The sequence below is a fragment of the Lissotriton vulgaris genome, chromosome 8 (genome assembly GCF_964263255.1).
Source record: "Lissotriton vulgaris chromosome 8, aLisVul1.2, whole genome shotgun sequence".
Classification (NCBI taxonomy): domain Eukaryota; kingdom Metazoa; phylum Chordata; class Amphibia; order Caudata; family Salamandridae; genus Lissotriton; species Lissotriton vulgaris.
The window spans coordinates 268496316-268568404 of NC_141696.1; positions in this window are offsets into that span (position 1 = coordinate 268496316).

The following is a 72089-nucleotide window of genomic DNA, read 5'->3' on the forward strand; positions in this document are numbered from 1 at the left end:
CTTCACAGGACTGACTAGGTGTATGAGTGCATATGATAGTGTTGTAATAATGAGTGACTGTATGTATGAGTGATTGTATGGGTGAATGAGTGAATGTGTGTGTAGACGTAGGAATCAGTGAGTGCGTATGTAGTAACTGGTATTGGTGTGTCATGATGTCATCAGTGATGTCATTTGAGATGTCATCAGTGATGTCATTTGAGATGTCATCAGTGATGTCATCAGTGATGTCACTGAAGTATGGTGTTCTGTGTTTAACTGTATAGATGAGGAAATGGAAGTGTGATTGATTCTTTACAGGACTGACTAGGTGTGTGAGTAACTCCATGGATGAGTGGCAGTGTGTGAGTGTCTGCATAGGTGTATGAGTGCATATGATAGTGTAATAATGAGTGACTGTATGTATGAGTGATTGTATGGGTGAATGAGTGAATGTGTGTGTAGACGTAGGAATCAGTGAGTGCGTATGTAGTAACTGGTATTGGTGTGTCATGATGTCATCACTGATGTCATTTGAGATGTCATCAGTGATGTCATCAGTGATGTCATTTGAGATGTCATCAGTGATGTCATCAGTGATGTCACTGACCATGTCATGAATGATGTAATATGTGACATCATCAGCAGTGGATTGCGGGTGCGCGATATATAGTTAGTGCAACTAACTATATATGGAATTTCATTGGTTTTTTGTCAATAAAATGTCCAGCTAACTATATATGGTCTCTAACCTATGGTTTTTTCAGTGAATTTTCAAGGTTTTGTAAATGCAAATTCCTAACTATATATGGTCTATAACCTATGGTTTTTTCAGTGAATTTCATTGGTTTTTTAAAAGCTAATATCTATAGCTGTAAAATATATTCTTTATTACGTGACGTATCACGTAGCCACGTGAGACGCCTCATGACGCGTCGCATAACTGTGACGTATCGGTTCTGCAGCGCAAACAAAACCCGTAACGTAAGCGTGCCGGAGCACGCTTACAGATATATATATTTTTTTTAACCTTAATTAGACAAAATCCACACGTGCACATATCTTGAGGCCTTGCAAAGGCACATCAAACAAACAGTCCCTACAATTTTGCCAAGTTTGCTGGAAATCTATTCCCTTAATTTTTTTTTTACTGTTTCTCTTGGTTTTCCCCTTGTTACGCTTACCGGGACGCTACCCGGTACGCGAACCGGACGCTCCAAAAACACAAGATGGCGGACTCCCGTTACGCTGCCGGTTAGCTGCCCGGTTCGCGTACCGGGAAGCGCCTCTACCGCGAAAAATCGCGGGGGACTTTAATATCCCCCTCATAAATCCTAGGGGGTCAGGAGGGGTTTACCTTGCCCCCTTTCCTTCATTTCCCCCTTCTTTTTTCACCACATCTTGTCTCTCGAACCTACCGAGAGACAAGATGGCGGCCGCTCCGGACTGTTTACAATGTTGACAGCTACGCTGCCGGTTAGCTGCCCGGTTAGCTGCCCGGTGAGCTGCCCGGTTCGCGTACCGGGACGCGCCTCTACGGCGTAAAATCGCAAAATTTTTTTGCCCCGCGTGGCACTTTAATATCCCCCTCATCAATCCTAGGGGGTCAGGAGTGGTCTACCTTGCCCCCTTTCCTTCATTTCCCCCTTCGTTTTTCACCACATCTTGTCTCTCGATCGTACCGAGAGACAAGATGGCGGCCGTTCCGGTTTGTTTAGAATGTTGACAGACACCGGAGAGCCAATTCGATTCGCTTCGCGAAGTTCCGTTACGCGTCAGGTACGCGAACCGGGGCGCTAACCGGAGCGCTGTCACAGATATATATATTTTTTTAAACGTTAATTTCTCAAAATCCACTGGAGCACATATATTGAGACATAGCAAAGGCACGTCGGGCAAACCATATCTACAATTTTGCCAAGTTTCATGTAAATCTATTCAGCCGTTCGAGCTAAAAGTGAGTCCAACCGCCCTATGGAAAAATGAATGGGAAAAACGCGTTTTGGGACCCCCCTTTGTTCTCGGCCCCCCCTTGACGAAACCCCACCAAATTTTTAGGGGCTGCTCAGAAAAAAAATGTGCCATTTTCCTGAAAATTTCAGCCAATTCCGTCCACAAACGCCAAAGTTATTAGACATAGAATTTTCAGAAATCCCATAGAGAAAAAATCCTAACTATATATACCCACTGGCTATCGCCAGTAGGTAATATACATATATAAACATATGTAATCTGCATATCTATATAAATATAAATGCATGCATACATATACATATATGCATACATATGCATGTTATTTACATGAAAGTTTTAAAAACACTAATAAAAGCAAAGCTAAAAAGCCACCTCATTACAAACAGAATGGCTTTAACTTAAACGAGGGCGAGATCTATTGCATTTTCAATGCTTGTTTACTTTGGTTCTATCAAGAAGGCATTCAGATGTGTCACACATTTGCCATAAATTCTGAATGTTAGCACTCTAGTTGCTCATTAGATCACTGTAGTAAAGCTAGTGCTCACCAGGGAAGTCTGCTGCTAATCATGGTTTGCAGCCATTTTCCCGCATTTTTTATCCCGCAGAATTTCAGTCCGCATACCATTATCCCGCAAGGTCATTGAGCTCGCATACCATTATCCCGCATTTTTTCAAAACGCATGTGCATTTATCGCGCATGCCTTTACAAAGAATTACGTTTTAAAGGCATGTATGGTAAATGCATTTGCGTTGTGAAAACCACGATGACGAGAGAGGTAAGTGGGTTTGTGTTAATTTTTTCGTGGGTTAGTGATTGTGTAGTGTAGTGTAGTGTTGTGTAGTGTAGTGTTGTGTTAGTGTAGTGTAGAGTTGTGGTGGTTGTTTAGTGTAGGGTCATGCTGGGGGTAGTGTTTTAGGGTTTAGGGATGTGTTGTAGTGTTTGCGTAGTGTAGGGTCATGCTGGGGGTAGTGTTTTAGGGTTCAGGGTAGTGTTGTAGTGTTTGCGTAGTGTAGGGTCATGCTGGGGGTAGTGTTTTAGGGTTTAGGGTTGTGTTGTAGTGTGTTTGCGTAGTGTAGGGTCATGCTGGGCGTAGTGTTTTAGGGTTTAGGATAGTGTTGTAGTGTTTGCGTAGTGTAGGGTCATGCTGGGGGTAGTGTTTTAGGGTTTTGGGTAGTGTTGTAGTGTTTGCGTAGTGTAGGGTCATGCTGGGGGTAGTGTTTTAGGGTTTTGGGTAGTGTTGTAGTGTTTGCGTAGTGTAGGGTCATGCTGGGGTGTAGTGTTTTAGGGTTTTGGGTAGTGTTGTAGTGTTTGCGTAGTGTAGGGTCATGCTGGGGGTAGTGTTTTAGGGTTTTGGGTAGTGTTGTAGTGTTTGCGTAGTGTAGGGTCATGCTGGGGGTAGTGTTTTAGGGTTTAGGGTAGTGTTGTAGTGTTTGCGTAGTGTAGGGTCATGCTGGGGGTAGTGTTTTAGGGTTTAGGGTAGTGTTGTAGTGTTTGCGTAGTGTAGGGTCATGCTGGGGGTAGTGTTTTAGGGTTTAGGGTAGTGTTGTAGTGTTTGCGTAGTGTAGGGTCATGCTGGGGTGTAGTGTTTTAGGGTTTAGGGTAGTGTTGTAGTGTTTGCGTAGTGTAGGGTCATGCTGGGGGTAGTGTTTTAGGGTTTAGGGTAGTGTTGTAGTGTTTGCGTAGTGTAGGGTCATGCTGGGGTGTAGTGTTTTAGGGTTTTGGGTAGTGTTGTAGTGTTTGCGTAGTGTAGGGTCATGCTGGGGGTAGTGTTTTAGGATTTAGGGTAGTGTTGTAGTGTTTGCGTAGTGTAGGGTCATGCTGGGGGTAGTGTTTTAGGGTTTTGGGTAGTGTTGTAGTGTTTGCGTAGTGTAGGGTCATGCTGGGGGGTAGTGTTTTAGGGTTTTGGGTAGTGTTGTAGTGTTTGCGTAGTGTAGGGTCATGCTGGGGGTAGTGTTTTAGGGTTTAGGGTAGTGTTGTACTGTTTGTGTAGTGTAGGGTCATGCTGGGGGTAGTGTTTTAGGGTTTAGGGTAGTTTAGTTGTTTAGTGTATGCTAAAGGCATATTCGTTCTAAAAGTTTTCGTTATTTTAATTTGCGGCCTAATAGTACATGCAGGATTTTTTTTGCGGACTGATGGTATGCGGGATTTCGTCATATATTCGCTAATCATACTTTCTATGGCAAAATGAACCCCCTCATTTTGTTCCTTTTTAAATTAAATGTTTTAAGAGTTACCACTTTATTCCAATCAAGATGGCTTCAGGTGTGCCATACCTTTGTAATAAGTAGGACTGTTAGCACTCTAGTTGTTCTTTAGAACACTCTGGGACAATCTGTCATTGGGCTATAGTTGGGCTACATCTGGCTGATATTTGGGCTACATTTGGTTTTTTGTCTCTGGTGGCCATCTTTGGGCTACATTGGGCTACATTGGGCTACATTGGGCTACATTTGGGCTCCAACATATATATAGCCCAATGTAGCCCAATTTATATTTTTCAAAGTTAATTTTCGTAAAAACCACTGGAGCCTATATCTTGAGACATAGCAAAGGCACATCGGGCTACCATTCTCTACAATTTTGCCAAGTTTGGTGTAAATCCATTCAGCCGTTCAGGCTAAAAGTGAGGCCAACCGCCCTATGGAAAATTGCATGGGAAAAACACGTTTTGGGACCCCCCTTTTTTCTCGGCCCCCCCTTGACGAAAACCCCCCAAATTTTCAGGGGCTGCTCAGAAACAAAATGTTCCATTTTTCTGAAAATTTCAGCCAATTCTGTCCTCATAAGCCAAAGTTATTCGACATAGAATTTTCAAAAATCCCATAGGAAAAAAATCCTAACTATATATACCTACTGGCTATCGCCAGTAGGTAATATATATATATGTATTTAAATTTAATTTTTTTATTTAAAAATAGTTTAGATTTTAGTAATATTTGTATAGACTTTTAAAAAATTATATTTGTTTTAGTATTATTAATTTATATGTTAATTGAAAATTAATATTTGTTTTAGTATTGTATAGTATAAATATAGTAATGTATACTTTAAAATGTCTAATGTTAATTTAATGTGAATAGTAAAGTATTTATTAAATAATGATTTAAACGAAGGAAAATTATTGATCCATTATATTGTTTGTTTGTTTATATATATGTATGTATGTATATAAAGTAATAGTTATGATTATAAATAAATAAATAAATAAATATGAAGTATTATTGTTAAAATTTGGGTAATAAATATTTAAATATTATAAGATATAATATATATTAATTTTAAAGCATTTCAAATTATATTGTCTTTTATTATATTGTTTATTATATTGTTTATTTTAGGAATATGAGTATTAATTTGGGTATTAAAGTATTAAATATTATATGATTTAAATAAATTAAGTGACTAAAATATGTATTTATGTCTAAAAAGTAATAATTATGATTATAAATAAATATGAAGTATTATTGTTAATATTTGGGTAATAGATAATTAATTATAATAAGATATAATAAATATTAATTTTAAAGCATTTCAAATTATATTGTCTTTAAATTAGGGTATTAGAGTATTAATTAAAAGTAATTATTTATTTTAAATAGTGTTTAATAATTGAATAAATGATTGATAAAAATTACTTACTTTTATTTAGTGGAGTTTAATTGAAAAAAGTATATAAAAGATAACTTTGAGAGTAAATTTGGGTATTTAAAAATTTTACAAAAATAGTATGAATTTATTTATTTGGTTTAATGTATGTTTTATTTAAAAATTTCATGTATGTTTATTAAATTTAGTTAAGTATTAGTTAAGTTTGTTAAGTATTAGTTAAGTATTTTGCAAAATATTTTAACAATATTCATTTTTATTTATTTTGAATATTATATATGATTATATATGAATATATGAATATTATAATCTATTTTATTACATAAAAAATATATTGCAAAAAGTGTACGTTTTTATTTAATATAATTTAATTAAAATAAAATGTTTACGAAATTTAGACTTTATTAAGTATTATGTTTTTTAAATAAAATAATAATTAAATGATTTTGTTTGTGACATACTTATAGTAATGTTTCCGTTCCCACGCTTTACCATTGTTTTCTATGGACACATTTGTCCTTCATTTATTTTCATGATACATCCAGATATGTACAGCGGTCCGGAATTAAAGCAAAGGAAACGAAAGGAAAGAGGAGGAAAAAAGCGGAAAAGAAAGAAGAAAACAGGTAAAGTAAGGAAGTATATATTTTACATGAAATTATAAAAGAAAAGTTACATTGTATGAAATAAATAAAAACGAAGAGATATTTTTTTATAAGTAAAAATATGTTTTTATTACATAAAAAATATATTAAAATAAACATCTCTTTTTTAGAAATTTTATGTATATTTTTGTAAATTTTTACATATACATGTAATCATATATACAAATATTTTTTATTCAAAAATAGTATTATACTAAAATGTACAGTAGTCCTTTGTTTATTGTTGCAGCATATCCTGACGTCATTACGTATACGCGAGCGTCATCGGCCATTTTGTGGGGTACCGGAGCAGGAAGCAGCAGGAAGCAGCAGGACGCTGAACTACGATCAGGTAGGAAAACAATTTAATACTAAATAATAATGTAAAATAACAAAAGATTAACATTTATTGTAAGGATATGTTAAGTAGAGGTTGCTCGAAATTTAAAAAATGTGATATAAACAACATGTCGCTACTCGTATTATTAGAATATGCCGATGTTGGGTCGGTGGGCGTGGGGAAGATCGGTAATTACATTAAAGTATGATTTAGTTGAATTTGTAGCATTAACTGATGAAAAAGTGTTTTGAAAAGTATAACATATATCAAAAAATGTATTTATGTATGCAAAGTATTAAAATGCATTTTCGAGTGATATTACAGTTTGGAAATATTGAGTTTGAGAAAGTTAGTTGCTAAGAATTGTTGCTAAAATATTATACGAATGTTAATAGAGATATTTCCAATGTTTTATTCGTGCTTTTAGAAAACAACTTTGTATTTGCTGAAGATTTTAATCTTGGGATTATTTGCGAATAAGTGATGGTGTGATTGGTTATATTGGTTACATTTTAGTTGTAATTTATAAATTTGGGAAAACTTTTTGCTTTGTGTTTCGTTTGAAAATATTAAAGCAAAAGTTTTGGAGACTTTGTTTATTCTGCTTAATTAGATTTAAAGGCAGAATCGATGTTTATTGTTTTTCTTAAATTAAGTTGAAGTCTGTATTTTTTGTTTTAGGAGGAGTAGAGAAATTTGAATTTAGAAAATTAGGTTACATTGAATTAAAAAAATGATAAGGCTAGATTGTTTTTCACTTTCTGAAGAGAACAAAGTAAATTCATATCTGAATTTTTCAATGTTTGGTCAAATGTTGTAGGAATTAGCACTTAATGTTGAAACATGGAAATATCAATATTTTGATTACATATATATTTTAATCATTCATTTTATGCTGTGGTTTTGATAGAAGAGTTTAGGAAAATATTGAAAATGCATTTTTTTTATTTGCACTGTAATTTCCTATTATTTAATAATGCAGTCCAAACATGATTTTTGGAAATATTTGTTCTGCTATTTTTTCGAAAGTCTTATGTTATTCAAAATTAAAAAAATTCTCATGTAAGGGATTTATTTAAGAAAAAATGTTAAAAAAAATACATGGAAAAAAAAATGACCCAACATTAAATATTAAAAAATGTTTTAGGAAAAATGTTTTTGACGAATTCAAATTAGAAAATTTTTTAATTTTGGTAAAAGCAGGAAAGTAATGTAAATAATAGTTTAGAAAGAAAGGATGTTAGCAAGATTCTCAAGGTAATCTAAAGCCACACACAACGAAAATTGTTGTAATAGTGCCAATAGTCGTTCAGACATTTCCTTAGTTCTTTGAGTAATCCGTGAGTTTAGACTACCTGTGAGAGTTTGTGAAAGTCTCATTTCTTGGAAACTTTGCTCCTTCTTCAAAGTTTCCAGAAATGAATAGAAATTAGGGTGGGGTTTACCAATTACATGATTGAAGGAGTTATGCCATCCCTCAATGGCATTATTTGTTTTTGCCTCTCCCTCTTGGCAACTCGAATAACAGTTCCACCACTCCACATGGAAACGTGGCTTCCTCCTGCGACCCGATCTGCCTAGGTGTCCAATCCATGTGTCTTCCATATAATTTAAAATGGGTGCCAATTTATCTTCGTTTGTTAAATAATAATCTGATTCTGTAATGGCAGTGTAGTACTCGTCTACACTTTCGGGAGGGACAAAACAAAGAGCAGTTAATTTTTTTAATTCGACTTGTAGTTTGCTGTCCGTTGAGTATTCAGTAACTAAGGGTGTTTTCTGTAATTTACGCCAGAATGCCTGGGAAAAGTGGAAAAAACACCCTTGAATTTGGGTATCCGTGTACAGTTTGGTGATCACATTGATCATACTCAATTCAAAATCGATAATTATTTTCCTAGGACTTTGGTTTGTTTTGGACTTAATCACAGTTAAAAATTCTGTGTAAGTTGCTGAAGTCTTATCAGGCAGCAAACTATATACTAGGGGTATTACACTATTATTAATTTTTGCATGAATAGTATAAATTTGGGTGAATGGATGGGGCGTGCTTTTAAACGTCCCATCCATCATCCAAATTTCACTTGATTCAAGCTTAATAAGGTTGCGTGGAGTACTAAAAATTATGATGCGCTTAAGAGGGTTTTCGTTATCATGCAGGAGGAAAGGTTCATTAGAAAAAGAAATAGTAAGTTCAGGAGGAATATTGATATCAGAAAAGGTATGTGGTGTGTTTATTTGAGTATTACTTGCCTGCTTTTGTCTTTGTATAATTCTTCGCAAATTATGAATGTTTGGAATATTACTAGCAATATGAGTAGGGACATGTTGTGCAACCTGTCTCAAAATAGATCCTGTGGATTCATTGGAGGTGCTTGCAATAGCTTTCATTTCATTTACAGTTTCTCTAACATCAACTTCCATTGCAGAGGCGGAGTGGTTATGGTCAGTTGTTCTTACAATAATATCATTGACCAAAACCGCTCTGCCGCTGCAACGAGTTGTATGGTATTGCACGCATCTCCAATGAATCCGTGGATTACTTAACCTATCCTTACAATAAATGTAACCTGCATGAGTTAGTAATTGTTTTCCTTTTCTGGATGGGATATATTTTGCAGTTTGTTGTGAAGACATTTTCTGAAAAGAAAGAATAAATGTTTTAATATTTAGAATATAAAAATTTTAAATACACATTTGTATGCAGTTTTCTTTTTGCTTTACTTTGATTATTGGTTATTTCTATATTATCTAGTACATTTTACATGTTTCATAACTTTCCAGCACTTTACCTACTGTTGCACTTACCAGGAGTTGGAATAGTAATTTAGGCCTCTTGACTATCCTGCACTTTCCCTACTGTAGCACTTATCAGGAGTTGGAATAGTAATTTAGGCCTCTTGAATATCCTGCACTTTCCATACTGTAGCACTTACCAGGAGTTGGAATAGTAATTTAGGCCTTTTGACTATCCTGCACTTTCCCTTCTGTAGCACTTACCAGGAGTTGAAATAGTAATTTAGGCCTCTTGATTATCCTGCACTTTCCCTACTGTTGCACTTACTAGGAGTTGGAATAGTAATTTACACCTCTAGAGTATCCTGCACTTTCCCTACTGTAGCACTTACCAGGAGTTGGAATAGTAATTTACGCCTCTAGAGTATCCTGCACTTTCCCTACTGTAGCACTTACTAGGAGTTGGAATAGTAATTTAGGCCTTTTGTCTATCTTGCACTTTCCCTACTGTTGAACTTACCAGGAGTTGGAATAGTAATTTAGGCTTCTTGACTATCCTGCACTTTCCCTACTGTAGCACTTACCAGGAGTTGGAATAGTAATTTACACCTCTTGACTATCTTGCACTTTCCCTACTGTAGCACTTACTAGGAGTTGGAATAGTAATTTACAATTCTAGAGTATACTGCACTTTCCCTACTGTAGCTTTTACCAGGAGATGGAATAGTAATTTACACCTCTTGACTATCCTGCACTTTCCCTACTGTAGCACTTACCAGGAGTTGGAATAGTAATTTAGGCCTTTTGTCTATCTTGCACTTTCCCTACTGTTGCACTTACCAGGAGTTGGAATAGTAATTTACACCTCTTGACTATCCTGCACTTTCCCTACTGTAGTACTTACCAGGAGTTGGGATAGTAATTTAGGCCTCTTGACTATCTTGCACTTTCCCTACTGTAGCACTTACCAGGAGTTGGAATAGTATTTTAGGCCTCTTGACTATCCTGCACTTTTCCTACTGTAGCACTTACCAGGAGTTGGAATAGTAATTTACACCTCTAAAGTATCCTGCACTTTCCCTACTGTAGCACTTACCAGGAGTTGGAATAGTAATTTAGGCCTCTTGACTATCCTGCACTTTCCCTACTGTAGCACTTACCAGGAGTTGGAATAGTAATTTAGCCTTCTTGACTATCCTGCACTTTCCCTAATGTAGCATTTACTAGGAGTTGGAATAGTAATTTAGGCCTTTTGACTATCCTGCACTTTCCCTACTGTTGCACTTACCAGGAGATGGAATAGTAATTTACACCTCTAGAGTATCTTGCACTTTCCCTACTGTAACACTTACCAGGAGTTGGAATAGTAATTTTCACTTGTACATTTTTCAAAACTTTATTCAATGCTGCACTTTCCTAGAGTTGAAATATGTATCTGTTCATTTATACTATGTGGTATTCTTTAGTGTTTATGCTTGATTCATATATGTATAATGAAAACGTTTTTTCACTTACTGTTACTTTTGGATCTTTGCTTTGCAGAAATGAGTTCTGGTAATTGTAGTTGGTTTTCTTTGATGTTGTTTTACTTCTGGTGAGATTGAGTCCTTAAAAAAGAAAAGTATGTGTAAAAATGTGTGACACATAAATTCTGAGGAGAGTGATTTTAATGTTTTCTTTACATGCATGAGATATAGAAATGAGGCATACTTTAGCACTTTATCTACACTTTATTTACAGTAGCACTTATGTACAGTGGGAAACGCAATTTACTCCTGTGGATTATCCAGTCTTTTGTGGATTGCTGCATTTACATGCATCTGGGATAGTAAATGTCAACTCTAGAGTATCCTGCACTTTCCCTACTGTAGCACTTACCAGGAGTTGGAATAGTAATTTACACCTCTAGAGTATCCTGCACTTTCCCTACTGTAGCACTTACCAGGAGTTGGAATAGTAAATTACGCCTCTAGAGTATCCTGGAATTTCCCTACTGTTGCACTTACCAGGAGTTGGAATAGTAATTTACGCCTTTTGACTATCCTGCACTTTTCCTACTGTAGCACTTACCAGGAGTTGGAATAGTAATTTACACCTCTTGACTATCCTGCACTTTCCTTACTGTAGCACTTACTAGGAGTTGGAATAGTAATTTAGGCCTTTTGACTATCCTGCACTTTCCCTACTGTTGCACTTACCAGGAGTTGGAATAGTAATTTACACCTCTAGAGTATCCTGCACTTTCCCTACTGTAGCACTTACCAGGAGTTGGAATAGTAATTTACACTTGTACATTTTTCAAAACTTTATTTAGTGCTGCGCTTACCTAGAGTTGAAATATGTATCTGTTCCTTTATACTATGTGGTATTCTTTAGTGTTTATGCTTGATTCATATATGTATAATGAAAATTGTTTTTCACTTACTGTTACTTTTGGATCTTTGCTTTGCAGAAATGAGTTCTTGTAATTGCAGTTGGTTTTCTTTGATGTTGTTTTACTTCTGGTGAGATTGAGTCCTTAAAAAAGAAAAGTATGTGTAAAAATGTGTGACACATAATTTCTGAGGAGAGTGATTTTAATGTTTTCTTTACATGCATGAGATATAGAAATGAGACATACTTTAGCACTTTATTTACACTTTATTTACAGTAGCACTTATGTACAGTGGGAAACGCAATTTACTTCTGTGGATTATCCAGTCTTTTGTGGATTGCTGCATTTACATGCATCTGGGATAGTAAATGTCAACTCTAGAGTATCCTGCACTTTCCCTACTGTAGCACTTACCAGGAGTTGGAATAGTAATTTACACCTCTAGAGTATCCTGCACTTTCCCTACTGTAGCACTTACCAGGAGTTGGAATAGTAATTTACGCCTCTAGAGTATCCTGCACTTTCCCTACTGTTGCACTTACCAGGAGTTGGAATAGTAATTTAGGCCTCTTGACTATCCTGCACTTTCCCTACTGTAGCACTTACCAGGAGTTGGAATAGTAATTTATACCTCTATACTATCCAGCACTTTCCCTACTGCAGCACTTACCCGGAGTTGGAATAGTAATTTATACCTCTATACTATCCAGCACTTTCCCTAATGTAGCACTTACCAGGAGTTGGAATAGTAATTTACGCCTCTAGAGTATCCTGCACTTTTCCTACTGTAGCACTTACCAGGAGTTGGAATAGTAATTTACACTTGTACATTTTTCAAAACTTTATTCAGTGCTGCGCTTACCTAGAGTTGAAATATGTATCTGTTCCTTTATACTATGTGGTATTCTTTAGTGTTTATGCTTGATTCATATATGTATAATGAAAATTGTTTTTCACTTACTGTTACTTTTGGATCTTTGCTTTGCAGAAATGAGTTCTGGTAATTGCAGTTGGTTTTCTTTGATGTTGTTTTACTTCTGGTGAGATTGAGTCCTTAAAAAAGAAAAGTATGTGTAAAAATGTGTGACACATAATTTCTGAGGAGAGTGATTTTAATGTTTTCTTTACATGCATGAGATATAGAAATGAGACATACTTTAGCACTTTATTTACACTTTATTTACAGTAGCACTTATGTACAGTGGGAAACGCAATTTACTCCTGTGGATTATCCAGTCTTTTGTGGATTGCTGCATTTACATGCATCTGGGATAGTAAATGTCAACTCTAGAGTATCCTGTACTTTCCCTACTGTAGCACTTACCAGGAGTTGGAATAGTAATTTACACCTCTAGAGTATCCTGCACTTTCCCTACTGTAGCACTTACCAGGAGTTGGAATAGTAATTTACGCCTCTAGAGTATCCTGCACTTTCCCTACTGTTGCACTTGCCAGGAGTTGGAATAGTAATTTAGGCCTCTTGACTATCCTGCACTTTCCCTACTGTAGCACTTACCAGGAGTTGGAATAGTAATTTAGGCCTTTTGACTATCCTGCACTTTCACTACTGTTGCACTTACCAGGAGTTGGAATAGTAATTTACACCTCTAGAGTATCCTGCACTTTCCCTACTGTAGCACTTACCAGGAGTTGGAATAGTAATTTACGCCTCTAGAGTATCCTGCACTTTCCCTACTGTAGCACTTACCAGGAGTTGGAATAGTAATTTAGGCCTCTTGACTATCCTGCACTTTCCCTACTGTAGCACTTACCAGGAGTTGGAATAGTAATTTAGCCTTCTTGACTATCCTGCACTTTCCCTAATGTAGCATTTACTAGGAGTTGGAATAGTAATTTAGGCCTTTTGACTATCCTGCACTTTCCCTACTGTTGCACTTACCAGGAGATGGAATAGTAATTTACACCTCTAGAGTATCTTGCACTTTCCCTACTGTAACACTTACCAGGAGTTGGAATAGTAATTTTCACTTGTACATTTTTCAAAACTTTATTCAATGCTGCACTTTCCTAGAGTTGAAATATGTATCTGTTCATTTATACTATGTGGTATTCTTTAGTGTTTATGCTTGATTCCTATATGTATAATGAAAACGTTTTTTCACTTACTGTTACTTTTGGATCTTTGCTTTGCAGAAATGAGTTCTGGTAATTGTAGTTGGTTTTCTTTGATGTTGTTTTACTTCTGGTGAGATTGAGTCCTTAAAAAAGAAAAGTATGTGTAAAAATGTGTGACACATAAATTCTGAGGAGAGTGATTTTAATGTTTTCTTTACATGCATGAGATATAGAAATGAGGCATACTTTAGCACTTTATCTACACTTTATTTACAGTAGCACTTATGTACAGTGGGAAACGCAATTTACTCCTGTGGATTATCCAGTCTTTTGTGGATTGCTGCATTTACATGCATCTGGGATAGTAAATGTCAACTCTAGAGTATCCTGCACTTTCCCTACTGTAGCACTTACCAGGAGTTGGAATAGTAATTTACACCTCTAGAGTATCCTGCACTTTCCCTACTGTAGCACTTACCAGGAGTTGGAATAGTAAATTACGCCTCTAGAGTATCCTGGAATTTCCCTACTGTTGCACTTACCAGGAGTTGGAATAGTAATTTACGCCTTTTGACTATCCTGCACTTTTCCTACTGTAGCACTTACCAGGAGTTGGAATAGTAATTTACACCTCTTGACTATCCTGCACTTTCCTTACTGTAGCACTTACTAGGAGTTGGAATAGTAATTTAGGCCTTTTGACTATCCTGCACTTTCCCTACTGTTGCACTTACCAGGAGTTGGAATAGTAATTTACACCTCTAGAGTATCCTGCACTTTCCCTACTGTAGCACTTACCAGGAGTTGGAATAGTAATTTACACTTGTACATTTTTCAAAACTTTATTTAGTGCTGCGCTTACCTAGAGTTGAAATATGTATCTGTTCCTTTATACTATGTGGTATTCTTTAGTGTTTATGCTTGATTCATATATGTATAATGAAAATTGTTTTTCACTTACTGTTACTTTTGGATCTTTGCTTTGCAGAAATGAGTTCTTGTAATTGCAGTTGGTTTTCTTTGATGTTGTTTTACTTCTGGTGAGATTGAGTCCTTAAAAAAGAAAAGTATGTGTAAAAATGTGTGACACATAATTTCTGAGGAGAGTGATTTTAATGTTTTCTTTACATGCATGAGATATAGAAATGAGACATACTTTAGCACTTTATTTACACTTTATTTACAGTAGCACTTATGTACAGTGGGAAACGCAATTTACTTCTGTGGATTATCCAGTCTTTTGTGGATTGCTGCATTTACATGCATCTGGGATAGTAAATGTCAACTCTAGAGTATCCTGCACTTTCCCTACTGTAGCACTTACCAGGAGTTGGAATAGTAATTTACACCTCTAGAGTATCCTGCACTTTCCCTACTGTAGCACTTACCAGGAGTTGGAATAGTAATTTACGCCTCTAGAGTATCCTGCACTTTCCCTACTGTTGCACTTACCAGGAGTTGGAATAGTAATTTAGGCCTCTTGACTATCCTGCACTTTCCCTACTGTAGCACTTACCAGGAGTTGGAATAGTAATTTATACCTCTATACTATCCAGCACTTTCCCTACTGCAGCACTTACCCGGAGTTGGAATAGTAATTTATACCTCTATACTATCCAGCACTTTCCCTAATGTAGCACTTACCAGGAGTTGGAATAGTAATTTACGCCTCTAGAGTATCCTGCACTTTTCCTACTGTAGCACTTACCAGGAGTTGGAATAGTAATTTACACTTGTACATTTTTCAAAACTTTATTCAGTGCTGCGCTTACCTAGAGTTGAAATATGTATCTGTTCCTTTATACTATGTGGTATTCTTTAGTGTTTATGCTTGATTCATATATGTATAATGAAAATTGTTTTTCACTTACTGTTACTTTTGGATCTTTGCTTTGCAGAAATGAGTTCTGGTAATTGCAGTTGGTTTTCTTTGATGTTGTTTTACTTCTGGTGAGATTGAGTCCTTAAAAAAGAAAAGTATGTGTAAAAATGTGTGACACATAATTTCTGAGGAGAGTGATTTTAATGTTTTCTTTACATGCATGAGATATAGAAATGAGACATACTTTAGCACTTTATTTACACTTTATTTACAGTAGCACTTATGTACAGTGGGAAACGCAATTTACTCCTGTGGATTATCCAGTCTTTTGTGGATTGCTGCATTTACATGCATCTGGGATAGTAAATGTCAACTCTAGAGTATCCTGTACTTTCCCTACTGTAGCACTTACCAGGAGTTGGAATAGTAATTTACACCTCTAGAGTATCCTGCACTTTCCCTACTGTAGCACTTACCAGGAGTTGGAATAGTAATTTACGCCTCTAGAGTATCCTGCACTTTCCCTACTGTTGCACTTGCCAGGAGTTGGAATAGTAATTTAGGCCTCTTGACTATCCTGCACTTTCCCTACTGTAGCACTTACCAGGAGTTGGAATAGTAATTTAGGCCTTTTGACTATCCTGCACTTTCACTACTGTTGCACTTACCAGGAGTTGGAATAGTAATTTACACCTCTAGAGTATCCTGCACTTTCCCTACTGTAGCACTTACCAGGAGTTGGAATAGTAATTTACGCCTCTAGAGTATCCTGCACTTTCCCTACTGTAGCACTTACAAGGAGTTGGAATAGTAATTTAGGCCTTTTGACTATCCTGCACTTTCCCTACTGTTGCACTTACCAGGAGTTGGAATAGTAATTTACACCTCTAGAGTATCCTGCACTTTCCCTACTGTAGCACTTACCAGGAGTTGGAATAGTAATTTACGCCTCTAGAGTATCCTGCACTTTCCCTACTGTTGCACTTACCAGGAGTTGGAATAGTAATTTAGGCCTCTTGACTATCCTGTACTTTCCCTACTGTAGCACTTACCAGGAGTTGGAATAGTAATTTAGGTCTTTTGACTATCCTGCACTTTCCCTACTGTTGCACTTACCAGGAGTTGGAATAGTAATTTACACCTCTAGAGTATCCTGCACTTTCTCTACTGTAGCACTTACCAGGAGTTGGAATAGTAATTTACGCCTCTAGAGTATCCTGCACTTTCCCTACTGTAGCACTTACCAGGAGTTGGAATAGTAATTTAGGCCTTTTGACTATCCTGCACTTTCCCTACTGTTGCACTTACCAGGAGTTGGAATAGTAATTTACACCTCTAGAGTATCCTGCACTTTCCCTACTGTAGCACTTACCAGGAGTTGAAATAGTAATTTACGCCTCTAAAGTATCCTGCACTTTCCCTACTGTTGCACTTACCAGGAGTTGGAATAGTAATTTAGGCCTCTTGACTATCCTGCACTTTCCCTACTGTAGCACTTACCAGGAGTTGGAATAGTAATTTAGGCCTTTCGACTATCCTGCACTTTCCCTACTGTTGCACTTACCAGGAGTTGGAATAGTAATTTACACCTCTAGAGTATCCTGCACTTTCCCTACTGTAGCACTTACCAGGAGTTGGAATAGTAATTTATACTTGTACATTTTTTAAAACTTTATTCAGTGCTGCGCTTACCTACAGTTGAAATATGTATCTGTTCCTTTATACTATGTGGTATTCTTTAGTGTTTATGCTTGATTCATATATGTATAATGAAAACTGTTTTTCACTTACTGTTACTTTTGGATCTTTGCTTTGCAGAAATGAGTTCTGGTAATTGCAGTTGGTTTTCTTTGATGTTGTTTTACTTCTGGTGAGATTGAGTCCTTAAAAAAGAAAAGTATGTGTAAAAATGTGTGACACATAATTTCTGAGGAGAGTGATTTTAATGTTTTCTTTACATGCATGAGATATAGAAATGAGGCATACTTTAGCACTTTATCTCCACTTTATTTACAGTAGAATTTATGTACAGACGGAAACGCAATTTAGTCCTGTGGATTATCCAGTCTTTTGTGGATTGCTGCATTTACATGCATCTAGGATAGTAAATGTCAACTCTAGAGTATCCTGCACTTTCCCTACTGTACCATTATCTTATATTTTTTCATTGCTGCAATTAGCTAGAGTTGGTATATGTATAAGGACTTTTACATTATCTAGCATTATGTAGTGTTTATGCTGTATTCATACATGTATTTCGAAATCTGTTTTTCAGGTTTTAATGTCTTTATTTCGATGATAAATCATAAAAGACAAATTTTTATAAACATTCAAAAACAGTTACAATCTCCACATTTTACAAAATCTCATTAAAAGGATGAAATCTATGCATTATCGACATAAATTCAATAAGCCTAAAATCCACATTTAAAAAGTTATTAAACCATTATTCTAAGAAACAAGACATTAATATAACTGATCATAAAAAGAAAGAGAAAGGATTCAACATGTACAAAAAAACAAGAGTCACTATGTACATTGCACTGTGTGATCATGAGGCGATTCGATTTTTTCTAGCTCTAATTGCCCATGCCCAACCTAAATACTTGGCCAAGCATATCACAGTGAAATCAGTAGTGTTAGTTTTTAACGCCCATATTGCGTCCGAGGAATTTTTGCATATCAAGCGTTTAAAAATTGGTTTTAGCCATTTTGAGCGGGGTTCTCTGTATTGAGGACAGGCAAACAAAAAATGGCCCACTGTTTCCTTACAACCGGGGCAGTGGCTACAAAAATTTGTCGAGTCATTGCCCCAGGATGAACTGAAGGATTTAAGGGGTAGTGAGCCCACCCGAAATTGGTGGTACAATTTTTTGTCCACAGGCCTGGAGATAAGGTCCCAATATATCTCACGGGCTGGATCCAGCTTAAACCTTAGAAATCGTCCTGTCAGATTTTCAGAACTAGAGGCATGTGCCAAGGACAGACGAGTCGAGGCCCAAAATAAACCCTTAAATTCTTTTTTTGAGGGGAAGTTGTTTGTGCCTGGTGTGGCCCACAGATGACTCAAGCCCATGTCAAACAGACTCTTTTTCACTGAGCGAAGCCATGGGATTCTCTCCGCGCCCCCCATAGCCTTCACCTCGGATAGCTCCTTTGCAAAGAGGGCCAGATCCTCCGATGTCCATAATCGCCTCCAAGTGGACACTACTCTGTACCTTGCCATGTCCGTTATTGGAAGGCAACCCATATCATGGCAAAGTGGGATCAGTGGGGTTGATTGAGGCAACCCCACCAGGTTACGAAGAAATCTACACTGTATTCTATACAGACTTGAGAGGTCCATGAAGCCCCATAGCTCTGCCCCGTAAAGAGTCGCAGCATTAATTTTGACATCATATATTTGTAGGGCGGGGACTACCCTTTTAGTGATTGACTTCTTTTGCTCGCGCAAGAGGCAGCCAGTCAGTTGGGCTAATTTTAACTGTTGGGTCTCAATTTGTTGTTTCCAGGACAGTCGGCAATCTAGGGTGACCCCCAGATACGTCATCGTGTCAACTTGTTCCAAATTGGTCTTATTTCGTTGTACACTACTGCGTATTGGTTTTTTCCTAGAAAAAAACATAAACTTGGTTTTTCCCACGTTTATCTGGAGGTCGTTTTTGTTACAATATTCTTCAAAACGGTTTAAAGCCAGCTGTAAACCTCCCCTAGTCTTTGAAAGGAGGAGGGTGTCGTCTGCAAAGATCAACATTGGGAATTTAGTCCCCGCCAGGGACGGTGCATCGGTATTGATGGACCCGAAGAATTTCACTACCTGGTCTATAAAAAGTAGGAAAAGGGTGGGGGCGAGTACGCACCCCTGGCGGACTCCTCGTGACACCATAAATGAGTCAGTGAATTGGCCTTGTGCCCCCCATCTTACCCGGGCAAAATTGTCTTCATGTAATCTAATGATCATTTCAACCAATTCCCCCGGCATTCCTAGATCCCTCAATACCTGCCATAGTTTACCCCTCGGCACCAAATCAAAAGCTGATTTCAGATCTATGAAAGCAGCGAAAAGAGTACCACCGCCAAGTAGGACGACCTTCCAAAAGATCATGCACAACCTCAGGACCTGGTCAATGGTACTTGTACCGGATCTGAAGCCCGCCTGTAATGGGGACAGTATTCCTTCCAGTTCAATCCACCCATGAACTCTCGCCAGGATCATACGTGCAAAGACTTTCTGAAAACAGTCGATTAAACTGATCGGGCGATAGTTCCCTAGGTTAGATCTATCTCCTTTTTTATGTATGGGGAGGATCTCCGCCCCCTTCCAAGTCTTGGGAATACGGGCACCTCTGGCTATGGTGTTGGCTATATTTGTTAGATAAGGCACCAAAAGACCTGTGTTTGCTTTAAATAGGTCAGCAGGGATTTGATCCAACCCAGGAGCTTTCCCCCTCTTTGTTAGGCCCAAGGCGAGCTCCGTTTCCGCTTCAGTAAAAGACATAATCGTATTGCCATTGCTTATCACGGGTAACAGGGTCGGTATGGACAAAGGATCAACAGCTGCTGAGCAGAATTGGGAAGAGTAATGGTTAATCCAGGCTTCCGGGGATACATAATTAGACGGGGTACGGAACTCACCATCCTTTCCACACTTAACAATATCCCAGAATTTAGTCTGGTTATTGGATTTACAAGCGTCCAAAAGGTCTGCCCAAAAATCATCTTCCCATCCCTTCTTTGCCTCCCATTGAACTCTTTTGTACCTTTGCCTGGCTTCTTTTACTGCACTCGAATCTCTGGATTTAACTATCTCAATTAGATGACTATGGGCCTCTCTACACTCTCTGTTGTACCATTTTGCTCTTGTAGCGTTCGGGCGCCCGGTGTTAGGTTTACATGGTTTTGACAGGATATTTTTTAGCTCTGAGAAACATTTATCATGTATACCCATCATTTTATCTAGTTCGCCCTGGCCCCTCTCATCAACAACCAACCTCATGTTGCTTAAAGCATTCGTCACCACATTCTCAATGTTGGCCTGTATTGTTACATCATTCGATGCGATAGACCATTTTAATCTCCTCCGGTCATTTGATATTGTTACCACCCCTTGCCCCCTAGGATCTGATTCCGCTGGTCTAGTCAGATCATACATTTTAAATTTCAGGGACAGCGGGTTATGGTCGCTTTCCGAGCGGATTACAATTTCCATGTCCGCAATGAGGCTCCAATGTTCCATTTTTAAAAAGATGTAGTCGATACGACTCTTCCTCACACCATTGTCAAAAGTATAATTGGCACCAGTATCTGATATAGTGCGGCCATTCACGGCCCTTAAACCCCAGGTGAGACAGAAAGCAGTCCAATTCAAAGCAGCCTCCGTTGTTTTGACTGGTATTTTATTGGAAAGCTCTGGGATTTTCCATAACGCATCTTCTTCAAACCCCCAATTGTCCTCCGGCAGGTACAGTGGCTCAATTGTGCAATTAATGTCACCTGCTATTGTAATGAAAGTGCCTTTGTTCCAACCCAGTAATAGAGTGTCTAATGCTCCTATCAATTTGGGACATCGACCGCCAGGGAGGCCTCTAGAGTATATATTAATAAAAAGCAGATCCTGTCCCCCGGCTTTGCTCAACCTTACAGCCAGTATATCAGGGTTATCCACATACAGTTCGGAAACTGAAAAACACCAGGTCTGTTTCACCCATATGGTCAATCCCCCTGAGGCCCGCCCTTTAGCACCTTTTATTGCTGGTTTGAAAAAGTTTGTATATCCAACCATATAAAACGGAGCTGTGGCCCATGTTTCCTGCAGAAGCACAACCTCATAATTGCCTATGAACTCCAGCCAGTCCTCAGAGACCAAGCGGGTCTTGACTCCAGCAACGTTCCAAGACACCATGTGTGAGGTTACTAAGTCTTTTTCTGCAGAGTTGTTATTGACAATTGGAGGGGAAAGGGGGCCCCCTGGGTAGAAATTTGGAGTTCCCATTTCTTCGATAAAAGGACAAGCAGCATCATCCCCAACCAGCCCCCCCTTCGCTAGACCGTAGGTATCAGTAAAAGGAATGTGCACTCCTTCCCCCTTCGCTATAGCTGAATTTGGTGACTGAGTCGGTGAACATAGTCAGTCAACCCATTCTAGGTCTGACAATGCCTCAAAATGGTTAAACAGGGGAGGGTAGTATGGGGGGTAGTGGGTTATAGGCTCTCTAGGCCTTCCCCCTTTAAATTTCCATTGATGACTGGGGCCCATTGGGTTATTGGGGATCGTGTGGGGGTAAAAGTAACCAAGGTGTAAGGTCTGTACATCTCCCAGACGAGCAAATCTAGCTTTCCTTTGTATTCTGTCCACCACCCAGGGGTCTCTAAATGAAATTAAAATACAGTCCCCTTCCAGATCTTTTTCACCCTTTCCCACCCAATCTACCCTCCTTACATAAAGAATTTCAGTGGGAGAAGATGGGGGGAGTGGGCGATGTTTGTTTAACCAGAAAGTAACCTTATTCCGTAGGTCCCCCTGTGATTCTTTAATACCTTCTTTTAAAGGGGCCACTCCTGTTAGGACGATGGTATATTGAGACGCTTCCGGGGGCAGGTTAACTCTGGGGGGTTGTCGTGTATTTCTATTGACTGGCCTCTGGTTCCTATCTAAATGCAGGGTTTTTCTTTCCTTACCCGTAGTAGCTATCTGGGCTGTGGAATTATTTAGTCGATTAGGAGCACCATTCACCAGCTGTTTTTTCCCCTGGGTGTTGTTAGCTACCATTGGGCAATTGGCCTTAGGTGTATCTTTCGTAGGGGCTCTACTAGCAGTGGTAGATGTGGCGGCTGTTTTTACCCCTGATGATGATTTCTTGTTAATGTTAGTAGTTGATGTCCCTACAGGGATAGATGACGTCGTCGTCCTCCCCCCTTTTTGGTTAGCACCCCCTGTAGGATTAGGGCCCCTTGACTTAATACTAGTAGCGGTTACATTTTGCAAGAGGTCCATATTGATGTTAACTGCTGCTTCCAAAACATCAATTTTGGCAGACATTATCCTGATGTTTTCTAGGGCCGGAAGCAATAGGGTTTTAAATAGCGCTTCCATCTTTACCAACAGGACATCATCACTGCTAAAACATGTTGGGCAGGGGTTAGAGGACCCAGAATGGGCCATAGAAGGACAATATGTTATTGGGTGTTCTTGAATGACCTGGGAGTGGGACGAACTATTGGCATGATCTATTTTGAGTAGTTTTTGTGCCTTATCACCGTCCGGGCTTGGGACATGTTTTCTTTTGCGTGAGGCATGATTGGAAGTTACTGGTTGCAAACAGGCTGTACTGGGTAGGGTAGGAACATTTAGTTGGGGGGTTCCGGGCATGCTACGCTCGTCGTCCTCTAAGTTGTGGCTATCGGCTTCTGGGCTGGAGAGGTTGTTATCAGAGTTCTGTTCTATAATACTATTGACCACCAGTGTAGTGTCTCTATCTCCATCAGCGTGGACTATCACCTCTGCTTCTGATGTGGAGATACAGTTAAAAGCTGCGTTGGTTAGGGGGCTTTTAGCACTGGCCAGAGCACCTATTGATGAGCGTTTCCCAGTGACTAGGTCCAGGGACAATCTATGTTCAACAAGTTCGATTTCTTTTTCCAATATGCCTGTGACTCTAGTGATAAACGCGTCAAGGGGGCCAGATACCACACCCTTTGATGTTTGGATGTGCACAAGACGCTGCTTACCAGATCTTAGGGCCATATTTAAGGGCTAATATTACGCCCTCAAGAGGTTAGCAATACAAAGTTTACACAAAATGCCAGGATGTAAGATGTGAGATGAACCAGGGCTCCGAGCCCAACCCAACCTCGTCCGGCCCCGGACGGCCACAGACGGTTCCGCCCTTGTCCCGGGCTTCTCCCGGGACGCTCCCGCGCGCTCCCGCACAGCGGGAATGTTACCTCCTTTTTATGCGTCTGCCGTGAGCGCCGGGGAGGCGGGGCCGGCAGGGAGAGGAGCCCAGCTGGAAACGGGCGCGCGGAGACTCCTGGTCAATGGAGTCCTCCGCTCTACCCTCGCAGCCCTGCCGGTGTAGTAGCGCTCCTTCCGATTGGTCCGCTACTGCTGCTGTGGTTCCGCGAAGCGGGACCCGCGAAGCGGGTCCGGCGAGGAGGGGCGGCACACAGCAAGCAGAGACAAGGTGAGGAGTAGCGTCCGTGACAGTGCGATTTGACAAGAGGAATCTGTTTTTCACTTACTTTTCGGTTTGGATTTCTGAATAGCAGAAATGTGTTCTTCCACTTGCAGTAGGATTTATTTCTTTCTTGGATTGGTGTGTTTTTCTGAAACATTTAAAAAAACAAATATTTTTTTTATCCGTGTTAACTGATTTATTTTTTGCCTTTCAATTGCAGTGTTTAGTTTCATATAAAATATTTTTATTACCTTTTAAATCGGTGTCGAAAATGTTTTTGAGGCCAGTTATGATTCGAGATATAATTTATATGTAATATCTCTGTCTGAAAAATAAATTGTAAAGTTTACTCGTAATGCGACCTTTTACATATAATAAATAATAAATGAATTTTTGGAATAGTGATGATGTACCTTATTTTAACTATCGAAAACGGGTCGGTTTCCAAAATGAATGAAATATTTAGGTCTCTCGTTTTTAACCGTTCTGAATTGAATTCTAAGAGAAATATAATAAAAAAACAAAATATTAATGCTATTGTATTCTATTAAAATCACGTTTTACTCTGAAAATTATTTATTTTAATTTTATGTGTTACTTTATATTGGACGTATTTTTTAAACGTGTCATTATTGTTCGTTTATCTTTATTTATTCCCAGTAATATTTCACTTATATTTCAAATAAGAAATATAGTTAATATTATTTTAGTAGGTATTTATTTAACATGACTAATATTTATTGAGTTAACGTTTTCAGTAAACGTTACTTACTTGTAAATCGTTGGTATTCGTATTATTATGTAGATCAGTAACTTTCGATGGGATGACAGGGTGAAAAGGTCACAGAGTGGAATCTCACGTCTGCTCTCTCGGGTAGTTGAGGATCAACTAAGTTCAAAATGGTGTCTCGCTACTATTTATAAGTTTGGTGTAGTATCATACAATTAATTGTAAAAATATGAGCTGGAAATCGTTTTAAATTTTACATTTATTTCTCTGAGAACATATAATTTAAAAATCAATTATAAGACGTTTATATCTCGTTATGTTTGCCGTTTTGGCATCCATTTTGGCTATTGTGTTGTGGTAATAATTCATTGAAATAATAGTAGGACTCAATATTGTGATACCTTTGTAAAATGGCGTCCATGAATCCTATATATATGTTTGTTTAATCCGAAAAGTTACATATCGTGTATAATAATAAGAATGTGTATATTTTAGTTTAAAAGAAAGGAAGTAAGTAAAATGTTATCATTTTTACTTATCGAAATATTAATGTAAGTACTCAAGTATTAATTTTAATAATCGAGTAATAATTTAATAAATAAATAAATGGTAATCGTAATAATATGGTAGTTTTTGAAGCGGTTTTTTAATACACTTACCCACCCAAAACCCCTATTTTCCCTGCATCCCGTTGCCAGGTTTTATTTTACAAAAGAAATAATAAATATATATTTATATATAATTATTAAAAATACACGAGTAATAATTTATTAAATAATAATCAAAATTAGTACTCGAGTAATTATTTAATAAATAATTAATTGTTATTCGTAATAATATGGTAGTTTTTCATGCCGTTTTTTTAATACACTTACCCACCCAAAACCCCTATTTTCCCTGCATCCCGTGCCAGGTTTTATTTTACAAAAGAAATAATAAATATATATTTATATATAATTATTAAAAAATACACGAGTAATAATTTATTAAATAATAATTAAAATTAATACTCGAGTAATTATTTAATAAATAATTAATTGTTATTCGTAATAATATGGTAGTTTTTCATGCCGTTTTTTTAATACACTTACCCACCCAAAACCCCTATTTTCCCTGCATCCCGTGCCAGGTTTTATTTTACAAAGAATTTTTTTATATATATATATGCGTTGTAATGGTACACGTTGTTAAATGTTGCGTTGTAATGGTATTTTTCCTATTAAAGTACTATTTTGCGTTGTAATAGTACTCGTTGTAAAAACATGCGTTGTAGTAGTATTCGCGTTGTAAAATCCGCGTTGTAACGGTATGCGTTGTAACAGTACGCGTTGTAACATCATATATCCGGGGAATTTCAAAGGTGTTGTATGAGTGAAATGTCGAGCTAACTATAACATGTGTGAAACCTATGGTTTTTTCAATGAATTTGCAAGGTTTTTTAAATGCTAATTCCTAACTATAGCGTGTGTGAAACCTATGATTTTTTCAGTGAATTTCATAGGTTTTGTAAATGATAATTATTAAATGTATTAAATGTATTAATTTGTATATTTTTTATACCGATTTACTGCATTATTTTTTTTTTGTAAAATTTTTATTTTGCATACAGAGAAAAAATTAACAAGCAACAAAAGGAATCACAGTGGGCGCATGAAAGTTCCCACACAGTGGGAAGGCTGAAAAGGAAGATGAGGCAGGGTAGTAAAGCAAATTGTCTTCAGTGCTGGTAATGTCGGCAGTCCCGCAGCAATCCCCCGACAAGGGGTAGCTCAAATAGGGCAGCCAGCAACTAGTCCAGAGTTTCTCCAGCGATCAAGTATGCCTCATCTCGGCGAAGCAACAGTCCCAAAGCAACTCCCAACCCTCCCCCCAAGAACAAACCCCCCCCCCCCCGTGACGGCACCGCTCGCAAATCTCATTCATACACCAAGCACACCCTAGAGTTGAAACAAGTGCAAATTCCTAAGTGACGCTGGGCAAACAGCCGAGGGCAAGCCAGCAGAAAGAAAGGACACCAAGGGGCCCCATACGTGCTTGAAGTTTTTATATTTGCCAATAAATATATCCGCCATTCTCTCGAGACTCAGAAGTCTCCACAGTCTGGAGTGCCAAAGGGAAACCGCCGGGGCCTCCTTACGTTTCCAGGCCGAGGCCAGCGTGAGCTTGGCCGCACCGAGACACAGCCATAAGATCTTTTTGTCAGCTCGCGATTGGTGTTCCAGGCCGGGATCCCTCAACCCCAGCAAAACGAATTCTGGGGAGTCGTCGATAGGGTACTGCAAAATGTCTTTAATATGCGATAAGATCTCGGCCCAGAAGGGCTTAATGATTGGGCAATCCCACCAAATGTGGCGGAAATCCCCCAAAAGGCCACAACCCCTCCAACACCTGTCCGTGGCCGCCGGGAAAATGCGATGAAGTCGGGCCGGAACCATGTACCAATGCGTTAGGGTTTTGTAATGGGCTTCCCTCAAGAGTACGGAGTGGTTAAACTGCGTCATGTCCTTCCAGATCGCCGACCATTCTCCGTCAGTGATATCCCTCCCCACCATCTCCTCCCACTGCTCCATGTAACGCGGTCTAGGGGAAAGGGCCGAGCGGAGCAGCAGCTGATATAAAAAGGAGATAGCCCCCTTCATGGCCGAGGTCTTCAGGAGAAAGGCCTCGAAGTCGGAGAAAGGTCTCGTCGCTGCTTCCCGCACCGTGGGTGCAGTGGCCCAGTGTAGCAGTTGTAAATGCCGATACCTTTCCCCCGGCGGCACCTGATAGTCCCGCATGCAGTTCTCGAACGTCAAGGGGTCGGGGCCATGAAACAAGTGAAGTAATGCCCGGCATCCCCCCTCCCTCCAAACGTCAAAGGGGCCCTCGGTGAGTGCCGGGGAAAATTCTGGATTAAAATGCAAGGGAGTGAATGGGGATGGGAAGGTCGTCCACCTCTCGTCACTGGCTAGTGTGTCCCACACTTTCAGTGTGGTCCCCGTGGGGGTACTAATGTATGCGTTTACCGGACGGTCGCGCTTCGGCTTCCACGCTAGGTCCCAGATGGACCGGCCTGCCACACTCCGGTCCATGTGCAGCCAGTGTTTGTCAGAGAACTGCTGCGACCACTCCACCATAACTCTAAGTTGGGCCGCCTTGTAGTAGAGGTGGAAGTCCGGAAGGCCTACCCCTCCGTCATTCCGCAGGCGCCGCAGAAGTGTAAATGAGAGCCGCGCCCGACCACCTTGCCAGATAAATTTCAACATCATCGATTTGAGTTGGCTAAAGAAGGTAGAGGGCAGTGGAATAGGCAAGGCCTGGAACAAGTATAGATATTTGGGGAGAAGGACCATTTTGACAGCATGTACCCGTCCCAGCCAGGACAGGAATTTAGGCTTCCATTTCTCCAGCTCCACGCGTGATCTGGCCATGAGGGGCGGGAAGTTGGCCGCAAAGAGACCGCCCACCGTCGGGGTGAGGTGTACCCCGAGATATAGCAGGGAGCCCGAGGCCCAGGCCAACGGCGTCGTCGCCTTCACCCGTGCCACCTCGGCCTGAGACAGGGTCAGGTTCAGGACATGCGATTTGCCATAATTGACCTTGAAGCCGGCCACCGCCTCAAATTCCAGCAATATATCACGAACACACGGAAGGGAGTCAGCGGGGTCGGCCAACGACAAGAGGACATCATCCGCAAACAGGGTGATCTTGTGCTGTTCCCCAGTGAACGGGATGCCCTTCACCCCCTCATGCTCCCGGACTGCCAGTGCCAGAGGTTCAATGCTGAGTGCAAACAGCAAGGGCGAGAGGGGACATCCCTGCCTAGTGCCCCGCGAGTGTCGGAAGAAGGCCGACAAGTGGCCGTTCACCGCCACCCGTGAACGCGGGCTGCAGAAGTTAGCTCTTACCATCGCGATGAAACGATCGGAAAACCCGAATGCCCGCAACGTGTGGAAGAGAAAGCCCCAGTCCACGCGGTCGAAAGCCTTCTCCGCGTCCAGCCCCACCAAGACCGCCGGGATGCGGAACCTATCCGCCTTCTCTATCAGGTGGATGACTCTCCGGGTATTATCATGCGTTTGGCGGCCTTTGATGAAGCCCGATTGGTCCGCATGGATAATCGACGGCAGCAGGTCTTGCAGGCGGCTCGCTAATATAGCCGAGTAGAGCTTGGCGTCGATGTTGAGTAAGGCTATAGGGCGGTATGAGGCACACCGCTCCGGGTCCTTCCCCGGCTTCGGCAGGACCGTGATCACTGCTTCCGCCAGGGTCCCAGAATTCACCCCAGGTCCAGCCATGTCGTTGAAGAGGGCGACCAGGAAGTCGCACACCTCCGTTGCATAGGTCTGGTAAAAGACAGCGGTGTACCCGTCGGGGCCGGGGGCTTTGTGTAGTTTCAGATTTTTAATAGCCGCGAGGACCTCCTCCCTTGTGATCGGAGCCTCAAGTAAATCATTCCAGGCCCCTGGCACCTGCGGAAGCGATAAGCGCTGCAAAAAAGCACGTTGATCAGCCGCGTCCAACTCTTCCCCCGCGTACAACGCCGCGTAGAAGCGGCCAAAGACATCAGCCTTCGCCCCGTCATCGTGCTGGAGCACTCCTGCCACGTCTCTAATCCCACCTACGTATTCCCGCTCCTTCTTGTCCTTCAATTGCCGGGAAAGGTGTCTACCAATCTTGTTGCCCCCAGAGTAGGAGAGCCGGCCCAGCCGCAACAGTGTGAGTTCAGCCCTATTCGTGTAGTGAGACTTCAACTTGCCCCGTACTGCCGTCAGGGGACGTAGGGTCACCCTCGATGGATTAGCTTTGTGTTCCCTCTCAAGCGCGAGTACCTCTGCCTCCAGCGCTTTCCTCTCCTTCCTACGTAAGGCGTTCAATTGGGAGTTGAGGCCCAGGCACGTCCCCCTGATCGTCGCCTTAAAGGCGTCCCAGGTGGTCATTAGGGACGTGTCCGAGGGAGGATTGCTATCAAAAAAGTCCCGGATGGCCTGACGCAAGGCCTGATGGGATACATCGTCGCGGACCACCGAGGCCGGGAAGTACCATTTCCGGTTCGCGGTGTCCGGCGGCGACCACCGAAGCGTGAGCACTAGAAGACTGTGATCCGAAACAGAAATCGGGAGAATGGCGGCATCTAAGATGTTCCCTCTAAGGGACTGGCTGAGGAAGACGTAGTCCAGGCGGGAGTAGGAGTGGTGCACATGGGAAAAGAACGTGTAGTCCCTCCCAGCAGGGTGAAAAAACCTCCAGCCATCCACCAGGCCCATCTCTTCCACCACCCTCTGTGTACTCCCCGAGAAAACCCCGGTATCCGCCCTCCGACCCCCAGAGCTGTCCATCTCTCCATCCCAAACCAAGTTATAATCACCCAGCATGAATACAAGTCCTTCCGCAAAGTCCCCCACCTTCTCCAGCAGCTCCTGCAAGTACTTATTTTGGCCAGAATTAGGCAAGTAGAGCACCACAAACGTACACAACCTGCCCTGAATGTGCCCCTTGACCATCAACCACCGTCCTTCTCTATCAGTGCGGACTCCCACAGGCTGAAAATGCAACGCTGCCTTAAACATTAACGCCACCCCCCGATGCTTCGTGACAGCTGAGGACCTGTACACAATGGGGTACGCCCTGTGTCGGAGCCGCATTTCATCCTTTCGAGCTAAATGGGTTTCCTGAAGCCCCACCACATCGAGGTGATGGTCTACAAGGTATTTCAGGACCTTCTGTCTCTTCTGAGGGGAATTCAAGCCCTTGACATTCCAAGTGCCTATACTAATCGGCATAATAAACACCTCCCAAAGAACTTGCTATCAGAAATACAAAATGGCGCCCAACCCACCTTCCACCCCTCCCCCCCACCACGTGCTCCCAAACGTTCCCAGAGCAGTCGCAGTCTCAGCCCCTCTACAGCATGGCGCGCATTCCACCACTCATTCTCTACATTCATCCCAAAAGGCCTGCCGTCACGGTCCCCCCTCCCCAACAGTCCCCCAACCAAAGCCCCCCCGAACCAACACAGAACATTGTACAAAAGTGGAAAAAAAAGTGCATAAACCATACTCAACAGGATCAGTAGGCCGAAGTCCGTAGGAAGCCCCCAATCGAGCGACAGGCCCGAGGAATGAAGCCACTATTCCCCTTGGCCGTAATCAAGGTCGTCTCCACCAGAGTACTTGCACACCCTTGATCAGAAGGCCCGAGCCTTCCCGGCGCCAATCCGCCGTGTTGGGGCTCACGCCGCCCCCGAGCTGAGCTGTGAAGCAGCCAATGTGGCCGAGGCCACCGAAGCGACCGCTGCTCCTCGTTCCTGCAGGCTGGTAGAGAGGTCCGGGCGTTGTCTCGCAGGGGATCCGGCGGGAGAGCACCCCACCCTGTGCCAAGAGTTCGATCGGCGGCGCCGCCGAGATGGGGAGGCCGCAGTGGCCTGCGATGATGGAACATCCGCCAGTCCCAGGAGCTCTTTAGCCGCCTGAAGTGTGCGTACTTGGGCCAGGCGGTTCTGCCATCTGAAAATTATTCTGAAAGGGTGCCCCCAAGAGTAGGCAATCCCCCTCTCTTTCAGGAATGCTGTGATAGGACGGAAGTCCCTTCGTTTCTGTAAAGTAGAGGCCGCTAAGTCCTGGAACAGCTGGGGACTATGGCCACGGAATTGCAATGAGTCGATGGTCCTGGCCTTCCGTAGTATTCTCTCCTTGAGTTGGAAATCGTGGACGCACACCAGTATGTCGGGGGGAGGACCCCCCCTCGCCGCGGCAGGCCCACCCGGTGCACTCTGTCCATCCGTATCTCCGTCGTGTCCTCCTCATCTAGGACCTGGAGGAACAGCTCCTGCACGTAACCCCGGAGGTCTCCCGCCTCACCGTCCCAGGGCACCGCCCGTATACGGATGTTGTTCCTACGGGAGCGGTTTTCAAGGTCTTCCGTATGCAGTTGGAGGTCCAAATTCTGCTCGGTGAGGCGGATAATGTCTTGCTGGAGCATGTGAACATCCGTGGCGACGCTCAAGTCCCTGTCCTCCAGGGTCGCCACCCTCTCGCCTATGCCGTCCACATCCCTCCGCACCTCCCGCAGGTCGGAGGCGAGCTGCGACCTGAGTTCCGATATGTCCTCCTTGATGGAGGCAAACAGCTCCGACATGAAGGCCTTCGTCACCGGAGCGTCTTCATCAGATTGCCTTGATGACCCACTTGCTCCAGGGGAGGCCGGTTGTTGGGAGGCCTTGTCCTTTCCCTGGTTTCGTTTGCGCTGCACTGTGGACATGACGCCCCGCGTCGACTCCACGTGGCCAAGGAGGCAGCGGGGGCTGCTGGCGGGCCAAGCACTCGGTGCCTTCCTTCACCAGTCGTTTCCGGGCACCTCGCCCCAGGCACTCGATTGTGAGCGCCTCTTTTATCCCAGACGGGAGCTCCAGGGGTCCAGCGACCTGGCGCCTCGATCCTCCAATCCTCCGCCACCAATGAGCGGTAGATTCACTCCCGTGCCCCGTTGTCGTCCGGCTCCGTGCGGCAAGCAGGCCCTAGGCTCGGATAGTTCAAGCAGGCCACAGGCGCCACCCACGTGGGGGACCAGTCGACGGCGTTAGCAGTGGGCCACTGGTTGTGCAAGTGGCGCTACTTGGCCAGGGATCCTCTCACAGGTGCGGCGGGGTATGAGCCGGGTCTCGCCGATAGAGCCTCCCTCGTCCAACTCCGGTCCGCTCAGCCGTCCGTTTGCTCCAGCGCCTGCAGGCGGATCTAAGGCCCCGCCCCTCGACCACGCCGGGCCGCGATGGTTGGAAAGCCCGGGGTCTCACAGGCCGCAGGCTGCGAACGTCCTCGCAGGCGCTCTGGGGGTCACACCGCTCCGGGGACCCCGCCAACGTCCGCCGCTCTGCTAGGCGAACGTCTCCGCCGCCGTAGGGGCTCGTGGGTACCCCCAAAGTCGTGCTATTAGTTGCTATGTTGGATCAGCGCCGGAGCGGCACGAAAAGGCGTCCTACTCCGCCGCCATCTTGGCCACGCCCCCTACTGCATTATTTTAAACTATTTATTTTTAGATATTTTATTTTTTAAATTACATTATATATTTTTAACATAAATTGAAAAAAAAATTTAAAAAAATATTTAAATTGTAATATATATTTTTTTAATTTAATATTTTTTTAATTTATATATATTTTATATAGCAGGCAATGATATTCTATGGAAGGAAATTCAAGTTACTGGTAAGTACAGTTACATTTACTTTTCAGGAACAGTAGTGAGCTAGATTTGGGAATCCTGAGGTCCCATGTGAGCCAACTAACCCACCAGGTACCTCCAGTATGCGCCAGGCAGCTGTGTTGCAGAGAGGTGTTCAAAGGGCACGCCCCTTTTATACAATACTCTGAAACACAGCTCTGTGGCACTTACTGGAGATACCTGTTGGACTAGTTGCCCCCTAGGGGACCTCTGGATTGAACAGGAATCAATTCCCCAACTTAAAATACGCCTCAGGGCATGTTTGCACTCACATCACCTCAAGCCCCACCCCCTACCTACACCACAGTGCTAACGCGCCCTGTAGAGTGTTCTAAGTTGGGGGATTAAGTCCCCTTACATACTGGGGTCCCTGGGTGCCAACTAGCCAACCGGGAACCTCCAGTATATGCCAGGAGGCTATGTTGCAGAGAGGTGTAATAAGGCCACGCCCCTTTTTACCTCTCTGCAACGCAGCCCCCAGGTGCATTTGCAGAGGGGGAACTAATTCCCCTTGCATACTGGGGGTCCCTGGGGGCCAACTTGCCCACCAGGAATCTCCAGTATGCGCCAGGGGACTGCATTGCAGAGAGGTGTAATGAGGCCACGCCCTTTTTTACACCTCTATGCAATGCAGCCCCCGGGCAAGTTTGCAGAGGGGGAACTAATTCCCCTTGCATACTGGGGGTCCATGGGGGCCAACTAGCCCACCAGGAACCTCCAGTATGCGCCAGTAGACTGCATTGCAGAGAGGTGTAATGAGGCCAAGCCCCTTTTTACACCTCTCTGCAAAGCAGACCCCTGGTGCGTTTGCAGAAGGGGAACCAATTCCCCTTGGAACCTCCAGTATGCGCCAGGTGGCTGCATTGCTTTGTCCCGGGGGTTGCGGGCCCCGGGGCAGTGTGGGGGGTTGGGGCCCCCCCACACTTCTTTTTCACTATGCCCCCAGGATTTGGTCCCCCCGGGGGGTAATTTGAAAAAAAGCAGACCAGGTTTTTTGAAAAAAAAATTTGGGGTCTTGGGGGTCCGTGTGGGACCACCTGAGCAGGCTTAGGGGGTCAGGGTGTTTCTACCCTGCCCCCTTTTTGCATTCTACACGTTTTTTTTTCTGCTTTCTTGTGCCTCAGTCTACCGAGGCACAAGATGGCTGCCAACAATTTCTGGTTAGGAGTTTTGACAGGCAGTTGACAGCCAATCAGCATGCAGCTCATGCATGGGAAGGTACGTGTACCGTTCGCATACGGTACGCGTACGGTGCGCGCGTCTAGATATATATATATTTTTTCTTTTGATTTTCTCAGGAACTACTGGAGGGGTTTACACCATTTGAGCAAAAGCGCGATCTGCGAATCAGACTCTACCATTTTGCCAAATTTCTTGTAATTCCGTTCAGCCGTTCGGGCTGTAGCCGTGTCTAATCATCCTATGGAAAATAACATGGGGAAAACACGTTTTGGGACCCCCCTTTTTTCTCAGTCCCCACTTGACGAATCCCCCCAAAACTTTCAGGGAAGGAGCGGAGCAGGCCATCTTCTTTGAGAAATTCGCGAAGATTCATCAACCAGCGCCAAAGTTATTCCCAATAGAATGTTGCGGATTTCCTATGGAAACTAGGTCCTAACTATAAGTTTATAAGTATATATATATATTATATATATATTTATATTGGGACATAAATCTTGCATGTACTACAGTCATAACAATATGATTTGCAATTTGGTACAATGGTGCCTAGATAACAATTATTTTCTGTTTGGAAAAGAAATTTGGAGACAAATACGCGGTGTAGCCATGGGATCCTGCTTCTCCCCCAGCTACGCGTGCTTGCACGTCGGGCTGTGGGAGGAGCAGGATTTACCAGGCATTTCTGGTTTTGAACGCATCAAGTACTGGATGCGTTTTATTGACGATATTTTCTGTGTATGGGAGGGGGATGTTATGAGTGCTCAAACCTTTGTAAACACACTCAACACGAACCAGTTCAATTTATTTTTCACCTCTAACATCAGCACCACATCGGCTGAGTTTCTTGATGTTTCTATCAATATCATAGGTACTAATATTGTTACTTCCCTACACAGGAAATCCACTGCTGGCAATAGTATATTACATGCCAGCAGTGGCCATCCCAAACACGTCATTATGAGTATTCCGCTTGGCGAATTGTTGCGCCTAAAGAGAATCTGCAACACTCAGGAAAAGTTTGAGGAGGGGGCAAGTGCAATGCTGGACAGATTACAGGCAAGAGGTTATAGCAAAACCTGTATAGCCAATGCACTGCAGAAGAGTAAAGAAAGATCTAGAGACTCTTTATTGGCACCCAAACCCCCTGACAATGATGCCATATCGGATACCACCAGGTTAATAACTACGTACAGTAGACAGCTCTGCAAGATCAAGTCCATAATTAACAAACACTGGGCAGTCTTAAAAACTGATGGTGTCTTACGTGATATGACTCCCGATAGACCCGTGATCACATTCAGGCGTGCATACAGTTTGCGCAGCAAGCTAGTAAAATCCAGCCCTGAATTGCCCATGGTTACTCAATGGTTTGGAGGCAAAGGCTTCCACAAATGCTCCTCATGTCGAGCATGCAAATTTGGACAGAACACCACCCATTACCGCACTCCGTTCTCTGAAACTGAATATCCGATTCGCGGCAATTACAACTGCCGCACGGAGTTCGCGGTTTACGTCCTAACATGCAACTGCGGTCTACGCTATGTGGGCAGTACCGGCGCACAGGTGCATGTTAGAATACTGCAGCACCTTTGTGCCATAGTTAATCACGACGGGGCATACCCGGTGGCACGCCATTTCAACAGCAGGCACAACAGGGATCTGTTGTGTCTTACTTACTATGTCATCGATGCTGTTGCTCCCTTAAGGCGTGGCGGCGACCGTGAAAAACTATTACGCCGATTAGAAATGCAGTATATCATTAAGCTCGACAGCAAACAACCCAATGGGTTAAATGCGACAGAGGACATGCACAATTTTCTGTAGGAGTATTGATCCAGCTTACACACTCTGTATACAGTGTTCACATACTACAATCATGGTTCTGTTGTTAGATTATCTAAGATAAAATGATGAATCACACATGTCTTGTATATATATGAATTTCATATCTAAGCACCTGTTTCATGGATTCTGTAGTCCTATTTCTGAATCTAAGCCAGCTGTTCAGGTTTCTGGGCAGTGCAGTCTTTTAAATAATTATTGGGAAATAATTTCTTTAGGTGGTTTTGTTGCACTGTGAATTTACTTAAGCACTTTTTTTGATATATATAACCTTTTTTGTAAATAGTCCTCAATATTTATGTCATATAAAATATGAAATGTATACATTTTAAATAAGTATACAGGACTGTAGCTCGAAACTGTGGTTTTTACACTGAGGTGCTTTTTTTGGGTGATATATTTTTTGTCTTTTCATAAGGTCCTGCCAAGTTGTGTAGCAATTTACAAATGTTCAGCTATTATTTGCATTATCTTAACATTTCTTGTCATGCTTATATTTAGCGAATGGTCCAGTGCTGTTTTTTCGATTGATTGAGAGTTGTATTATGCATTCATGCATATCACTCTATCCAAGTGTTGATGCACAGTAACATCATTGCATTCATGCAGTTATATGACATTCATACGCTTCTTCTGAGTATTTATACAGTAATTAACATGGATTGTCAGTGACAGTGACAAAATAGTTATTAAGCATTTCTCAACAAATTGTTTGCTTTTTTTTGATGCAACAATATATCAAAGACACAGCCAATATATGTACTGTAACTTTAAATTGCTTGAACCTAGCAACAGGTAGAACCATGTGACCCACGTGTGGTAGGTGTGGCCCTATAGGGTTGGTCAGAACTGCATAGATAAAAGAAGTTTCCGATTTCAAATGTGGTGTGTGAACAAGAGTACGCCAGTACTCGAAACGTTGCATTTTTGAAAGGCATTTGAAATAAATAACATCTTGCCCGGATAGCGTGGGGTCTGTCTCTTCTTTTGCCGCTGCATGTGGAGGTTTGAAGATCGTGTAAATATATATATACCAACCCGGTGAAGCTAAGGATTTTAGAACACCAGAGAGCCATCCAATATGCAGACGTGAGCTACCCAGTTGCCAGACATTTTGACAAAGAGTATGCACGCAACAGGGAATTATTAACCTTCTTCTGCTTGGATTCTGTCCCAGTCAATGCCAGGGGCGGAGACAGACTCTTGAAGTTAAGGCGATTAGAATCGCGGTACATTATAGACTTGTTGAGCAAAATGCCTACTGGACTAAATATGCATGAGGACTTAGCTGTACACTTAGTATAATTCTGTGGATTGACTGCATCATTGCTTTTTCTGTTGGTCTCTTTCTATAATGATGATGAACTGATTTTCATGTTACTAATACAATGAATGGTTCATGCCCATCCAGGGCGAGATTAAGGGAAATGTATTACACTGTGTAGTTATCTTAGCCAATATGGCTGAGATACCCGCCACCCCCTCTCAACACAATCCCCAAGAATTGGGAAACCGGAAACAGTTCTTGAACTTTTGGAAGGCGGGAAGGGAGTTACCCTTCCCGGCCGTATTTATTAAAATATGAAACAAAAATGAAAACATTAAAATAACAGTTTCATATAATGTACAATTTCATTTCCATATTACGATGTTTGGCTAACCTTAACAGATCTCTAATACAAAGGTTCTCCTAGCCGAACTAACATCCTACAAAACATTTGACTTGAAATTGTACATCCTAACGTTAAGGGCCAACGGCAAGGTCGTAACCGGTGTCAGATCCCTAAACCAGAAATACCACCCTCACTTGTGAGGGGAGCGACCGCACAGAGGCGTACCTCAAGTGCATCTACCAATTTCCCTTGGACTTGACGGGGGCCCCAATGAACTCGACGCCATTTAACGGTCGTCCGAGGACTCGTGTGAGGTGTCTAAAAGGTAGTGTAAACCCCCTCCCGCACCCCACACAACTTACCCATCTGCCGTCGCAGATGTCCTGGCCCCGGGAAATTCCCCAGGAGGGCCCGTAGCCCCTCCTATCCAGGAAGGGGCCTTGACCACCTTTCCTTTCCTTCCGGCGGCCTATCCTTAGACGGGACCGCCTCCCCGTTGAGGGGCCAATGGCCACCTCCCCCGAGCGCTCCCATCCGTAATGGGTGACGCCCCCCCATAGGGATCTTCCAATTACTGCTCACCGATCATGACCTTACCGCCCGACAATAAATACGACAAATCTACCTAAATTACTAAATTACAAAAACAATTATAACTTATTACAAGCATGATTACTGATCAACACTAGTGCAAAATACTTTATTTGAAAAAACATACTGAAAGTGACCATCTTTATTGCATATTCAAAATATCACGACAATCATCACAACCTGCAAGAAATAGGGTTACCACATCAAAACTTTATTCAAAAACAACTAGCTGTCCTCAGGGGCTGGTGGGTGGGTCAAAATTGGCTCTTCGTTCCGTCTCGAGCTCACGTGCAGCGGGGAGGTGCAGCTTCAGAGCACAGGAACAAGAGGAAGCTTTCTTGGCTTGTTGCTCCTTTTATCCGTCTTCAGGGCGGGCGTAAACCCGCCCCCGTCTGCCTCCGAGGGCGTGGCCGGTCGCGTCAGTGTCTAGGACAACCCACTCCAGGGCGGGAAAAGGCGCGCCCCGGCTACGCCGCTTCGGGCATACCAGCCGAGACTCGCCCTCCGCCCAAGATGGCTTTCTGGGGGGATCGTGGTACTCCACCATACGTTCGGGGGGACCGAATGGTCGCCCCTTTCCATATGGCTGAGATACCCGCCACCCCCTCTCAACACAATCCCCAAGAATTGGGAAACCGGAAACAGTTCTTGAACTTTTGGAAGGCGGGAAGGGAGTTACCCTTCCCGGCCGTATTTATTAAAATATGAAACAAAAATGAAAACATTAAAATAACAGTTTCATATAATGTACAATTTCATTTCCATATTACGATGTTTGGCTAACCTTAACAGATCTCTAATACAAAGGTTCTCCTAGCCGAACTAACATCCTACAAAACATTTGACTTGAAATTGTACATCCTAACGTTAAGGGCCAACGGCAAGGTCGTAACCGGTGTCAGATCCCTAAACCAGAAATACCACCCTCACTTGTGAGGGGAGCGACCGCACAGAGGCGTACCTCAAGTGCATCTACCAATTTCCCTTGGACTTGACGGGGGCCCCAATGAACTCAACGCCATTTAACGGTCGTCCGAGGACTCGTGTGAGGTGTCTAAAAGGTAGCGTAAACCCCCTCCCGCACCCCACACAACTTACCCATCTGCCGTCGCAGATGTCCTGGCCCCGGGAAATTCCCCAGGAGGGCCCGTAGCCCCTCCTATCCAGGAAGGGGCCTTGACCACCTTTCCTTTCCTTCCGGCGGCCTATCCTTAGACGGGACCGCCTCCCCATTGAGGGGCCAATGGCCACCTCCCCCGAGCGCTCCCATCCGTAATGGGTGACGCCCCCCCATAGGGATCTTCCAATTACTGCTCACCGATCATGACCTTACCGCCACAGGCCGGATAGTTGACCGGTTATCCGGACCCCCCACTCCTGCCTAAAGGTCATGTTTTAAACCCTTCAACCAAGCTATGAGGTCTCCTATGAGTAACTCATTCCCCACCCGGGACAAATGAACCCCGTCCCCCAAATACATACTGTCCCCTTTGATACAACCATGCGAAACAGAATGCAGTGTACTTGAACGAAACAATCTACTCACTTTGTTATTTATTTTCCTTACTGAATGATTCAGAGCAGAAACCGAAATAGCCCCCCACCACGCTTTCCGTGGGATCATATGGGACCATGCAATTGTGCACCCTGGAACTCTTCTTGCCAACCAACTTACTGTGGAAAGCATTGCCTCAAGAAGAAGTCGTCTACCAGTGGCCACCAAATCGTTGCCCCCAAGATGGACTATGATTATAGACGGCGGTGACCTTGTCCGCCCTAACAAACCCTCGAAAAAGGATTGAAACTGGTCAATACAGAGCCCGCCCTTCCCGTAGAAGGACACCCTGTACCCGTATTCCCCAGCCATGTGAATCATATCACCTGCTTTGAATACGTCCGCGGCACGCCTCACGTATGCGTGGCCCACGACCCACACCTCCTTTTTCGCAGTCGGTGATTTCTGACCGCTGGTCCCCAGGTGTCGGGTCGACTGCACAGTCCGCCCCGCTTCGTAAGCTTGCGCAACTGAAAACCAAACAAAAACAAGAAGCGTGAGTATATCATTACAGCTTCACAACATGTGCAACCTCACATACCTTTTATAACAGTTCGAGGACCAACGCCCCACACGTTTTACTTCCTCTACACTCAGACCCTTGGCTGTAGCCTCAGTAGCAGCCCCTATCCGAAAGGAATGGGTCCAGAACTCGCCGGGGTTCAAGCCCGCAGCCGAAATCGACATCGCAAGCACCCTCTGGAACTGAAACCTCGTCAGTGGGGTGGCGTCAGCGTGTCGCAACAAGGTCCCCCCCCATGCTGCCACCCTCTGCGCTAAATATTCCTCTACGCACACCACAGGGCACATGGAAGAACCGGGGATCCTCTGAATGATTACGCAGTCCCCGATTGCACCCTGATCGGATTTGGACCTAACAAACAAGACCGTCATCGTCTCCCCCCTGACCTGAATGTGCTCCCGGCACAGTCCCCCCATCGTATCCCGCTTGTTCTTCACCACTAATTCGCTTACCCGCATAGCCCCATGGAATGCTAGTGCAAATGCGGCTCGGAACAACACTGCTTCGTACCGGGATGAACACGTTGCCGGGAGTACGGACCATAACAGGGTCAGCCTATCCAGACCTATCGGGTGCCTCTCATCTACTCTGCGACCCTCAAGGCGTTGCCACCCACGTAGCGCTTTCTGCACAACGAAAGACGCTGTCGGGTCCTGGATCCCATGAGCCTTTGCCATAAAGGAAATGGCGGCCCGATGCCTCTGGGCCGTGGCTACTGATTTGCCCGCCTGATGTAAAGAGAGCAGAAATTTCACTACAAACTCTTCCTGACCCCAAAGTTCCCCCCTAGCAGTACCCAAAAAGGCCCAATAGGAACGGAACGCCCCTTCATATGCCTTCCTCGTCCTGGGTGCTAAACTCTCTCCCACGAGGTTTTGTAGTTCGGGGCACCGAGAGACCAGAGAGCTTCGGGAAAGGGTGCCGCCACTGGGTCCGCTGTGGGCAGAAAACCCCAGAAGGCCTGCATACGGAAACGAGAAAGCGCATCAGCCGCTTGGTTCATCACCCCCGGCACATGTCTTGCCCTAAACAGTACATTCAGTTGCATGCATAACAACACAATTTCCTTGAGCAGTCTCAGAATCAATTTGCATCGTGCTGCCTGACTATTGATACACTCCACCACGGTCATGTTATCAGACCAGAACACCACAGAGTGATCACGGAACCCCTCGGGCCAAGTTTTCAATGCCACCAAAATAGGGAAAAGTTCGAGAAAAGCAATGTTACTTGTCAACCCGCACTCGTGCCACCATGACGGCCATTTTTGAGCCGACCATTGTGCGCCAAATATGGCACCAAAACCTATACTCCCCGCCGAATCTGTCCACAGCCCCAGCTCCTCGGAGGACACAGCCGGCCTGTTCCAGACAACTCGACCATTGAAATCCGCCAGGAATGCCAACCAAATGCGCATGTCCTGGCGAACCTCTGCCGAGAGCCTCGTGCGATGATGACCTTCCTTCAGGCCGACCATGGCTTGTGCAATCGAGCGGGAAAAGGGGCGCGCCATTGGCATCACTCTCAGGGCAAAATTCAACTGACCCACCACCTGTTGCAATTGATGCAGGTTTACCTTTGTTGCACGAATACATGTCTCAAGGGATAACCTGAATTTTAACACTTTTTCCTTGGGTAATCGAAAACAACCTTCTACTGAGTCGAGCTCGATCCCCAGAAACTCGAGCAATGGCACACCGAATTGATTCATTAAGACACGAAATTCATGTAAAGCCTGTCCACACTCAGGATCCCCGGCTGCCCCCAAAAACAGAAAGTCATCGAGATAGTGCATAACATGTTGAAAACCTGTCTTCCTTGTGAATACCCATTGCAGAAAACAACTGAACTTCTCGAAATAGGCACAGGAAATCGAGCACCCCATTGGCATACATCTATCCATGTAATAGCGACCCTGAAACTGAAAACCAAGGAGACGCTGATCGTCTGGGTGTACCGGGAGCAACCGGAACGCTGACTCGATGTCCGATTTTGCCATCAGCGTCCCGGGCCCCAGGCGATTCAACATGGCAACGGCCTCATCGAAAGATGCGTACCGCACCGAACACACTTCCGGGTCTATCGCGTCATTCACGGAAAGACCACGTGGGGCTGACAAGTTATGTATCAGCCGAAACTCACCCGGGTCCTTCTTGGGGACCACCCCTAGAGGGGAACAAACAAAGTTAGCAACCGGTGGCAAAACGAATGGACCGGCGACGCGACCTCGAGTCACCTCTTTCCCAATCTTTACCTGTACCACCGCCGTGTGCTGCAAGACCGACTGTTGATTCTTACAATTTGCTACACCCTGAAAATCCCCCACTGGGATGCGGAAACCATATAAAAACCCGTTTCGCAACACCCCAGCGGAAGCATGATCCGGGTATTCGTTGAGCCAAGGAATCATTGCCATGGTATCAATCGGGGTAGGTAAAGGCGCCCCTCGGACTATATCAGACCTGTTTGGCGCCTCCCTTACCACCGTTATCACCCGTTTTGGCTCTGCACATGGACTCAGGATGGGATGGCTGCCCACACCCCCCACACTCATGTCTGAATTTGCATGACCCCTGGGGCCCCGTACATTTCCCTCTGTTAAAATTCCAACAGACCCCCCTTTTACCTGTGTTGCCACTCGGCTTCGAGTGGTACTCGTTACCTGCACCCGTCCGAAAGGGTGTCCCAGAGTTTTGGCGGGAAGATTCCCCCCCGTTACTCCCTAACAATGGTACCTTCAACATTCCTGTACTCTCCATTTTTTGCCATGACACGGAGTCGTAACAATCCCAAGTCAAAAATGGGTCGTGTTCCTTAGCTTTTCTAAAAAGATTGTCATAGCAGAACCACTGATTGCCCCCATATGCTACGGAATACTCCATGATACGTGATTGATAAATTGGCAACTCGGTCAACAACTCGGGCCTGCGCTCGCCCATGATGGAGGTAAAAATGCCCCACGCTCTGCCCCAAGTACCAATGTTTTCGTCAACCTTAAAGGCGGCCATTTTTGCGCGCCAAACACTCGGATGCATGAGCTCCTTTTGGCTCTTTACATGCTCCATCTCGTAATGATCGGTAAGCAAAGAAAAAATGTTCACATACTTATTCGCCCAAATCTTTTCCTTAACTTCCAGTGGAACATGCTGAGCCACCTTTTCCCTTCGTGAAGGTACAGACCCCTCCCCCGCAATCGGCAATGGCCGCTTACCTGAACCAGACGCTGCATCTGCCACCGAACCTGGGCCTGATGCGTTAACAGAAGATGGTGCCTTCGCAGCCTCCCTAGATTCCCGCAGTTGCCTCATTACTGCGCGGGCGTCGTCAGCCGTGGTGCCCTCGCTATCTTTTCCCAACCACGCTGCCAATTGTGCCGCTAACTCGGGAGGCATATCCTCTCCGTTCACGGGGGTGACCACCACGGGGATCGGATTCCCCCCTTTCGGCACCGGGGTTGGCTCCTCAAGTGGGGTATCGGGAACCGGGGTTTCCCCCCCGAGTGCCCCCCTTCTGGACCTCTTGCCTCTCCCACCGGGGACTGCTCCCGGCAAAGGCCGTTTCGGTCCTCCCTCCCCGTCCTTAGCCGCCATCTGCTTCTTCAAATCGGCTACCTCCTTCATGAGCATGCGGAGCATTGATCGGTACTGACCCGCTTCCCGACTTTCTTGGGCATTCTCAGACGGAATATCTGTAAGACAAAAAGAAAGATTACAACGCTCAAAATTGGCTCTTCGTTCCGTCTCGAGCTCACGTGCAGCGGGGAGGTGCAGCTTCAGAGCACAGGAACAAGAGGAAGCTTTCTTGGCTTGTTGCTCCTTTTATCCGTCTTCAGGGCGGGCGTAAACCCCCCCCCGCCTGCCTCCGAGGGCGTGGCCGGTCGCGTCAGTGTCTAGGACAACCCACTCCAGGGCGGGAAAAGGCGCGCCCCGGCTACGCCGCTTCGGGCATACCAGCCGAGACTCGCCCTCCGCCCAAGATGGCTTCCCGGGGGGATAGTGGTACTCCACCATACGTTCGGGGGGACCGAATGGTCGCCCCTTTCCATTTGGGCTTCTTATATACAATTCTGATTTTTGCAATATAATTTGACTTATTGGTCTATACACAATGTACTCATTATGCATACCAATCCCATTCCAAGATGGCGGTTGCCTAAATTATTTTGAGTCTTATTTCTATGTTTATTCATTACGTAACGTGTGGTATTTAAATGAATGACGGCTGTAATGTCTCACTGTCTCATAACTGAGGAAGGCCGAGTGCCGAAAGCGCGTTTTGTGAGATTAAACTTCGTGCTAACCTATCTTTGGAGTGCTGCCTCCTGATTCCCGAGTATTGCGGGGAGGGACTGTTGGAGCGGATATTGTTGTCGGGTGCACCCCCGACTGGCAGGCACCCGCCTTGGAGTGCAACAGGCTGATGCGAGTGGAGCTTTCATTTATATTCCAGTTGCACCGCGGAAGCAGCGCGTTGGATATAATAGCGGTTTTCCCACAGCAAGGACGCTGTTTTCCGAGGGGAACAACAGAGTACAAGCGTCCCTGGATCAGACCGGGTAAGGGACGGACCGCTTTTAAACCATTTCATGTAAAGTTGGGACACCGCTGGCGAGATAGGTTTACACATCGTGGTCACGGCTGTAACCACGAGCGACGACTATGTTTTGTGAAACAGAGAGACGTAAGGCCGAAGAAGGCATGTTCAAGAACAAGAAAAAGCCTGCTGGAGCGCAGGGCGGGGCTCCAGAACCTATGGATAAAAACGCAACGGACTTGAATGCGAAGTTGGTTGCATTGGAACGCTTATATGAAAGAGAGTGCAGAAAATGGTGGGAGGCGACCTCGCTTCAAAACTATATCGATGTTGATCGTGTGCCTAGAGGACTTAGGATCTACACGATCCCTGCATACGAAAACCCAGACCCCCTGCTACTGGATGCGTGGGCGGAGCATACTGCCCAGTCGTGCAAGGGTAGTCTGATGATACTGGTACGCTTTGCCTGGAGCGACAGAGACAAAGCTTTGGCTGAAATGAAGGAAATTGAACATGACTTTACTAAAGAAGAAGATCAACCTAAATTGGAAGAGAAACGTGAAGCAATGAAAAAACGATTGAAAAAATATGAGGAAAAAATCAAAACACGAAAAGAAGAGAAATTTGAGAGAGATGAAAAAGACTATCGCATGGGAAGGGTGCTTACGTTCTCCAAAAAGTATGATAAACCCCGTAAAGAATTGAAAATGAAGAAGAAACAATCGGCAACAAGTACTACAGTGCCTGAAACCTCAGAATCATCACTGGAGGTACCCAGCGAGGATGGTCAGGATGATGTACCCGAATCGTCGGGTTTTCAAGAGGAGTATCAAGTAATGCGCACGAAACAACATCAAGGGGGGAGGGGCAAACCCCCGGAAAAAAAGAACACAAAGAGGAAGACGAGGAGGGGGGGCTGGAGCCGGAAACATTGTGGGCTCGCCACCCTTAACCAGGAGCATGAAGAATGCCTACAAGAAGAAAACGTAGACAGTACAGATAACTTAACCATCGTCAACTTGACAACCAAAATTCTGACTACTGAGGAACAAAATATCCTAAAATTGGGACTCACATTTTGCCCTGAGAAAAACTTTGAGTTCACTCAGACACGTATAGATCTGTTCAAGTTCACCCGCAAATTGAAGCTGTACAAATATTTTAAGTTGAAACCTCCCCCACCCAAACCAACGGCGGTTGGTAACATAGAAGAGAGTACATTGCTATGTAGAGACCTAGCGGGTATTGGTCTCTGGAAGAGTTAAGAAGGGAAGTGGAGGATGATGATATCGTCAACTTAAGAGACACACAAATGGTGACCCATATGGAAGTGCAGCAGAGAGGGGGTGCCACGAACTTTAAACCTACATCTACTTTCATGCCGGTAATGGGAACGGATGCGATAGACACTTTTTCTGAAGCTGTGATTCAGGATTTAAGATCTCTCAGAAGCAAGCACAAATTTGAACATGGTAGGTTCAATTTCACCAATCAACAGCAAGCAGCATTAAAAAAGTTATGTGATGATTCGTCCTTGGTGTGCAAACCCTCAGACAAAGGGGGCAACATAGTACTGTTGACCAAAATGCAATATGAGCAAGAAGCATTGCGACAGCTCAATGATTTGAACACATATATTAAGGTTAACAAATCAGTATACAACAACAGCATAAAAGATTACCATGATATGATACTGAAGTGGTACAACAACAATATGTTAAACGGTGATGAACATTTGTTTCTGAGATGCTTAAATCCTGTGACCTCGACCTTCTATTATCTACCCAAGATACATAAGGATCCAGTGAACCCCCCTGGGAGGCCTATTGTAGCTTCCCAGGGCAGCTTAACAGAACATTTATCTACATATGTTGACTCTTCTTTTTCCACACGTAGTCAATCTTAAATCCTATCTAAAGGATACGAAACATTTTTTGAACTGTATTGACCAAATGAATTGGACTGAGGGGTATACTATGATGGTCATCGACATTGCTAGTCTATACACATGTATCGAACATGAAGCAGGACTGAAAGCTATTTCCTGGTTTTTGGAGAGCAGGCCAGTGAGATACTATGAACATAACAAAATGTTGATGGAATTCCTAAGATTTAGCCTCAACAACAACATTTTCCTCTTTGGCAAAAACCTCTATAAACAGCTAACAGGTGTAGCGATGGGCACTTGTTCAGCCCCGAGCTTCGCAAATTTATTCGTGGGGCACTGGGAAGAGCAGGTGGCTTGGTCTCAAACCAACAAAAAATGGAATGATCTTGTGAAATGTTGGTACCGTTACATAGACGACCTGTTTATCATCATTGAAGGGCCAGTGGAGTTAGCTGAAGAATATCTAGAGGTACTCAACGACAATAATAACAATTTGAGATTTACAGGAGAAATCAGCCAAAAGGAAGTAAACTATTTGGATTTGACTGTTTTTGTTGAGGATGGTAGTCTCCACACCAAGCTCTTTCGCAAAGCCACCGCTGGCAATTCTACGCTGTATGCTACCAGCGGACATCCCAGGAGCTTGGTTAATAGCATACCATATGGTGAACTATTGAGAATAAAGAGGAACAATACCAAAGATGACGAGTTCAGGAAAGCGGCTAACAACTGTATACAAAGGTTTAAAGCAAGAGGGTACACGGCAAGGGTACTCAGACAAGCCTTAAGTAAAGTTGATAGTCTGGAGAGGAGTAAGTTGCTGGAAGAGAAATTGCAGAACAAAAATGCAGACACTGGACAATTTCGGCTCATCACCACCTACTCTAGAAATTCCAATGAAATCAAGCGTATTTTGCGCAAACATTGGAATATTCTGATGACGGATAGTGTCATAAAACAAGATTTGCCCTCCTATCCTCTAGTGACCTTCAGGAAAGCTCGAGCATTAAAAGACTATTTGGTCCATAGTCAACATGGGGAACCGAAGTCCAAACCAAAAATAGAACCTATGAAGGGTTTTTTTCCCTGTGGACGCTGCAAGGCGTGCAAAGGGAGCAAACGCATCACTCAATACAGCATACCAGGTGTCAAAAAACCTAAGAGAATACAAAAGTTCCTCACTTGTACCACGCCTTACGTGGTGTACTGTCTTACATGTCCTTGTGGCAGAAGGTGTGTGGGCAGTACAACCAACCCGGTGAAGCTAAGGATTTTAGAACACCAGAGAGCCATCCAAAATGCAGACGTGAGCTACCCAGTTGCCAGACATTTTGACAAAGAGCATGCACGCAACAGGGAATTATTAACCTTCTTCTGCTTGGATTCTGTCCCAGTCAATGCCAGGGGCGGAGACAGACTCTTGAAGTTAAGGCGATTAGAATCGCGGTACATTATAGACTTGTTGAGCAAAATGCCTACTGGACTAAATATGCATGAGGACTTAGCTGTACACTTAGTATAATTCTGTGGATTGACTGCATCATTGCTTTTTCTGTTGGTCTCTTTCTATAATGATGATGAACTGATTTTCACGTTACTAATACAATGAATGGTTCATGCCCATCCAGGGCGAGATTAAGGGAAATGTATTACACTGTGTAGTTATCTTAGCCAATTTGGGCTTCTTATATACAATTCTGATTTTTGCAATATAATTTGACTTATTGGTCTATACACAATGTACTCATTATGCATACCAATCCCATTCCAAGATGGTGGTTGCCTAAATTATTTTGAGTCTTATTTCTATGTTTATTCATTACGTAACGTGTGGTGTTTAAATGAATGACGGCTGTAACGTCTCACTGTCTCATAACTGAGGAAGGCCGAGTGCCGAAAGCGCGTTTTGTGAGATTAAACTTCGTGCTAACCTATCTTTGGAGTGCTGCCTCCTGATTCCCGAGTATTGCGGGGAGGGACTGTTGGAGCGGATATTGTTGTCGGGTGCACCCCCGACTGGCAGGCACCCGCCTTGGAGTGCAACAGGCTGGTGCGAGTGGAGCTTTCATATATATATACATATATATATATATATATATATATATATATATATATATATATATATATATATATATATATATATATATATATATATATATATATATATTTTCGCTCCAACTTCCTCCCCAATCACGGAAAGGATGGTCGCACTCATAGGTAAGGTGAAATCAGATTTATTTCCTCTCGCTTCAATAAATGTGCAAAACAAAGTGCGCCATTTTATTTACATGTCTTCTCAGCGTTTCCAGCCTGCCCATCATTATTGAAAGAGGACTTCGCCTCAAAGTGCTTTTAAAAATGCTGCGCCATGATGGAAATTGCAATCATTCTAATATTTACAGGATTATTCATAATTATTCACGGTGTCATTTGTAATTACCAAGCAAATTCATAACGTATTTGAGCCTAGAATAGGCTTACTCTGAGGCATTTCAAAATTTTATTTCAACAAATTAGTTAATTCATTTATTCAATTGCATAGTTTCAAAGAAATCATACTCCACAAGATTTCAACATTTCTCCAATATACTAATTCCTCAGGGAATTTATCAAAAATGCAATGACACATTATGAAGCCGTGTATCAGCTTTGTACCTGCTTTCTTTTGCTTATATACATTATATATCATTTATATACACATCAAAATTGCGCCTATATTTCATACGTTTCTACAAAGGTTGTAGGTAACTACCTCAAAATCTTCTAGAATGGGTTCAAATAGACTTCAATCAAAGTTGATATAATACTCATAGTAACCATAATAACTTACGTTATTAGTCATTACCACCTCACAGCTCAATCTAGTTTTTAGGATATGTGAATTCATCTTACCTAAATGAATGGAAAGTTCCTCTTCCATGTTTAACCCAAAAGGTCTTAAAGTTTGTAAATCGATGATGTAACGAGATTCAAGTCTTCTTAATTTCAGCTCTCGATTACCACCTCTTTCTTCAGCAGGGATGTGATCAATACAGAAAACTATATATATATTTGATCCAATTCTACTTCTGGGGTCAAAGAAACAGGCACTGACTCCGTGGGATGAAGATCAAAAGAAAATATTTATTCCATGCGATACAGCCAGACGCGTTTTAACGGACAGGTCCGCCTTGCTCACTACATCTCATGTATACCAAGGTGTATTGAAGAATGAGTTGGTGTATCATTGTCTGAATGGATGATTTAGTAGGTGCGTAACTGACTATATCATTGAGGGATTAAACATGTCATAGTGAATGCATGGGTTAGGGACTAATCTGTGTGTAAGTCTGTATCAGTCTTTCAGTTGGTGTGTAAGTGGCTGCATGGGTTGGTGAATACTTACATGACTGTCTATATGGGTTAATGATTGGTTGTCTGAGTATCTGTATGTGTGCCTGAGTCTCTGAGTGGGTGGGTATGGGGTGTGTGACTCCGTGCATGGATGTGGGAGTGGGTGCTTCACTGGGTGTATGTGTTCATGAGTACATCTGTGAAGGGTTGTATGGGTGGGTGAGTGTGTATATGGCTGTGTTAATGAGTGAATGGATGTCTCAGTGGTACATGTGTGAGTAACTACATAAGTGAAAGGTAGTACATGTTAGTGTTGGAGTATATAAGTGACTATATGTGAGAGTGAGTGAGTGATTGTGAGAGTGGCTGCATGGATACGTGTGTGCTTGTGTGAGTGATTGTAGAAGAGAATAAGTATGTATTAGTATCTGTATAAATAAGTGAGGTGGTGTCTGTGTAACTGCATAATGAGTAAATTGAAGTGTGATTGATTCTTTGGGTGATTGACTAGATGTTTGAGTAACTCTGGGTAAGTTGTGGTGTGTGAGTACTTGTATAGGTTTATGAGTGCATATATCAGTGGCTGTATTGATGAGTGACTGTGTGCATGAGTGACTGTATGGGTGAGTGTTTGGTGTGTAGTCCTATTATTAAGTCAGTGGGTATGTACTAACTGGTATTGGTGTGTCTATGGTTTTGAGAATGGCAGTCTGTATTTTAGAGTAGGTGTATGAAAGGTTATATTAGGGTGTGATGAGGTGCATCAGATATTAAGTGGATGATGTCATCAGTAATGTCATCAATGATATCATTTGAGATGCCATGAGTGATGTCATCAGTGATGTCACTGACCATGTCATGAGTGATGTAATATGAGAAGTCATCAGCAGTGCATTGCAGGGACGTGAGTTATAGTTAGCTCAGCTAACTATAACGGCCAAATGTCTCTGGTTTTGTACGAGTGAAATGTACAACTAATTTTAACATCCCTGAAACCTTTGTTTTTTCAGTGAATTTACAAGGATTATTAAATGCTATTTTCTAACTGTAAGGTAGTAGTCACATTTGCAGAAAGGTGCAGAAAGGGGTCTGGGCATCTGACCAACACTCTGGAATTCGGTGGTGTGGGACTTACAGGAGGTACCAGGAGGGCAACTTGGTCACTAAGTCACTCAGGAGTAAAGTGGACTTCCTCCCCCAACCAGTACTTTGCCAGGAGGTGCATTTGCAGAGTGGTGGAGAGAGGTGAGCATGGCCTCCAAAGAACTCTGAGCAATCCCAATGTGTGGGAATTGCATGAGGTAACAGGAGTGGGGGTAGTTGGCCCCCAAGGTCGACCTTGGGGGCCATCTATCCCTCCTATTTCCCTCAGTAAGTCCCACACAGCAGGATTGCTAAGTTTTCATAGCAGGCCATGCCCCCTTTCCCCGCCACTCTGCAAATACACTTCCTGGCATGCTCTTGGATGGGGATTAAAGTCCCCTGTGCTGATGGGGGTCCTAAGAGGGCAACTAGCCTATCTGATACCTCCAGTATGCCCCAGATAGTGGGATAGCTGACAGGTGGACACAAGCCATGCCCCCTTTGTTCACCACTCTGCAAAAACGCCTCATGGCGCATTCTCAGTTGAGGATTAAGTCCCCTTGAATCCTGAGAATGCCTGGGGGCCAGCTAGCCCACCAGGTACTTCCAGTAGGTCCCACACAGCTGAATTGCTGAGAGTGGTCCAAGGCCACACCCGCTTGGCATCCCTGTGGGAGCCCCTGAGTATGCCTAGGGGGTCTGGGTGTATCTACCTGCCCCCTTTTTTGAACCTTTTGGCAGCCAACACTTCTTGGTCCTAACTATAACTACATGCTGGCGACCAGCAGTAGGTTATATCAATAATTTAAAATTAAAAAAGAAACATTCCATAATAAATTATAACATTAAACTATTTAAAAAAATGTCAACGGAAATTTCCTAATACAATAAGCGCAACAGTAGGGAAAGTGTTAGATTGTGGAATAATTAAATTTACTATTCCAACTCCAATGAGTGCAACAGAAGGTAAAGGTTGGACAGGGGAGGGGTAAACAGTACTATTCCCCCTCCAAAGAGAGCAACAGTAGGGAAAGTGTTGGATAGAAGGGGTAAAAATTACTATCCCCACTCTAAAGAGTGCAACAGCAGGGAAAGCGTTGGATAGCGGAGGGGCAAAAATTACTATTCCCACTCCAGTGTGTGCAAAAGTAGGGTAAGTGTTGGATAACCAAGAAAATACATTTAATATTCCAACTCCAGTGAGTGCCACAGTAGGGCAAATGTTTGATAGCAGAGTGGTAAAAATTAAGATTCCCTCTTCAGTGATAGAAACATTATTGAAAGTGTTGGATAGCTGAGGGGAAACATTTCTATTCCCACTCCAAAGAGTTCAACAATAGGGAAAGTGTTGGATAGCGGAGAGGTAAAAATTACTATTCCCACTCCAGTGAGTGCAAAAGTAGGGTAAGTGTTGAATAGCGGAGGAATTACGGGGCATATTATCAAGGGGGTTTATCTCCGCTTTTTTGGCTTTAAAAGCCAAGAAAGCGGAGATAAAATTTTCTCCCTATTACCTAGCTGTAGCTAACACCAGTTAGCGACAGCTAGTAGGAGATAGCGACCATCCTGGGCCCCACTTTGCATGTCAGTGATATTTATCACTAATGACATGCAAAGTGGGCGTACCAAGATGTTAGGGACTGAAAACAGTCGCTAATATCGCTATCTCCGATTACCAACTTTTGGAGATATTCGCGCTAAGCGCGAATATCTCCAAAAGCTAACACCTGCCCTGAGCAGTTCTTAGCCATGTTATCCAATGGGAGGTGGATAACATGGCTAGGAGCATTAGCTCGGTAATGCATGAATGTCGCTGACTTTTCAGCGATATTCATGCATTGCGGCGATTTTTATCGCATTTGCGATAAACCTTGGTAATACCAAGGTTTATTTGCGGTAAAAATCGCTGCAGCTCAGCGGTAAATTTTTGTCTCTAAACAAGCAATAGCGATAATTATCGCTATCGCTTGGTAATATGCCCCAACATTTACTATTCCAATTCCAGTGAGTGCAACAGTAGGGAAAGTGTTGGATTGCGGAGGGGCAAACATTACTAGTCCCATTCCAGTGAGAGCAATAGTAGGGAAGTATTGGATAGCAGAGGGGAAAAAATAACTATTCCCACTCCACTGAATACAACAATATAAGTGTTGAATAGCGGAGGGGTAAAAAATTGTATTCACACTCAAGTGAGTACAACAGTAGGGAAAGTATTGGATAGCGGAGGGGTAAAACTTACTAATAATACAGTTGAAAACACCCAAACATATTAAAATATTTAAAAAAATCATAACAATAAAAATATGAATTCAAATATTTTAAACATTTAAAAAGAACACATATTATAATATTAACTACATATAACAAAAACCTGCAAATAATATATTAAATAAAATATTAAATACATGTATAAACAATACATATTTAGAAGTAGCAAATATTAACAAGCACAAAAAATATTTAAAACATACATGTATTTATTTTATTTCATACCCTATAACACCACACCAAAAACAAAACATTTTGATATTTTATTTACATTTATTTCCATAGTTAACATAATTAATAATCAATTAAAACATCTCATTAATAAAGAAATTAAAATAAACATTAATTGAGTACACAAGCTTTAACACTCTAATATCCACAACACAAACCTAGATTAAACTATAAAATAATGAAACACAATTATATATCATTTTTTAAAGAAAAACTATTCCTATTAAAAATGAATATTTAAAAAACAATATGTTATGTGATACCCGCCCTTTTCCCCGTTAAAAGTAAAAACAAAACACAATAAAATAACATTTACCCAAAATAAATATAAAAAAATATATATATTAATTAATCAAACACAAATTACTTCCCACCCTTTATTCCTATCACCACAATACACACATACAATTATTTACACAATTACCATATTTAATTACAAATTAAATAATTAAAATGAATTAACAACTAATTATTAATTCATAAATTCAAAATAAGTTACTTCCCACCCTTTACACCTATAAAAACTACCACACACAAAGATAATTAATTACACAATTACCAACATTATTTACAAACTGATTAATTGCAATTAATTAACAACCAATTATTGATTCATGAATTAAAAATAAGGGGAGGGTTCCTGGTTGAACCGGACCCCGAACTGGGACAAGACCGGGGGTCCCAATTGTCTGCTGGACTCTCTGAGAGAACAGAATTGTACTGGCCACGACTTAGACTACCAAGGCCCACACATCCATCCACTGTCTTGTATTGAGCTGCCACTCGCCAGCATAGTGGGACAGATCCCTGACCACCGGGACTGGACGGCTCCCCCATCTCATTCATGCTCTAAGGCCCCAAGAAACGCCCTTTTCTTCTCTTCTAGACATGCCAAGGAAACCTGGGGGTGCTGGATCCGGGTGTGATGGACACTCAGCCACTGCAATGGGGAAGGACAAAGGGCCTAAACCTTCCCCAATGCAGACCAAGATGGACCAATACATGGCTACTGACACCGGAGCAGCAAGCGGGCCCACACAGAAAGCCACCTCTGCTGTCGCAGACCTCAACACAATTCTACAAGCAATTAGTGCTAGGCAAACCTCGGTTGAAATCAAGATCAGCAAAGCCTGAGTGGACATGGCTGTCCACTGACAAGACCTCCGCAACGCAACAGCCCAGATCAAAGAAACCGAATCCCACATTTCCACAGTCGAAGACGACGTTCATCAGTTGAAATAACAAGTCGCATGCTTGCAAACCCACACCAAAGATCTTCATAAAAGAGCAGAAGATGCGCAATATTCTCCGCCTGGTGGGATTACCAGAGGGCTCAGAGCAGGGGCAGATGAGCAACTTTATTGCAAAGTTGATCAAAACTTGGATACCCAAAGACTCCCTCTCCACATGGTTCGCGATTGAGTGGGCCCACCACTCCCTGGCCCCAAGCCCTCCACCAATCATTGCTCTGATCCTTAACTTCAAGGATAGAGATTACATCCTTAATAAAGCACGCGGCCAAAAATCCCAAACATATCAAGGTCAACCAATAATGATCTTCCCAGATTACACGTGGGAGGTCCAGTCTCAAAGACGATCATTTGTTGAGGTTAAACAGAAACTCTGAGCTTTGGACCTCCAGTATAGGCTGGTCTTTCCGGCTCATCTTCGAGTGGTAATCCAGAATAAAACTCTCCTCTTGAGTCCACAGAGGTGGCCTGGACAAGGCTCACTCAGGTATGTCCCCTAATAACAAACACCTTGGCCCCCTCCCCCAAAGCCCAAACTTAGGATGCCCGAGCGGGATCGCCAAAACTAAGCAGAAGACGCACATGCTCACTCAGGGGATGAGGAATGTGCCAGGCCAGGTCGGATTCACCCACGGACTGCACCCAAGAGACCTAGTACCTCTGAACAGCTCCTATTCCCCACAAAGATCTGGCTCAATGGACCGTTCGGAGCCTGGGAACACTTCGCCTTAAACATCTCAAATAGACTTGCCAGATTTGGATCTCTTTCAAAATCCGGCACTACTGGGTTGATAACCCCGGTCGGCAGCAGACTGCCCACTGTGTGGGTCCATCCCAAATAGACGCACATTGCCACAATTCAAGGTCTTCCTTATTGCAATGATAAATTATACTTATGTAAGGAGGGGTCCTCCACGAATCTCCACACACAAGCATTACAGTTTGGTATTTCGCCTTTGTTTATTGGGGTTGACAGATGCTTCTGTTCTTGAACTATAGGGTGGGGAGGGGGACAGTTGTCCAGAGTTTTTGTTGTTGTACCTTGTTTACATCAGCATTCTTCTTCAGCAGCAAGCTATTCACACGCAGTATCCACACTGCGGAGAAGCACTTGTAACGCCACAACTTGCTCACAATGCAGTACATTCTACACCTAGCTCAAATATCACAGGCCTCCATCCACACTTCTACCCACAATGACAGATACATGTAATGGAAGGGACCCACTCTGTTTACTATCATGGGACATCATTGGGACACAAGACAGAGTTAAACGGACAGCAGCTCTGTGATATGCTTAACGCCAGGTAGCGGATATACTATTACTCTAAGAAACCCACCTCATAGGCATGATACGGTTATGACAGAGTTTGGCACTCAGGGTTCACCCTGGGATCAAGGGGCGTGGCAATACTTATGCGTTGCAATCTTCCTTTTCGTGCTTACAAAGGCCACTAGTGACCCTCAGGGATGCTTTTTGGCCCTAAGAGGAACCATAGGAGGTATCGGTCTTAATTTACTTTCCATATACTCTCCTCCATCACTGCTTACTTCCACAATCAAGCGCACCACATGCCTTATCGCTTCTCTACCCCCCGTGTTGACAATAGCCGGAGGTGATTTTAATGCAGTTATGCACCCGGACCTTGATACCGCAAACGCCCCATCTGCCACAAGATCCACCCAGGCTAAACTTTTTACAAACTGGGCAAGCACCCTATGTACCCTTTGTATCTGTGATACCTTGAGGGTCTGGCACTCCAGAGTAAACAATTAACACATACCTCTGCAGCACACCACACACATGGGCACATTGACTATATCTTTATGCCTGCCCTCGACTGTCAGAAAAACAGAAATGTTACCATCCTTCCCAGAGGTATATCTGACCACTCACCCATATTCCTGAGAATGGAAGACACCCCTGACACACTCTGTCTGAAATGGAGGATGCCTTTAAGGAAACTGTAGGGGAAGAACTCCAACAATACTTTTTCACTAACCAGGACTCTGTGTCCTCCCCTGGCTCTCTATGGGAAGCAGGCAAGTCCACTATGTTTGGCTTTGCCAGGGGCCAGCTCAAGATTAAATGCCTAACTCAAAACTCCCAAATCACTCTTTTGGAGGCATGGGCAACTCTCCTTGAGAGCTGAACGCTGGGGAAGCAAGACTTTCCGCAAGATAGACAACTTGCACTTCTGAAGGTCGAGATCAGGCAGATCTCAAAGGAGGCTGCTAAGTTATTGTGGAGATCCTCTGTTGCCAGGGTCTATGGATGAAGGACAAAAATGGGAATGTCCTGCATCGACTGGCCACATACCCCATGGCGAATCGTATAATCCCAGCGATTAGGTACTTCGACTGTACTGTCCAATGCTCACCCTCGGCTACTTTCCATTGTAAACTAAACTCTGAGCAGCGCCCTAAACTCTAACTTCCAGAGCTAATCCACCAGGAACACCTCCATCTTCCTCGCTTCAGTTCAGTTTTATTGTATATAAAGCACGGTACATCAATGCAAGGCAATCAAGCAATTTTCTGGTGGGTAGGTAGACAGAAGAAGAGCCTCTTCACATGCATGGGATCATACTATGATTGATAGTGTTACAAACCTATAAGACAACATTCCCAACATTACCCATCCCTCCCAAATTCGTGCAATGAGTCAAGATAGACGTCCCGGCTTGAACATCTGTAAATACAATTACTGTAATAGAGAACGTTCAAGTGGCATAGTGAGTCAGGGAAGACACAGGTCACAGAGGTCACAGTCAATGCAGTCTTAACCCTCAATCTACACATGATTATAGCTGCGCCCGAGACCAGCAGTCACAACAGTAAAAAATGACCCCCCAGTGGCTAATAACCAATCAGGCACATCACAGCTATGTATATCGTCATTGTCTACTCAGGAGGCAGCGCTAGGGCGCGGGCCTGGAGGTCCCATCTCCACATCCACTTTGTATACCCTAGCACACGCAGATAATCAAATTTAGCTTATTCAAACAAGTGAAAAAACAAAACACAGGAATTGGATCGTATCAATTCTTTTCTTTTTTAATCAGAAATCCCGAAGTCCGGATCACTGTTTCTCCAAGCTATGCCAACACGTGTTTCGTCGCGTCTTGTACACATTAGAACATGCGACTTGTTCACGGCTGCATGTATGGTCATTCTAGAAGATTCTTGCTTGCGGCGATAATTCCAAGCCACATGGTCCCGTGGCGTGAGTGGTGGAAATCCAAAGGATAAATGACTAATGTTCAGCGTCCAATGTCAGGAATCTAAATTTGTAGTTAGTGTCCAAGGTGCCTTTGTTCGCACTCCCTGTCCTCACGCCGGGTGCTCGAGTACGAGTCCATCTCCACATCCTCCGCCGTTCCAGGCATATCCTCCTTCTCAATCCTGCGGTTGAGAAGGTATGAGGTCAGTGGTCCCCAAATGTCTTTCGGCCTGGATCTCAGGGAAAGCAGTTCCGCATATGTGTGTAATTGTTCTTGCCAGGTGGTCAACGTCAGCAACCAACATTTAAATTTGGGAGCCCGTCCCCTCCCCCACCTGCAACCAACTAACCGTTTGGCCGATAGTAAACAGATTGCCAAGAACTTCTTATGAACAGTTTGTATTGTTTGTGTCAAGCCAAGCAATGCCGTAATCGGGCATGGAGCAATAACCACTCCCAGCATCTCAGAAAGCCCTTCGAAAACCAGTATCCATAATTCTGCAACCCTGGGGCAAGGTGTAAGAAATCGGCCCCCTCTGCCCCGCAGCACCTAAAGCGGTCTGTGTTGCGTAAATAAAACGTATGTAGTTTGGCAGGGGTGTGGTATAGGGGGTGTAAGAACTTGTAGTGTACAGGCGCAGCCTGTTGTTCCCAGTGATCGTGTTGGTTTGCGTGCAGCTGATTTCCCACTGCTCGTCTGTTAGCGGCACACTCAGATCCCTGTTCCACTCCAGCCTAGCATGCATGGGGGTCGTCGTCGGTGCAGCCTGGACGTGTTTGTAAAGGAGTAAAATGACATGGCGTGGTCGATCAGTTTGGAGTAAGGCGTACAGAGGTCCGAAGGTCTCCGGCTCTTCCGGAAAAGAGTGGGAGATGGCACGGATACCCTGCCGGAGGCGGGTATACAAAAAAGTATCCATGATTGAGGGAGGTCGTTCACTGAAAAATTGCTCTGAGGTGCGAAATCGACCCTGTAACTACAGGTCCCCCCATGAGTGACAATTGAGCTGTGTAAGTAGTTTACGACATATCGCCTTGCAAGTAACCTGTAATCTGGGATCATTCCCTAGTGGCATGCGGGGAGAGTATAAGAGTGGGCAGTCTAGCGTCTGAGCAATGTGGTGCCAAGCCGAAACAGTCCAATCCACTGTTGTCAGATGTTGCTCCCTAGCACCTACGTGCGTGTGTATGTAACCAGACTTTACTACAGGGGACATGTGGCCATCCTCCACCACTAGATGGGCCATATATGACGGGGGTGGAACCAATAAGAAGCGAAAAGGGCCTGGGCACAATCATAATATCTTTCAAAATTGGGAACCTCAAATCCTCCCCGATGGTAGGGCAGCATGAGCGTGGCTAGATTGAGGCGTGCCTGTTTCCCTCCCCAGATCAATTGCGTGAGTTGGGAACGCAACGTGCGGAAGAAAAAACTAACTGGATGATAAGGGATATTTATAAAGTGATACAGTAGTTTCAGCAGTATCACCATTTTATTGAGGGCGATGCGGCCTGCCATTGAAAATGGGAGGCGTATCCTTTGGGTGACGCTGTCCGTAATTTTGTCTATGGCCGTCCTGTAGTTTGCTCGCATCATAACGTCCTTTTGTCTAGTGATATGTATGCCTAAGTACTTCAAGTTGTCAAGTTCCCAGATCAAAGGGTAGTCAAGTTGATGTGGATCCGTGTTGTCAGTCAGCGGGAATACTGCAGATTTGGCCCAATTGATTTGTACTCCTGATATTCCTCCAAATTTCGTAATCTCCCTCAGCACCAGATTCAAGTTGTCATGGGGTTTGTGTATGTAGAGTGTCATGTCATTAGCATATAGCGAGATGAGCAGCTGGCGAGCAGGATATATGAGGGCTCGGTGATTGTGATATTGGCGGAGCTTTGCAGCCAAAGGTTCAATGGCGAGAGCGAAGAGTATGGGGGACAGAGGGAATCCTTGCTGCTTGCCCCTGTGAATATTGAACGGGGAGGACCTGGCTCCATTGAGCAGTACTGTGGCTGTGGGCAGGTGATAGAGGAGCCGCACTCAGTCTAGGAAGTTGAAGGGCATCCCCATGTACTCCAGAGTACCCAGCAGGTTGTCCCATTCTAGCGAATCGAAGGCCTTGGTGGCATCAAGAAATACCGCCATTGCCTCACTCTTCGGATCAATGTCCTGCAGGACAGCCTGTAAGGTGCACAGGTCATGTGAGGTTGCCCTATTCGAGACGAAGCCTGCTTGGTCCGGCAGGACCAAGTGTTCCATCAGGAGATTGAAGCACGTGGCCAAGACTTTGGCCAAGATCTTGGTGTCACAGTTTAGGAGCGACAAGGGGCGGTATGAATCGCAATGAATGGGAGGTTTGCCGGCTTTAAGCAGGGAAGTAATGATGGCTTCCAGCATGGTGCTTGGGCGGCGACCTTCCTTGCGCGCAGCATAAAAAACATGTTTCAAAATGGGAGCCAAAAGGGAAGCAAAGGTTTTATAAAAGTCGATCGGAAGGCCGTCAGACCCAGGGGCCTTTCCAGAGCGCATCGACATGATAGCGTCCATGATCTCATCTATTTCAAGTTCTGCATGCAGGATTTTTTGCTGGGCGTCACCCAACCATTCGAGCGCCACGTCCTCAACATAGGTGGGAAAATCCAGGGACTCTCCTCTTTGCGAGGAATACAGTGTACTGTAGTGTTCATGGAATATTCTGAGCTGATCGGGACGGTTCCTGAATATGTTACCCTGAGTGTCCTGGATTTCTGTGACGTAGTTGGCGAATCTGGGTGGTTTGACCGAATTTGCTAGCGCCCTTCCCGGCCTGTCCCCTTCGCCATATATTCGTGCTGTGTGTGGTTTCCCCCGGAAAGTGCATTCCCTATCAGCAGCATTTTCGTATTCAGTCATGGGGGCTGAGTGATGGCGTCCTCTAGTAGGCGCAGTTGGTTTTCTAACGTGTGGAGTTCAGTATGCAGGGACTTGAGAATCCCACCCCCTTTGGCAATACACCAGCCTCTCAGCGTAACCTTGAATGCCTCCCAGACCGTAGTGATGCTGGAGATAGATGACAGGTTACGGTCAAAAAAATCTGGGATGTCCAATTCAGCTTTGAAGACTGCATCTTGCAAGTGTGCAGGGTTAAGCTGCCAATTCAAGAATGAGGAGCTATTTAAAGGGATGCGGAGCTCCATTGTGACTGGGGAGTGGGCAGAGAACGCACGGGCCAAGTGTGTTGCATGTGTGAGCCAGTTAGACACCCCCCTAGAGACAAAAATGTAATCTATGCAGGTGGAGTGTACAGTCGAGTACTGTCTGCCTTCCTTGTGCGTGGGGTGGAGGTGTCTCCAGGTGCCTATCCACCCATTACTGTCCACTATATTACATAACGTTTTCTGGGTGGTCGAGTAGTGTGCCAGGAGTGGACGGGATCTGTCATGCCGGGGCTGTAAAGCAGTATTAAAATCGCCTCCTAGCATGACATATGAAAAACCTATTGTTTGAATTTTCCCCCACAGTAGGAGCAAAGCATTTGGATCATCCACATTAGGCCCATAATAATTGGTAAGCAATATTTCGTGAGAGAACAAGCGGCCCCATAGCAAACAAAATCTGCCCTCTGAATCTGAGTCCATACCTGTGGGTGTGAAGGCTACGCCATGTTTAACCAAGATATTGACCCACTGGAGTAGTTAGAGTAGGAAGAGAAGGTGCGGCATGCAGCCAATCTTGCTGAAAGACAGGTAGTAGTATTAGGCGCTATGTGCATCTCCTGTAGGAGAGCAATAGCTATCCCATGTCTGTCGAGATATCTTAGTATCTGCCTACACTTCCTAAGGTCAATGAGGCCTCTAACGTTCCATGTGGCCAGTGTAAGGGAGCGTAGGGGTTGTGCATCACCTGTGACGCCCCGCGGCCATAACAATCAGGAGGCATTAGATGAGTGCCTGGTGGACATTTGTTCGCATACAACATACGGTAATACATACTAGACATTGTGCTGTGTGTAAGTGCCGGCTTGCCATTAGAACACAGCGTTACAAATTGCATGGTAAACCATTTTCCCTCCCACACCAGCCTCCCCATCTTGCCGGGTATCAGGTACCCACCCTCTAGAAACATACACATCTTAATACAGAAAGGCCCCCTTCTGGTCAGAGAACCAGGGGGGATCATGGGATCACCCTGTAGGGAGGGAAGAACACTAGGGGCACACGGCCTGCCCGATCATCTCCCTACTTTCATCCACTTCTGCCATCGCTGTAAGCTAGGCATACTAGTGTGGGACGGAGATGAGTGTCCAAGCAGAGTAGAGTGTGCAGAGTAAACAAGGTAAGCCAATGTCATACATCACCAGAGCAGGCAAGTTCGCCACAGCATGGAGAGGTGGTGAGGTGTCCCGTCATTGGCCCCCATCCTGAAGTGTGTCAGTCCTGTCGGGACAGCGGGGAAAGCGGTCGCAAGCGGTCACCGGGCCCTGCGTTTTCTAAGGACTCCCTTTTATGATGCTTCAGATATTCTTCAAGGGTGTTGAAAAAGTGTTGCTTCCCACAGTATGTTATCCTCAATTTGGCAGGGTAGAGCATGGGGTATGAGATTTCCTCGGCCTGCAGCTTCTTTTTTACTCCAACAAATTTGCGTCTGGCTTCCTGCACAGTAGGCGTGAAGTCCGGATAGAAAGCAAGTGTTGTGTTTTCATACGGGACCTGCCGTTTCTCTTGAGCCAGGCGAAGGACTGCGTCCCGGTCTCGATAATTTAAAAACCGGGCTATGATGGTTCTGGGTGCCGCACCGGGAGGGGGACGTGTGGCTAATGAGCGATGCACTCTTTCGACAGTGAGATGTGCTGAAAAGGAATTTCTCCCGAAGAGGTCCACAACCAGGATTTCCATAAAGTCCTCTATGCGCCCCGTGCTGGTGGATTCGGCCAGGCCCAGAATGCGTACGTTATTTCTGTTGGACCGAGCTTCCAAGTCCTCGTTCTTTTCAGCAATGATCTTAAGCAACATATCCATTTGCGTGACTTGATGGGTGCTAGTCGTGGCTGTACCCTCCAGGACTGAAATCCTATTTTCCGCCTCTTTCAAATGAGTGTCGCGTTGGTCCAATTTGGCAACCACTGTATCTATTCTGGCGCTAAGCGCATCCATTTTGGAGTCGTTTGACGTGAGGCTTTGTTTCATCCTCAACAATAGCGTTCTCCAGTCCTCCTCAGGTGGCGCCTCCGCTCCGGGCTCAGTATGATCCATCAACTGTGATCCTGGGGTATTGCGGGACTCAAAGGGGAGCTTGGATTGTCTGGTGTCACTGCGCCCCATCTTAGTGCAAGGAGTGTAGAAGCCTCAGCGTGGGCCCCAAGGGCGAGAACTCCATGAGGTAGCCATTCCTGAGGGCTGGGGCAGAGGTCCGGTGCGCAGGGTGTGGATATCACGGAGGAGGGGCGGGAGCCTTGCAGGGTAGTTAGGTTCCGCAGTAGCAGTAGGTGTATGGCCGGGAGAAAAAAACGTTCCCAAACAAAGTACCAGGTGGGCAGGGGGCCACAGAGAGTCACCGGGGCGGCTATGTCCAAGCTGCCAGCGGGCGGTGCAGCGTAAAGTTTAGGGTGCCAGGTTGTAGCGTCAATGCGCTAAAGTATGCAATTAGACTGCTGTGCAGACAAAGCTGGGGGATAGCGGGATAGTTCAGTAGCCAGAGGTGGGTCAAGCGGAGCCTTCAGTCATGAATTACCTCCACCAGGGCATAGTGCAATGGAGCAACAGCAAGATGGCCGACGGGGTAAAATGCCGGCTGTAGGTTCAAAGTAGCTGCTGCAGCATATTTGTAAGGGCATTAATATTGTCCCGGCCCTCCCAGCGCTTGAGTAATGGGAGAGTTCCAGGGAGCGGCAGTTAGAGAGGTCCGTCACACTCAGTGATGCATCTGTACTCCTAAAGTTGGAATTGGGGGGGTGAGGGCTATTAAGGATAGCGCCCGCTTCCCACAGGCACGGGGATACATTCTAGCAGTGGGGACTGACGGGGGTCTCACCCTCGTGGGAGACGCAGTGTATACAGCTTGGCAATCAAAGCACCGACCTGGAATGTGTAGGTGGCCCCCAGTCTCAGAACTTCTCTCGCCTGCGTGCAGCGTAGCTAGTGCAGTAACAGGGCCGTCAGCGTCGTGGTAGCGGTGCATGGTGAGGCAAACAGGGCCACGGCCCTCCCGTGTAGTCGCAGTCAGCCCCACGTAGTGAAGACAGCCTTTGGAATCGGAGGTACAGTGCCCCGAACCGGATCAGCACAGTGCCGCAGGCCCCAGAACCCCGGCCTCAGTTAGGGATGGTGGCCGGGCAAGAGGCCGCATCCGCGGCAGGATGGTATGCCGTCGGCCGTAGCTGTGGCGAGGCACAGGGCGAGGCGGCGGCACTCTCCTCCTCTCGCAGCGGCGAACCAGCACTCACCCCAAGTCCCACCCCAAGACCGGAACGCCCGCCGCAGCGCTGCCCCGGCCCCGGCAGCAGCACTCCGCTAGGCCCCCAATCCCCGACCTGGAGTAGTCAGGGTGGCCAGTCAGCAGGTCCGAGGAGAGCAGGCTCCGAGCCGCAAGCAGGTCACGATGCCACCAGGATGGTCTCCGCCGGTCGGGGACAGGAGTGTCTGGTATCGGCAGAGTCTCTGCAACCTCGAGGTGCAAATGGCAAAGAGGCCGTCGAGAACTGGTGCACAAGGATGGGCTAAAGTATTATTGTCTGCTCAGACGGGCAGAAGCCTCACGTGAGTGCGGCCATCTTGATCCGGCGCCACCTGGCGCCACCTAGCGCCCCCGATATGGCAGACCTTGACCTTCCTATTAAGCAGGAGGAAATACACAATGCTATATCACATACCGCATCTGGCAAAACTCCAGGCCCTGATGGACTCTCACAGGAGTACTATGTGGCCTACCGAGAGATACTCATTCCACGTCTCTTGGACTTGTACGCCAAAGTTGTTGAAAATTACTTGTTTTTGCCAGAAACAGATGCCGCTCCCATTGTGGTGTTCCCTAAAACACAACCTTCCTCAGCAATGTGCGCCGGATATTTCCGAATCTCTCTTATTAATGCAGAAGTTAAAATATTTGCATTGGTCATAGCCAACCGACTGAAGCCCTATCTAACTAAACTGGTCCACCCGGACCAATGTGAATTCATGCCATCTCATGGCAATATACACTGCCTTAGACGCCTCCATCTAGCCCTAGCAAATTGTCACTCACTAACCCCTTATTTAGCACTTCTCCTCATTGATATTGAGAAGGCCTTTAATTCCATAGACTGGCAGTACCTGGAGGACGTACTAGCTGAGATGGGCCTTTACCAGCACTTCCTCAACTTAGTTAACTTGTTATACACTAGGCCACAGGCGCGAGCGCTTGTCAACGGGGCTCTATTGGAAATGTTTCCCATCAAGAGGGAGATGAGGCAAGGTTGTCCCCTCTCACCGCTCCTGTTTGCAATGGCAATGGAGCCTCTAGCATTCCTCATACTGGCTGATGACTGAATTAAGGAATGGAAATGGCCAGGCTCTGACAAGGACAAAATCGCTTTATACGCAACCGACGTCTTGCTCTTTCTGGCCGAACCGGCCCACTCTCTCCGGGCACTGCACTCTTTTGGACAAGCTTCTGGCCTGCACTTAAATCTCACTTAAATCCCACTAAGTCTGTCCTAGTCCCTTTCCATATCTCGAGAAACTGCTTTGATTGGCAATCCACAATACCTATTAGAAGGCAATACTTTAAATATCTCGGAATCTGGGTGGCCCTGCTTCCTGACCTCGCGTGGTTACTCAATGTTACCCCACTGTTGAAGAGAGCCCAAGACTACCTCCGCAAATGGCAGAAACTACTGCTTAATCCTCTAGGAAGGGTCGCCCTCTTCAAAATGATGATACTTCCCAGATTCCGCTACGTAATTCAAAATACTCCATTACATTTCCAGCAGACCTGGTTTAAAGAATTGGACAGCTTGACCCCTAAATTCATATGAGGCGGACAGAGACCTCATTTGGCCCTGTCCCAATGTCGGATCCCATCCTTTGACGGGGTATGGGCATGACTAATTTATACCTGTTCTTTTTGGCAACTCGCTTACATACATTTCATAACTGGTTCGATGGAGGCTGGTCGGATATATGATGTTACAACGCATACTGCAACAACGCATACCGTTACAACGCATCTTTTACAATGCGAATACTGTTACAACTCATGTATTTACAACGCATTTTTTTTACAACGCAGGTACCTTTACAACGCATACCATTACAACGTAAGTATTGGTAAGTATATATTAATATTAATATTATAATCGTAAATTTATTTTCAAAAATATAATTTAATGTAATTTAATTTTATTTAATTTCAATTAATTATTTAATTTAAATTTAATTTTAATTTATTTTACCCTGTACCCCTGCACCCCCAAAAATCAAAACTGACCCTCAACCCCAAAAATACCCCTTTACCCAAAAAGTCAAAACTAACCCTGAACCCCAAAATACCCCTTTACCCAAAAACTAAAAACTGACCCTGAACCCCAAAAATACCCCTTTACCCAAAAACTAAAAACTGACCCTGAACCCTAAAAATAACCCTTTACCCAAAAACTAAAAACTGACCCTGAACCCTAAAAATACCCCTTTACCCAAAAACCCAAAACTGACCCAGAACCCTAAAAATACCCCTTTACCCAAAAACTAAAAACTGACCCTGAACCCTAAAAATACCCCTTTACCCAAAAACTGAAAACTGACCCTGAACCCTAAAAATACCCCTTTACCCAAAAACTGAAAACTGACCCTGAACCCTAAAAATACCCCTTTACCCAAAAACTGAAAACTGACCCTGAACCCTAAAAATACCCCTTTACCCAAAAACCCAAAACTGACCCTAAACCCTAAAAATACCCCTTTACCCAAAAACCCAAAACTGACCCTAAACCCTAAAAATACCCCTTTACCCAAAAACCCCAAACTGACCCTAAACCCTAAAAATACCCCTTTACCCAAAAACCCAAAACTGACCCTAAACCCTAAAATACCCCTTTACCCAAAAACCCAAAACTGACCCTAAACCCTAAAAATACCCCTTTACCCAAAATCCCAAAACTGACCCTAAACCTGAAAAACACCCCTTTACCCAAAAACCCAAAACTGACCCTAAACCCTAAAAATACCCCTTTACCCAAAAACCCAAAACTGACCCTGAACCCTAAAAATACCCCTTTACCCAAAAACCCAAAACTGACCCTAAACCCTAAAAATACCCCTTTACTCAAAAACTTAAAACAGACCCTGAACCCTAAAAATACTCCTTTACCCAAAAACCCAAAACTGACCCTAAACCCTAAAAATACCCCTTTACCCCAAACATATAACATTTAAAATATAATTATATACTTACCAATACTTACGTTGTAATGGTATGTGTTGTAAAGGTACCTGCGTTGTAAAAAAATGCGTTGTAAATACATAAGTTGTAACAATATTCGCGTTGTAAAAGATGCGTTGTAACGGTAGGTAGTTGTAAAAGTTGCGTTGTAAGGGGTGTATACCAGGCTGGTCTGACCAGGCACATAGAATAGAGTTGAACGACCTAAGCCTACCAAGGATACAGGTGATGATGTACGGGGGAACTATCCCCAGATCTTTGCCCATAGTAACAGAGGTGGTTCTCCTGGCCTGGCACGCCTCCCTGTGCTACACTAAATGGTCGAACATATTGACCCAATACACGCCGCTTTGGCAGGGTTCCTGTCTCCGAGAGGTCAGCAATTTAGAGGGATTCAAGACTTGAGGTCTTATTGGCATTTCACAGCTTGGGGACATAAGGACAGGTAATCACATGCCCACTTTTCAGGACTTGCAGACCCAATATTCCTTACACTCCTCTCAATTCTATAAGTACCTGGAAATATGTTGCACCCTTCATAGCCACATACCAAATGGCACCTCACTACCAGAATACAGTCCTCCCGAGGTGCAGACCATGACCCGTGACCTGGGAAAGGTAGTGATCTCCCATGTTTACAGATCCCTAATAAATAACACTCCAAATTCACTAGATCGACTTAGGTGTCATTGGGAGGGATGGGTCAGGCCTCTTGAGGAGGAATACTGAGAGATGCACTGATGGCACCCAAGACAGTCACCTTCTCAGCTAGACTCCGTCTGGTCCAATTGTAATACTTACACGCTGCATACCTAACACCAAAACATCTTCATAGCGCAGGTCTGAAACCAAATGCATCATGTACATGTTGAGAACAAGATCAAGCAGATTTTTTTTACATGGTATGGACCTGCCCCGTCATCGTGCGATATTGGGACTCCATAGAAATGGAACTCACAGAAGTTCTCGGCTGGGAGGTCCAACACAATCCGTTAAATGTGCTCCTGGGAATCATTGATGGTTTAGACGGGTCTAGATTTGACAAAGTATTTCTGAACACAGACATGGTAGTGGCCAAGAGAGACCTTGCAGCCAACTGGATAAACCATGTCCCACCCACTATAACGAAATGACGCAAGAGAAGCCTATGTATGAGGCCAGGGAATGCCCGCAAACACCAAAAAATCTGAGGCAAATGGCTAAGGCAAATAGAATAAAAATACTCCACTTATGTGGGCAATGGATGAAATTTTACAGACTATGGGCCATATTATCAAGAAAGGGTAATACATTATCTCGGCTTTTATCGGCAGGGAACTGCCGCTAAAGCTGCGAAAATGGGCTTGATAATATGCCCAAGTGAATTCCCATAGAAGCCCAGGTTCTGGTGTTAACCTGGGCTTCTACAGGTATTCACAAGGGCATATTATCAAGCCCATTATCGCTGCTTTAGCTGCAGCTTCCTGTCGATAAAAGCGGCGATAATGGATTGCCCTTTCTTGATAATATGGCCCTATGTTTCTGTATGGGTAACATGAAGACGCCCTACAACTGCTGTAACATGCTGCAATTGATTGCTGCTGGTTTTTCTTGTTTAAAAAACCAATGAAATTGACTATCAAAAATAGAAAATGGACTCTCACCCTGGAGGGTACCTTGGAACTGAGCAGGAGTGATTCTAGGCACACCCTTGGCCTGGTGGGCCTACATGAAAAGCCAGGCCGTCAGCTTCTATTTGAATTAAAGAAGTGTGGAAAAGGATCTTTGGGCATATTATCAAGGGGGTTTATCTCCGTTTTTTGGCTTTAAAAGCCAAGAAAGCGGAGATAAAATTATCTCACTATTACCTAGCTGTCGCTAACACCAGTTAGCGACAGCTAAGAGGAGATAGCGACCATCTTGGGCCCCACTTTGCATGTCAGTGATATTTATCACTAATGACATGCAAAGTGGGCGTGCCAAGATGTTAGCGACTGAAAACAGTCGCTAACATCGCTATCTCCTATTACCAACTTTTGGAGATATTCGCGCTAAGCGCGAATATCTCCAAAAGCTAACACCTGCCCTGAGCAGTTCTTAGCCATGTTATCCAATGGGAGGTGGATAACATGGTTAAGAGCATTAGCTCGGTAATGCATGAATATCGCTGACTTTTCAGCGATATTCATGCATTGCGGCGATTTTTATCGCATTTGCGATAAACCTTGGTAATACCAAGGTTTATTTGCGGTAAAAATCGCCGCAGCTCAGCGGTAAATTTTTCCCGCTAACCAAGCAATAGCGATAATTACCGCTATTGCTTGGTAATATGCCCCCTTGTGTTTAGCAGCAGGTCATTTCATGCTTCAGGAGCGACGCATGTGAATGGTCAACCATTAGATCTGGTTTTCTGTAAGTGTGGGATTTGGGCAAGTAGGAGTATGGATGAGTCGAGGTGTCTAGAAGGTTTATGAAAGCAGATGCTGCTGTACAGGTATGCTGGGCCAGTGTTATGCAGTGCATTAAAAGTGTGGGTGAGGAGTTTGAATCGTGGTCATATGTGAATGGGAAGTCAGTGAGGCTCCTTCATGTGTAATGTGATGTGAATGCGGCATGAGAGTTTGCGATTAATTCTGGTCACTGACTGGCCAATTCTCAAGCTTCAACATGGTGCAAGAGTAACATAAAACTTACATGTGATTTATGAAGCCTCACAACGTCACTTTGTGTGACCCTTAGTGGCTCCATAATCTGGAGTAATGCAACACAGAGCAAATCACTTCCCTGCCTCACTTTGCCCTGGGAAGGTATTCCTTGGACATTGTGTGGTTGTTCCCATGCAGCTCCCATGGTTTTTGACGCATTCCCAGCTTTACAAGAGCTTCTTGACCTAGGAATGCTATAAAAAGATATGCCTTCTCAGGCGGGACGTAACAAGGAGAAACATCTTCATTTCTCCTTGTTAATTCCTCTCTCTATGTGTGCTTCTTTCTGCAGCACACATAGAGGAATATGCCTCTCAGTATTGTTTTTGTGTAGTACGGTGTCCTGCTACATTGTAGTAAGATGAATTGCTGCAATGCACTGCATGACATTCTCATAAATAGGCCCTTGAGTTCTGAATGCTCTTCAGGAAAAGCAAACTGTTAATAATGTAGAGAAACATAGAGGTGATAATTGTTGATCATTTGCTGTGTGATCTTAGCAAATATTTCAATGATAGAGCGGCTACCTTCAAGCAATATTATGCAGGTGGAAATTGCGCACTCACAAATTTGCAATTGTGCAAGGTTTGGATATCTGTGAGGGAGCATTTGCACCCACTTTTATTTTTAAATTATTGTATTTAAAGCTTTAACAATTAAACATTAACCCAATGCATTACTTAATTACTTTGGCTGGTGACAGAACAGATCAGCAGTGGTTATATACATTACGTTCGTGCATGTCAAACATAGTAGATAATCATCAACAGTGACTGATTGCAATAAGCGGGAAATCAATAGAATATTTCAAACATATACATGTATAATGGACATGCATATATAATCCCTTTACACAGTAAGTAATACCGGTCAGGGCACAACAGGGAGAGCTATTGTTTAGCTCCTCATCATCCCAGTTTCCTCCTGGTTCACCAGTTTCTTTCCCCACCAAATATTGCTGATATAATCCCTAAAAACATTTAGATCGACTCTGTGGAGGAAGTAGCTCACTATAATTTTCCAATTGTGAGTTGCAATGGAGCATATTTTTTTCTCAGTCATCAATAGTCTGGACAGGGCCTGTGGCCCTGCACATAGCAAATCCACTCTTGCCTATGCTCTTACTGTATCCCAAGAGCGCAAGTAATGGGTCTGGTGTTAGAGAGAGGCCTCTAATCATATTAAGTGTATGGAAAATCTTGTCCCAGAAGTCAGCTATCTTGGGGCAGAACCAGGCAACTTGCACAAACCCCGCCTCTCCCTCCCTACAGCGGGGACATGCAGCTGAATATCGCAAGCCATATCGTCTCAGCCTCTCAGGGGTATAGTATAATCTATTGTGATATTTAAGGTGAATTAGGCGATATTTAACGATAAGTGAAATGTGTTTAGTCATATTGGAGCAATATCGCCACATGCTGCCATCTATAACAATATCCAGGTCTCTCTGCCAGTCCTGTCGAGCCTTCATCAAATTGGTCTCCTGGCGTCTTGCGTCAAATTTTAAATATTAGTAACAGTCTTAGTGGGGAAGTGGAGCATAAAATGAAGGAGAGCGATGGGATCTCCACGGGTTCCAACATATCCTCCCCCAGGAGATCATGCAGTGCATGCCTTGCTCTATGGAATAGATATTGTGCTAAGGGGGAGGGTTTGTGTTCTTCTGCTAATACTTCTGCTCACCTGCGTGCAACCCCATTCTGGAAGAGGTTGCCCTTCTGGATGATGCCTAATTGCTTTAATGCTGTGTTAAACCAAAAGAATGATGACGGTGTAAGGTCTCCCACTGTGCACCCAAGGGGTAAATCCCACACAAATATTTATAATAACAGATCCAAGTCTGAGTACACACTCAACCTCCCCAGGTCCACCGTCCTGACCTCATATAACACTGAGCAAAAACTGGAAAATGGAGGGAGTATGCTGATTTAAATATCGAAGTATAACAGTTTCTAGATTATTTTTAAGAAGTACACAGTCAATGCAAAAACTCCTCAAAACATGTGAAGAATAAAGTTCATTGTTCTTTATTTTGAAGTCAATAATCATTTCAGTCAGCTTCCAGATGGCACATCACTTATTTCATGTGAATTAAAAAATTAATAGATGAACAGCCAAAGCGTTTCGTCCCCACCCAGGACATCATCAGGGCTTCCTGCATGAAGCCGTCTAAATCATCCAAAACTGTATGATCTTTGTGTCCTAATATATGAAGTTCTGCATAGTCAATCAAGTCCAG